The sequence below is a fragment of the Sciurus vulgaris genome (assembly GCF_902686455.1).
Source record: "Sciurus vulgaris genome assembly, chromosome: 14".
Taxonomy (NCBI): domain Eukaryota; kingdom Metazoa; phylum Chordata; class Mammalia; order Rodentia; family Sciuridae; genus Sciurus; species Sciurus vulgaris.
In genome coordinates, this window is record NC_136475.1 from 83,014,814 (window position 1) to 83,086,902 (window position 72,089).

Genomic DNA, 72,089 nt, shown 5'->3' on the forward strand with positions numbered 1-72,089 from the left:
TGAATCAAACAACATTACCCTATGCAAATTTATGATTACACAAATGGTATGCCTTGACTCCATGTACAAACAGAGAAACAACATGTATCCCATTTGTTTATAATAAAAAAAAGAGTATATTTTATGGTATTTGAATTTTAATAAAACTTGGGTTTTTTTTTTTTTTTTTTAAGTCCCTTTCCAGTGTGGACCTTGGAACAGCTAAGATGGTCATTATTTTTTAAAATGACCTTATTAAAAGCTAAGTGCCACCATTAAGAAAAAAGAAATACAATGAAACCCTGATACTAAACAGCATATTTCCACCCATTTTCTGCTTCAGAGTCTATAATAGTCATCTTCACATAACTACAACAAAATACCTGAGGTTGAGCTTTAAAGAAGAAAAAAGGTTTGTTTATCTCAAAGTTTTAGAGGTTCAAAGTTCAAAGTCATGTTTAAGAGGATCATTGGTTTGGCCTCTGACAAGGGTGGCAGAGGGTGGCACATCATGATGCAGGCACATATGTGTGGAGAAGCTTATAGCATCAAACAGGAAGTCAGAGAAAGAGGTCGGATCAGATAATCCCTTCCAAGGGCACTCCTCAAATGACTCAAAAATCTCCCTCTGGACTCTAACGCCCAAAGATTCCACAGCACTTCCCAGTATCTCCCCAGGGACCAAGCCTTTCACAGATGGGCCTTTCGGGGGACATTCAACAATTAAACCACAGCAGAGATCAAGTAACCCACTTCGGCTGGGTTCAGGTGATGGCCTCAGCCCCTGTGCTAATAGAGAGGGAGGAATATACAGAGGGAGGCGTCAGAGGATCTGGTAATGATTTTACACATATAGAGATACACAGAAAGATATTTTTTATTTATTAAAGAGTTAAAATATTCATGCTTCAAAATCCAAACAGAATAAAAAAAGAAACACAGAGGAGTCTCCCTCCCACACCTGCCCCCAGGCATCTAGCTTCTCCTCACCTCAGACAACTAATATTCCAGTGTCTCCTGTATGTTTTGATGAATGTTTTATGTACACAAAGCAAATACATGAAAAAGTGTGCACAATAATGACTATAATATGTCACCATTTGAAATGATTTGGTTTTGACTTCAAAATACAGGTAAAGACAGTGTCAGAGAAACTTGCCTCTCATAGTAGACATGGTTCCCAGTTTTGCCTATGAGGGATGGCCTGTGACCCAGAAGGCGGACAGAAATAGCAGAAACTGAGATGTGACCACAAAGCATTGCTATGCATGTGCTGGATCCGTCAGGCCATCTGTAGACAGACTGGGGAAGTTTCCCTTTTAGGGACCCTTAATTGCTCTGCTGACTAGAGCATTACTTAATTTCATCAATTCCATCATTTAGGCAGCCCTCTAATGGATGCTCAGGTATTCTCAGATTGATGGAACATCTACATTGGAAGAAGAGTTGGATTCAATGGGCAATGGCCTTTTAAGACTTTTAAGACCCTAAAGCTCTATAATTCTATATAATTGGAAACATAGTAATATTTATTCTAAACATAAACCCACCAAAAATATCAAATATTTCATTTTTAATGAGCAATAGATTGTAAGGAACTACCGTGATATCAATGACTCAACTCTGTAAAGCAATCGATAGGCAATTTTATGCATTCACTATAGATGGTTCAATTACAGTAGAAGGAATATTCTTGATTGTAGACTAGGAGACCCAGTCCTGTTCTCATCATGAAAACAAATTTAAACTGAATTTTAATGCAAAACAATAAAAAAAAAAAACTTTAGGCCACGTAGACCTCAAGTTTCTCTGTTTATAAGATGAGAATATTCATCTAGAGTTGGTGTCTGAGGTCCTCTCTCTGTCTGACTCCATAATTCCTGCTCCTGCACCTCCTTTCACAGCTCTTAACAAGGAGAATTCAGTCCATTGCTCATGGCCTTCTGTACAATCTAGCTTTAATGCCATATGTACTCTATTTAGTGCCAAGTATATTATGTGCAGTGTTATAGTAACCCCTAGTTATATCAAAGATTTTAATTAGCCTGGCATCTCTCTCTCTGGCCCAGGCATGACAAACTGTGTTCCCACCCAAATTCCCCATCTTACATTGAACTTCTCCATGGACTCCAGTTGGCTGGCTGGGGCCCAAGTTGTCAGATACATAAATACATTCTCAGCTTTCTGCCACTGTTCTCTCAGAAGTGCCACTCACTCCAGTGACCTAGATCCTGCCCACCATCCAAGATCTGGCTCAAGTCTCAACCCTCCAGGAGTCAGGAGACCACCCTAGACAAGTACAGTCTGTGTCAACCCCAGACCAGGCACTTCACTTACACTTGTGGTTGACCATGATTAAACCCTTCTCCTCATCTGGGAGCTCTCAGAGGACAATGCCCAGGGTCTCCATGACACTTGAAGAGCATCAGTGGTCATGTGGGAGTGGGAAGTTGTTATCCACCCTGCAGTCTACCCTGAGCACTGGTCTCAGCTTTCTGAAGGTAGTGCAATCTGAGTCTTAGTCTTGTGAAAATGCAAAGAAAACTTCTACAAACTTAGTAAAGAGCAGCTGACAACACCAAGTTATATCCAGAGAGTTTTTCCAAGGTCAAGGTCAGGAGGAACCCTAAAGCTAGATGGGTAAGAACTTCCTAAGAGTGATGAGTCGATGTTTCTCAGTGCTTTCAGGAGAGCATGCCTTCTCCTCATTTGGAAATCTGTTTAAAATGTGTAAAAGGCTCTACTTCCTGGACACATGAGAGAAGGTCTGTCTAGAGGTGGGCAGCCTTCCCAAAATTCCATTCTGCTTAGTGATCCTGAATCTTCAGCCACTGCTCCTAACCACCCTGAGGTTCAGGCCCAGTATAACTTGTGCCTTTCTTTCTTAAGTCACAAAGTTTTCACAGAAGCACGCAAGCCTTGGAGATCATAGACTCTTGGAGGCTGTCCCATGACCTTCACTCACAGACCCTGACTCAATCATGCATTCTAAATTTAGATATAAATATAGGCAGCAGCACCCAAGAGTCAAAAGAAAGGCATATTGGAAGGAGACCTGTGTCACAAGGACCATGAGACGTTTCAGCCTTCACTCCTTAGCTGTGTTCCGCCTCACCTGGCACAAGAGGTGAGGGAGGAAGAGAGAAGCAAGACACAAAGGTATCAGCTACACATGGTGCTGATCCTCAAGATGACCTCTCTGGTTGACAAGGCATATGTAAAAAGGTGACAAATTAAAACTGTCACAAGAGAAAAATAAAAGTTCAGAGTAACAAGGTGTATATGAAGAGCCTTCATGATTTTATATATAAATTGACTAACAAGAGGGTCAGGGTCAGAAGCCATGAAGTCAAACTGGGCTGGTTCCAAGGCAAGACTCTTCACAGAAGCTGGGTTCAACTGGAGCTGGTCATGGGAGGGTGGAAGGATGAGATCCACATAGTGAAGGAGTGACAATTCATATGTATAGGACCTTGTTCCACACTTAACCTTCCTGACCTCTCACTTCTCTCCCCAGTAAGAACTGCTTAACATTCTGACCTTATCTCTTAGATAGCAGAATGATGGAATAGGACTGTTTCTTTTTGCTTTCATGGGAGGATAATTCACATGCAATGTCTACATTTGACTGAAATTGACCCACTTACCATCTTTCACCTAAATGCACCGTTTTTTTCCTTGACATTTCTCGTGTGTGTCTAGGTATGTGTGTGCACACAGGCACACGTGCCCTCTCGATGGCATGTTCAGACCACATTGGGCATGGTTCTGTCTACAAAATCTTGAAATTTTCCTTCCAGCCTCTGGGCATCATTTGCAATGATAATGCAGAAAAGAGATAGGCTAATTAATCATTGTCAATACTGGTCCCTATTTGCCAGCTGAATATTTTGAAGAGCATGGCTGGGAATAATTTGTATCAGATTGTATTTCCTTGCTTTATGTCACTGAAGCGTTTATTTAGCACCATGGTCACTGTACATAAATATCTTAGAAGCAATGGGGTATAACTAAATGGCAGATTCATTCATTATATTCAGCAAATTATGTACTGAGTACCTACTTCAATATGTGAACTACACTGAACTCAGAATATTGGGCTGCTGGGGATCTTTAATAGCTTCCATGGTTCCCTGAACTTGGCCAGGACCCTTCATGTCACCTGCAGATAGGCAGAATGGATAGTTTTTCTTCTAGAGTGTGTAACTGGGACATTTAGCATGATCTAATTCCTTGAAATTCCACCAGTCAGGCGGTTTTCTAATGGGCACGCAGAGCCCTGCGATTACTCAGATTGACGGTTCACCCAACAGGACTTTGCATTCATAAGCTGATAAGTCACAGTGTCATAGCGACTAGCTGAGATTCATCTGCATGACAACAGAATGGCAGTCCTCATCTGATAGCTTTGGTACAGACTCCATTTACTCAAAAAGGGCAGTGATTTCAAATTTGAGGAATCTTCAGAACCAAAGGGATGCTCAGTCACAGCTACGCACCACCTCACTCTTGCCCTGTTCTCTCCTGCTCCTTTTATGGGTTTTGGCTTCCTACCTGTGTTCTCTTAGCCTCTGTTTATGTGTGGGTTGTGGTTAGCAAGCTCAAAGAGTACCAACAAACACAGTCCCAGGGAACATACTCGGAAGGCATGGTGAGTGTGCACTGAATACCTCTTATTTCCCGGGCATCTTGCTAGCTGTTTTATGCTTACATAATTGTGTTACTTGATTTGCACTGAAATTTCTAGGAGGTAGGTATCATTAGTCCGGTAAACACACAGAGGCCTTCAGGGGACATCACTTGCCCAGAGTAGGAAACCTCACAAGAAACACAGCTAGGATTCCAAATCAGCTCTTCCTGAGTCTAACAGCCACACTGACTTCCTTTACAACCCTTGACCTCTTGGGACTGGATTTTCTCTGTTAAACAAGTATCTTATACACAAAGATTTCCTGATTCCTAATGCTTTCCTAAGTCTCTCTGAAGACTGACCACTGTCCTTTGAAACTCAGAATTGTTCAGGAAAGAAAACTGAGAAAAGTTCTGCTTCAGGGAAAAGGATGAAGGATGACATCTGGGGTTATAAACAATAGTAGATTTTCAAAAAGCCTTTCACAAAAGATATATTTTGTAACTCAAGAAAAATCTGCGTATTCATCCTCACAGCATTTCTGTGGATGTACACAAGTCATCTCAGCAATTGGCCATTTGCTCTGTGGTCCTGTATGCTGGACCCTGGTGAAGGACGAGTCCAGAGGCTGAGGTCCAGCCCATGGGACATTTTCCAAAGGCCACCAGGAAAAGAAAGGGAAGCTGAATGCAGCACTTTGGAGTCTTATGTTTTCTCCTTCAGAGATGGTGACAGTTCATGCCCAGGTCTTCAAACATCTCACAGTTTTCCCGTACTTTGAAATTATCAGATTCATTTGTAATTACTAAATTGTAAAAATTATGATTTCTACTGATGCTGACCATTTATCATCCAACAGAGAAAGCCTGAACTTGTGCTTATAAATTAATGTTAGCCATCTCTCATTGGTTTCTCTATTCCTAAATATTCTTGACCATTCTCCTTGAAGTGAATATGCATATGCAAGGGACCAGGACCATTTCCTCAAACACTGACAGGGCTAGTCCTGTGGAAAGTGAACCCACATAAAATAAGGTGCATAAAATGCTCAGGAAAAAAAAAATGGTGTTTCCAGGCAATTACCTCTCCAGGCCTTTGAAGTTGCATGAAACCAGCCATGCAGGTTTGGCCAGCCTTGGGTTGAGACCACTGTAATATCCACCTTTAACAATATTAACATACACAGATGCAAAGCAGCTGATCACTACAGAGAGTTCAGGGGTACACAGGGAATTTGTGACTACAGACAACAATACTGAATGAGAGGAGGTGTGGAGGCCCAGGTGCAGGAAACAAGACAAACATCTCAGTGTGTCTCCTCTGAGGGAATAGGTGTCTTTGTACATGATCACAATTTCAGAATTGACCTTTCTGGAACCATCTGTCATGTCCATGCCATCAGAAGATTTAGACAATTTTACAAGTAGTTTCTTGCACACATCTGGATATATCTTACAAGTAAACAAAGCTGACACATCGTAGTAATAAATATTGACTTCCCTAGTGGTGCTTCCAGGATGCTATCCCTATTAGTCCTACTCCTTTGCTCCTGGGTCACCACCTATACTCACTCCTTCCTTAGTGCCCCTCCAGCAATTATAGTCCCCAAAGTTCAGTGTTCTTTATATCCTACCTTGATTGAGCACCCACAGTTTCCTGTCTATGCATCTTGGATTCCCAACCAGATTGGAATGCCTTTAGTGCAGACATAACCAGGCTCAGACATTCATCCATCCTGTCAATAAACCTTTATGATTGATCTCAGGTCTGTGAAATCAAGGCTGCTGAAATGTCTATACAACACACAAGTTCCTGCAGCCAGATAGAGGAAGACAGGGCTGGCAAAATTTCTCTGAGTCCCATGACCCAGCATCTAGGAAAGAAAAATGATTTCTGAGAAGGTTCTGGGCTGTTGGTAGGGAATGTGCTCTGTCTACTTCTTCCTTCTGGGGTTCTTCATTGGCCTCTCACTATAGGAGGAAAGTGGGAGATGCAGAACTGTCTCCTCTCCTCAGTTTACCAAGAAGTTTCCCAAGAAGACCCTTCCCAGGGGTGGGCCTTGGGAACTATCTTTCCTGGAGCCATTTCCACTGGGTTTCTGGAGGACCAGGGCACCTGGACTCATGCGGAACCTGAGTCCGTGTCCATCCCTTGGGGCCAGTTCCCGTCACTCACCAGACCTCCCTGATTCCTTTCTTTCTCCTCCCTCCCCTCGCCGCAGGTCCTGATCCTGCATGCAGACCCAAAGTCCACCCAAATGAAAAAGGACTAAGAAAACATCTCAATCAAGAGTTCAGAACTGGTTTGCCAAAGGGCTCCAGAGTCAGAGCAGGAGGAAAGTGAGTTTTGTCCCTGTGATCCGCCATCTCCCAAAGGCACCCAGCTCAGGCTGGCTCCTTAGGCAATAAGCCCACTGCCCCACCGCCCACCCTCCCAGACCCCAGCAGGCCAGGCCAGCAGGGAGGCTTTTGCTGGGTCTGAGGTGAGCCCCCTCCCGGGCCCCCTCCTCAAGGCTCAGAGACAAGCCTGGGTGGAAAAGCAAACAGGCCAGGGATGCGCCCTTTGGACCTTTTGCAATCCTTAATCTAGGGCCTCCCATAAATAGGGCGCTTGCGCGCGGGCGTGCATTCCCACCCTCCCCGCCTGCCCGCGGAACCAGTGTGGGTCTCAGCGCAGCCTCTGAGGAGCCCCCGCAGCCAGCAGCGGCGCCCGGCCTGGCCAGGCCGCAGCCTGGAGCCAAGGAGCCTCTCCACCCGCTCGTCCGCCATGGGCCCAGCGAGGTCCGCGCTGCTGCCGCTGCTGCTGCTGCTCCTGGGCGCCGGCGCTTGGGCCGGTGAGTGGATGGGGTGCAGGTGGGGTGCGGGGCGGGTCTGCAACCTCCCACCAACACGAACCCGAGGCAGTGGAAGCCGGTGGGGTGGCAGGGGTCGTGGTGGGGCAGTTTGGGCTTGGGTCGGAGGGAGGGAGACACAGGGCTCACAGGCTCGCTGGGACCGGGGACAGGAGGAAGGAGGGCTCCTTCGGACTCCCGATGGAGGGCCTGGGGCCTGAGCTCTCTGGAACCTGCTTCCTACCTGAAAATAAACTGTGCGGTGGTCGGCCCCGGCAGACCCTCACAACCACAGGAGGACACGGGAAAGCCCAGTTTCTTTCTTCTTTTCTTACAGAAGACGAGGTGTTGGAAAATGCCACCCCGAGCTGTCCAAGTAAGGCTTTTCTCCACTGGGCATGGACGGGGCGCCCCACAGCCGGCCAACCGCCCTCTGGACTTCTGGTTACTAAGGCCACCTCCCTCTACATAGTACTATGATGCTCAGCTTTGCGTTGCTGCTCTGATCCTAGGAAACAAGTGCTTTGCACCTCTGCCCACCCCCAAGGGTCTCAGCCCTCACTTACTAGTCCTTTTGTCCCAAAAGTTTGACCTGGGGGTCCAGCAGGGAAGGGACAGCCACTCTGTCAGCCTTATGAACGCTTTAAAGAGACTGCACTGTCCTGTTTATCAGTGACTAATCATTGATTCAGAGTGTGTGGGGATGAAGAAATACTAACCTTTGTGCAAAAATCCACCTCCCCACCCCTTGGTATTTACCTGACCCCTAGAGGTCAGAGGAGCTGGCCTTGTGCAGTACCAGGTGTTCTCTGGAGAGCGCCTGGGCTGACCTCCAGTGGTGCCGCACTGCCATCTGGTGGACATCTGGCAGCACTACATTGGGCTCTGTAGTTTTGTCTCAAAGTTGTTCATAAAATTCCCTCATAGTGCAATCCTCCAGAAATGTCTTCTTAAAGTCAACCAGATACTCCTAATGCTTAATGAACTTTGCCTCGGGTATTTTATATAATTAAAAAGAGTCACAGGCTGGGCGTGGTGGCGCATGCCTGTAATCCCAGTGTCTAGGGAGACTGAGGCAAGAGGATCACAAGTTCAAAGTCAGCCACAGCAACTTAGTGAGGTTCTAAATAAAATATAGAAGAGGGTTGGAGATGTGGCTCAGTGTTTAAGTACCCTGGGTTCAATGCCCAGTAACACCAACAACAACACACACACACACATACACAAAAAGTCACAGAATCATGGTATTTTCAAGCCAAGAAAAGCACTATCCGTTTGCTTAGTGCTGTCAAATCTTACTTCTCCAAAGTTCTTTTCTATAATTTTTGGAGCTCCATTATTTAATACTTGGCACTCTCCTCCCTGTACCTCAGATGATATGTTCAAGGAATCCCAACTAATTTAAATATGAGAGTCAGCAAAAACATAATGGAGGAGTTAAATCTCTTTTTAAAATTAAGTATTGTACAAAGAAAATTAAAAATAATTTGAGCTCAATTACTTTTTTTTATTATCTAAACCACCGCCCCTCTCTGCCCAGAACTGACTGACCCTGGGAGAGTTATTTCTGATAAACCGACTTGTTTCTAATTTTAGAAGAGGCAACTCAATTCAAGCACCTCCGGAAGTACATGTATAACTATGAGGCAGAGAGTTCCAGTGGTGTCTCTGGGACTGCTGATTCAAGAAGCATCACAAAGATCAACTGTAAGGTATGGAGGATGGGGGCGGGAGGAACCTGGAGCCCAGGCTTGCTCCTCAGGTGTTCTGAACTGCACCTTCCAGGAGGTCCCCACACATGCCAGAACTGTGGTGACCTCGAATTGCTAGAACTGTCCCTCACATTGCTGAGAAGTTGTCCACCACAGAAAAATTTTGCCTGGAAAAAAAATTCTTCCATTAATTTCCAAGTTTTCACTTGAGTACATGGTCTAGATTACCAACAGCGTAGGACTATAGCTTTCAAGACAAGAGAAGCCCAGCGAGTGAGCTAAGAGAGACCGGCATCTCAGGAAAGGTGGGGGAAGGTGGTGTTTACAATCAAAGTCAAACAAAACCTGTTGCTAAAGAGAAATGGGGAAAAAAATTTAAAATGTGTACATGCAGTTCATTCTAAAATGAAACTTTGCTTATTCTTGAGACTGGCTATACTCCTGTTCCTCGCCATATAAAACAGCTCTGAGGGCTATTGTTAAGGTTTGTATGGGGAAGAGAGGGCAGGTTGAGAAGCTTCCCTGTTCTGCACCGGCCTCCATAGTTCTTGTCTGTGCTGTCAGATAAGGTAAGCATTACTCACATGTGGCTTTGTAAATTTAATAAAATTAACAATTCACATCTTAGTCTCTTTAGCCACTAGAGAGCTATTTCCACTGCAGCTACGTGTAAGACCCTCAGTAGGCCCTAGAGGATACAGTTTGGGGGTGACATGAAGGAAACATTTTCTGTGGAAACCAGTGATCTCCATCTTCCTGCTTCCTATTTTTCTTATTAAATTCATGCTTAGTCTTTCTTCCAAACAAGTACACCAAGTGCTTTATAACTAAAGTGAGTAATTTAAAAACCAGTGAAAAATATCCTCCTTCCCATACATAGATGCAAACTTAAGAAACTTGTTACCCTGGAAAAGACCAAAAGTAGGACAAAGCCTAAACTGATGCATGGAGACCATGAGGCTCGTTGGGAACCCAGTTGGTGTTGGGGCGCAGACCAACATGGTCCCCAGCAGCACTTCCCTTGGTGTCCTAATTAGACATGAAGCCCTAGGCTGGGGGAACTCTCTCTCACTTGATAGAGAACCTCAGTATACTGCTACCCTCCATTCTCAGGTCGAGCTAGAAGTTCCCCAACTCTGCAGCTTCATCCTGAAGACCAACCAGTGTAGCCTGAAGGAGGTATATGGCTTCAACCCTGAGGGCAAGGCTTTGCTGAAAAAGACCAAGAACTCTGAGGAGTTTGCAGCCGCCATGTCCAAGTAAGGGTAGATGCGTGCATTTTGATTTCTGAGCTCTGTGCATCCCTGGCTGTGTTGCATGGATGCCTGCTCCCGTATGTGTGCCCAGTGAGGCATGAACAGGTGTGTTCATGTTAGGCCTGCCTGTGAGTATAAGCGTTTTATAATCAGTGTTCACAATGGATCAGGAAACTAGAATTTTCACAACTGTCAAAAAGAGGAAAGCATTACTTACCCTCCCCTGGTCAGGTTCCCTGGATTATCATTTAGAGATGTTTCTAAAAGATCTCATGCTTTTAAACTCTTTGAGGCAATTTATTTAAATAAGATGGTGCCAAAGGGCCTTCAGTGCCAACACACAGTGGCACAGTGAGGGACAAGGTTTCAGTGCAGGGCAAATGGGGGACAAGGCTTCAGTGGCCCCCTACCCAGGGCTGGCATGCAGCCACTGCACACTAGAAGGCCAGTACTTTGTTTACAACTGGCATCTCTTCTGACAGACCAGCACCTGTACCAGTCATTAAATATTTTCAGCATCACCTCTGCCTTGTCCCTAATTACAGCATAAAGAGCCCTAAGTGAATGTCAATACAGGCAGTCAGCGGGTGGCATGGAGAAATAAGAGGCTTGTGTGGAGGCTTCTTTCTTCCATCCAAACACCTTACTTTACCTGAGACTCAGATGTACATGGAGGGAGGGGTTTGGTGGCAGGAGGGTACGGCAGTTATTTTGTGGTCCTTACTCTTCTCTAAACAAAAGAGACTCTTACTCTTGACCAGGAGTGCTTTACAGGCCTTGGTCACCATGTCTGGAATTTTCTGAAAGGTGCAGAGTGATGGACTTAGTTAGAACAGGTGCAACCAGGCCCTCAGACACCCAAATCATCTCCATGAGTAGGTCCTAAAACCATAATCCACATGAATTGAGATCATATAAAAGACAAGTGTATAAAAAGAAGCTCAAATTCACTAGAAGTCAGGAAATGCAAATGAATGTTACAAGAAGCTGTGGGTTACCTCACGCCCGTAAGACGGCACAACTTTAAAACAGCAATGGCACCTGTTGCTGGCGGGCCAGGGAGGAAAAGTTACTCCCATGCAAGGCTCGCGGGAATGACAGCCACAGGGCGATAGCTATTCCAGTTGAAAATACTTACACCCTTGGACACAGTAATTCCAATCTCTGGGACTCTAGCCCATGAAAATAAAAGCAGTAATGCATGAAGATGAAGATAAACACATAAGGATATTTATTTCAGTATTGTTTGTGTGGCAGAAAAAGGGGGGGAGTCCAGTAAATGCCACCAAATGGGGCAATGTGTTGAATAAACTATATATAACAACAGAATGGAATGTTTATACAGTTTTTGAAAAAAGAATCTCTTAGAGCTATAGCAAACGACTCAGGGTTTTCATAGAGTATAATTATATGAGAAAAACAAGATGAAGGAAAGTATGCATAATACCAATCCATTTGCATAAAACAAATAATGACCAAATCTTTATGTGTCTGTGTTTGTACCCACCATCTATGTAGTATTGTGTGAACAGGAGCTTTATGATTGAAATACCCACTAGCGTGTCCATACTGGGAGCGAGACTGGTGGGTGGGAAACGGAATAGATGAGCCCAGCCAAAAAAGGAAAGAAGAAGAATGGCAGAACTTCATCTGTTTGTATACTTTTTTGAAAATATGTATTTGTGTGTGCTTATATTTATAAAGAACTGATGTTAAGAACCGAGAAGGAGCCTGCCAAGCAGCAGCTTCCTTCCAGCAGGCTCGCAGTGGAGGAAGGGCCTTGCTGCGATCACACACTCTCTCTCTGGGACAGGTACGAGCTCAGGCTGGCCATTCCTGAAGGGAGGCAAGTCTTCCTTTACCCAGAGAAGGACGAACCCAAACACATCCTGAACATCAAGAGGGGCATCATTTCCGCACTCCTGGTTCCCCCAGAGACAGAAGAAGCCAAACAAGAGGTGTTCATGGTGAGAATTTAGACAGCTGCTGCTGAAGCCTCTAAACTCCGCTTCCAGGTCAAAGACCTGTCACCTGCATATGAAGTGGACCGTTGTCTTGGCTACACAGGAGACCCTATATTGATGTGAAGTACTGGAGCCTGTGGTTCCTCCTGTCCCACGGGGTCACTGCTGGACATCCCGAGCAGGTCAAACGTGTTGGGTCTAATTTTAAAGCACTTACTGGGACTCCTGACCTCTCTACCTGCTTTCCTTTGGTATTTCCCCCTCTAGTTCCCACACGTTACATACAACATGGCAAAGCCTGTGTGCACTGTATATTCCAAAAGATTGGAATATGTTGCCAGCCTCTTTTTAAGAATTTCAGATTTCAGCGTAGAAAGAGCCCAATTTTCTTCAGTCCTGTGAACGTTTTTGAGCCCTGAGGCTGCTGAGTTCTCAGCTCACTGTACTTGGAGAACACAGAGGTGCATCCTGCACTGGCCTTTTCTCCAGGTGCCCTTAACCTGCTCTTCTCTCCCAGCCCTGGCTGGTCAGGCATCAGCAGTGCTGGGAGGAAAGAAAGTCCTTCCCAAATCTCTGTTCCTTCTGCCTTTGCTCCCAGGCTTCTTTCCCAGCCCTTCCCGAATACCTAAAGACTTTTCCCACATTGAGTGCTCCTGTGTCTTCTGCTCCCACAGGACAGTGTGTATGGAAACTGCTCCACTCAGGTTACCGTCACGACAAGGAAGGGCAATGTGGCCACAGAGATATCCACTGAGAGGGACCTGCAGCAGTGTGACGGCTTCCAGCCCATCAGCACTGGGGTCAGCCCTCTCGCCCTCACCCTAGGCCTGGTGAGTCCCATGCCAGCCTGCATCTGCCCTGAGCAGCATCCTCCTGACAGACCCTGGGGAATGTTCCAGCTCATAGAGACCTCTGAGAAGATCCCGCCAGGCTGGTTCTTTGTGTAGACTCTGCAGGATGCCCAGGACCAGGCAAGGGAAGGACTGCAAAGGCTGGGCAGCTTTTTATTAATCATGCCAGGACTAGAATCGGGCTCCTGACTCTCAGCCCAGAGCTCTGTCCTTCCATGGTCCTCCTGTCGTAACACCTAATCCTCCACCATCACTTGATAGGGATGATGGTTCATCCCTGAGAAGGCAGAACCCCTTGCCGTTGCTTTCTGTGTGAGAGCTGCTTGCCCCAACACCTGGCCTCCAAGGAGGTCCTAAAACCTGTGTTCTCTCCTCTCCCTCATTCCAGCCTCCTGTCCTTCACCCCAGTTGTAACTCTGGCCAAGTTAAGGCCCTCTGGCCTCCTGTCTGGGCCACCCACTCAGTACTGACCTCTTCTGCTGCGGTTGGGTCACATAGCACATAATACCTGAGTTTGCCTAAGCCCCTGTCATATCCTCCAGGACGTGACTCACAGGTCATCTCAGTAAACATAAAAGATGAGCAATCACTGCCCTGCCTGGCCATGTTCCTGGTCATTGTCCTTGGGACTGAACACAGCGACTCTGATGACTGTGGGGCCCAGAGTCAGAGGAGGCTGATGCACTGGATTAGGGTCTTTTCTGAGCAGCTGCTCTATGTTTAGTCCCAAGGAGGGAGAGTAGCAGATGAACCATGGACCTTTTCCTTGAGATGCTTCCAGGCTAATGCAGCAGCAAGTTTCACACGCATACCCGTAAAGCACAGTGCACAGGATACCTGATAAAGTGATGAACTGAGCAGTGCAGACAAGCAGTTCTCAGCCTGAGTGGTTAGGATGCACCATTATGCACGTAGCTCATCAGGCAAAGTCATGGAGGGTGTGGAGCGCAAACCCGAAAAAGACAAAGGATGTGCAAATGAGAGAGAGCCAAGGACAGACTTCTAGGCAAGGAACATCTGGCGGGTAGTAGAATGTGGCATTATGTCAGGCAGATGGGTATGTGGGACACAGGCATGTGTGTGTGCAGCATGAGAGCTCCGCTAGGCTGGGATAGGAGGTCTGCAGCCTGGAGTATGCAGACCTGAGGTGTCCCTCAGCCAGATGTCAGGAATCCAGTTGTCTTCTTGTCTGAGCTTATCTAGTGGTGCAGGGCTCCCATTCTCCCACCTAGAAGGAAATGACTGTGACAGAAGACAGAGGTCCAAACCCCAGGGACTGTCCAAAATGCTCATCTCCAAACTCATGCACAGGTCCGCCGCCAGTCAACTCTGCTCAGCAGTAAGCAGTCCTGCCAGTACACCCTGGACTCCAAGAGGAAGCATGTGTCAGAAGCCATCTGCAAGGAGCAGCACCTGCTCCTGCCTTTCTCCTACAAGTAGGTCACCTGCTGCTCCCGTGACTCATCACCAGGGGGTTTATGTGAGCTGAACTCTCCCGTGCCCTGTTCCAGGCTAGGCTGTGCCCAGGTGGGAGCTGTGGAGAGGTACAGAGCAGCGCCCATGACTGTCCTCCTTTTTAAGCCAACAGGCAATCTTACAGAAAGTTCTTAGACATGTGAGGCAATTTGAGACCAACCAAAGATATCTCAGACTTTAAGGACCATAGATCCAGAAAATCAGGGAATCATTGCAGGATGCCCTGGTTAGGAATAGTTTCATGGAAGATTTGGGATATTTGATGGGAGACTTGTGCATCCAATCCATTTTGAAAGCTGACAATTAACTAATGTTTATTGGGTAATTACTGTGTTCTTGGCACTGTGCAGTGAGAGATACAAGGAATTTTGAGGCTCAGTGTTAGTCCCAGCCCTCTGGGAATTCTGGACTGATGTAAGATATAAGGTATATTTATCCTTTTTTAAAAATGTTTTTTAGTTGTCAATAGACATTTATTTTATTTATTTATTTATATGTGGTGCTGAGACTCGAACCCAGTGCCGCATTCATGCTAGGCAAGTGTTCACCACTGAGCCACAACCCCAGCCCACATTTGTCCTTCTGAGAGAAGGATAATGAGTGTGGCCAGGAGGACATGAGTGCTGCTCATTAGAGGGTCAAAGATACCTAGATTTAACCATGCTCTGAAAGGTGGGCAGGAGAGGGGCAGTAGCAGAGATAGGAACTTTGGACATGAAAAGACTAGTTTGTTCTGGGTTGGTGGCCCTCCATGAGGCAGGTGCTTCCTCTGTTACCAGGAATAAGTACGGGATGACGACACACATTACACAGACTCTGAAACTCGAAGACACACCTAAGATCAACAGCCGCTTCTTTAATGCAGGTAAGATTTTTGTCCTCATTGGTGCAAGGAAAGCTGCCCAGCAGTTGCCCATCACAGCTTCATTCCTGACTGGGTCCTATTAAATATCTCCTGCCTAAAAAGTGAAGCAGACTCTGGTGTCTGGCTCCTGAGTAGGCAGACTCAGTTCAGAGCATCAAGGGGCAGTGGGATGAAGAGAAGTTGCCAAAGCTGCTTAGGTTTTTATTGGAAACTAGTGACACCTTCGGTGGAGTTGACAGCCTCATAGATTCCATGACTAGACTTGTGTCTGGCCTGGACCAGATGGAGAAAGCAGGAAAAGATTTTTAGGGCCAAGACAGAGGAAGTCCAAGGAATTGAACTTCAGAGACTTCTAGTGTAACTCTAGCCCAGCATTCTACCCTGCGTAAATCTGTCAAAACTTACTTGTGCCTCACCTCATTTACTCTTTTTGTTCATAGCACCTATGATGTTAGGTGGTAACAGCAGGTGCATTTACACTCATTCTGCAGAGGGGAAATGGGACAGGAGGGAGGCTTAGTGATGTAGTCAAGGTCCCAGAACCCCAGAGATGGTATAAAATGAGCAAAGCCAGGACTCTGCCCATCATTTCACAACTAGGTGCCCATCTTCACTCCTCTCCCTACACAAGTCAGAGCAGAAGGAAGAGAAGGCTGCAGAAGGGTCTCCCCTCACCACGAACTGCTGGAAGGTTCAAGTAGAAGGGCCGATGGTGAAACCAATAGTCTAGCCTCAGCTGTCACCTGCTCAGTTGCAGTATCTTCTCATCTTTCCAACAGAAAGTAATTTGATACCAGAGTCAGATAAACCTGGATTAAATTCCAGCTCTGCCTGTTAGTTCCAGAGAGTTCTTGGGTAAGAACTCACAAAGTAAATTTCTCACCTCTGGATCTTAGTTCCTTTTTCTTAAGTTGGGAGTAATACCCACCCTCAGGGATGCTGCAGTGAATCAGCTAACAACACCCAACACAGAGCCACATGCCTACTAGGCATGAGAAGACAGTTGTTTTCTTCTCTTTTCTACCTGCTGGTACCTCCCTAGTTTCCAATTTCTATTATTTGAAGACATGGTTAAGATGTAGAAATAACCAAGAATTCCTTTGGCACTTTCCAGGTGCTGAGAAGGTGGGTCTGGCCTTCGAGAGCACCAAATCCACATTGCCACCAAAGCAGGCCGAGGCTGTCCTAAAGACCCTCCAAGAACTGAAAAAGCTATCCATCTCTGAGCAGAATGCCCAGAGAGCAAATCTCTTCAACAAACTGGTTACTGAGTTGAGAGGCCTCAATGAAGAGGCAGTCAAATCCCTCTTGCCACAGCTGATCGAGGTGTCCAGGTAGGTCTTTAATGGTTGCAACTCAATCTCTCAGACAACCTGTGCAAGCCAGCAGAACTTTTGAACTTTGATCAGAGGACCTCAGAAACCACTTAAATATCAATCTAGTTAATCAGTTAGTCAATCAGTTAATGTCTGGTAGGTAGAGAAATGTCAGCTAAGGTGCTTAGAGTTTCAAGGCAAGACACACATGCACAGGGCATCCAAGGCAGGCATGTATTTGTGTGTTAAAACCAGAGGGAGGTAGTTCCTCATTTGATGGGTACCTTCTCATTCCTACATCTATTGTGGGTTCACTGAAGAATGTTGAGGTAGTAAGTCTGTGCCCTCTGGAACTTACAGGTTAGAGGAGAGAGAGCTCAAGCAAACAAAATAATGTGATTTCTCTACACTTCAAGGGGCAAGCTCCAAGTGCTCTGAAGGTCACAGAAGGTGCTGAGGCCAGAATGGATCAGGCCAGTGTTGGTCAAGCATGTTCTGTGTCCTGAGCATAGGGCAGTGATAACAGTCCTCTTTCAGCTCAAGGCCCAGGGGGTCCTTCTTCAAATGTCTTTCAAGATGTTTCTCCAGTGGAAATACTCTTAGAGAAGGATCATGGTTCTTAGGCTCAGAGTTGGATTTTGAATTTAGAACTTAATAAGAGACATAGGGCGCTCCTGGAAGAGGTCACACCACGGGCCGAGGAGAGTTCCCCATCTTGATGGTGCTCTGTGTAAGTCCCTCTACACGTCTCTCCTCAGCCCCATCACTTTGCAAGCCTTGGTTCAGTGTGGACAGCCCCAGTGTTATACTCACATCCTCCAGTGGCTGAAGAGTGAGAAAGCTCACCCACTTCTGATAGATGTTGTAACCTACCTGGTGGCCTTGATCCCAGAGCCCTCAACACAGAGGCTGCGAGAGATCTTCAACATGGCCAGGGAGCAGCAAAGCCGGGCCACCCTGTATGCACTGAGCCATGTAGTCAACAGGTGAGTATCTGCACTGAATTTCTCCACCTGGGGGCAGAGGAAAGCCCTGCCTCTCTGTACTGACTTGGCAACACTCCCTCCACCTTCAAACCCTCGTGCCCACTCTTTTCTCCTGGTCATTTTGAGAGTAACAGCTTGAAATAAGAAATCAGCAAACACAAGTTTAGATTTTATGAAAGCCTACCTTTGCTTTCTGAGTTAGGAAGGTGTTAATACTCTTCTCTTATTCCATAGCTACCATAAGATGACCCAGGCAGTGACCCAGGACCTTCAGGACGTTGCCAATTACCTGTTGGAACAGATTCGCAATGAGTGTACTGGGGATGAAGATCACACCTACTTGATCCTGAGGGTACTTTCGGTCTTTTGTATAAGATGCATCATTTCAGAAATGCTCTTCTTGGACACCCCTTCTTTCTCCTTCTGCTCTGTGATGAGCTCTTATTTCTTTTCTTCAATGCAGGTCATCGGAAATATGGGAAGAACCATGGAGCAGGTAATGCCAAGACTCAAATCTTCAGTCCTGAAGTGTATCAAAAGTGCAAAGCCATCACTGCTGATTCAGAAAGCTGCTATCCAGGCCCTGAGGAAGATGGAACTCAGAGAGGAGGTAAAGTACACAGAGGATGTCTGAAAGTGAAAGTGTATGCTCATCCACAAAGTCTGGGAAAGTCTGAGGGGGAATGAGATTCTAAATTTCATTCTTGTGCTGACTTTCTTCTGTTTTCCATTGCAAACTTCAGTGAGCCTGTTGACTGCCTAGCAAGTACATGGCATGAGAGACACAAGCAACCTTGCTGCTTCTACTCCTCTATCACAAAGAACATGAAATTTTTGCTGCATGATGTCCTGCTACCAGATTGACCACCACTCTCATTTGGGGGAAACATACCTAATTTCTCCAGTGTTACCAAACTAAGAGTGAACTTGGTCCTCCTACCTTAGGTAGCAGAAATGCCAGAGCTTTAGAAACTACCTTATTTATCAGCTCCAAACTCTCACTGTTCCTTCCTACCTTTATTCTCACATTGAAATAATTTATGTTTAAACAACTTTATCTTCACTTAGTGGCAGATCTCAAGACAAATAATAATTTGGTCACCATCTATGCATTCTAATGCAATTGAATTGAGCACATATTTGATAGTGGTCTTCTGAGAATCTCACCTTGAGCTGGTTGCTTTGGGGAACACTGGTGAGAAGATTCGGCATTATTTGAAGAATTATTAGAGAGAAATTAAACTTGTGTGTAAGAACGAGCTAGCAGACCATGCCAGTGTTGGCCAGCCATGTTCTGTGTCCTGATAACAGTCTCCTCTTTTGGCTGCAGGTCAGGGGGATCCTTCTCCAGTCTTTTGTGGATGGTACTGCTCCAGTGGATAAGCGACTGGCTGCCTACCTCATGCTGATGAGGGGGCCTTCCCAGTCAGATATTAGCAAAATTACCCGACTTCTCCTACGGGAGCAGAATGATCAAGTGAAGAACTTTGTGGCTTCCCACATTGCCAACATCTTGAACTCAGAAGAACTGGATATCCAAGAGTAAGTGCCCTCTGCCCCGCAATCTGCTACTGAGGGCCCTGGGCTGTTCCAAATCTCCATTCTGGTCCAGGCCCCGCCTGCCCTTTATGGAGTGTGCTGTCTTCTGGAACAAAGACTCGTGTGAGTGTGCAACAGACCCTGAGCCAAAGTCTTGGGGCAAATGAAACCCATATATTTTAGTATGATTGGAAATCCATATTTACTCAGGATGCAAGAGACAATGAATAAGTCACATGGTATGTTGGCTTAAAGTATATCCCTTCTTTTTATCTAGACTAAAAAATTTAGTGAAAGAAGCCCTGAAAGAATCTCAACTTCCAACTGTCATGGACTTCAGAAAATTTTCCCAGAACTATCAGCTTTCCAAATCTGTTTCTCTTCCATCACTTGACCCAGTCTCAGCCAAAATCGAAGGGAATCTTATCTTTGATCCAAGTCATTACCTTCCTAAAGAAAGCATGTTGAAAACAACCCTCGCCGTCTTTGGATTTGCTCCAACCGACCTCATCGAGGTATGTGTGAGGCTGAAGAAGAGTCTCAAGTTCTCTTGCCTGGTCTGTACACCAGAAATACAAAGTCAGGGGAGCTGTGAGCCAGCCTGGGCAGGAGCAGGAATCACCAGGTGTTGGTACCTTTGTTTCGAGGCCTTTCCCTTTCCTTCCTTCCTTGCCTTCCTCTCTGTCCACTAGGGGTCATCTGAAACATAATTCCTCATATTAATGGAAATGTAGATGTTTCTAAAAAGCCCTTCAACTCAAAATCCATCCAAATACTTGAGCTAGTCAATCACTTCTGGTTCAAGCCCCAAATCCACTCCCAACTCTGAATCCTCAGCTTCCTTATCCTCTCTCATCCCTGTCTTTTCTAGAAAAAGGCAAATGAGTTGCACCCTTCAAGTGTCCACTGAAATTTAAATAGACATCCTCTGTGAAATGCTAAGCCTAGCTCCTTTCCTGCAGTGCTCATCAAATACATTTTTAATTAAATAGACAAAAGGGGGAATGGGAGACTGATGTATATATAGTCAATACATCCAGTGGCGTATTCTTGCTTGATTTTCTTTCTCAGATTGGCTTGGAAGGAAAAGGCTTTGAGCCAACGCTGGAAGCTCTTTTTGGGAAGAAAGGATTTTTCCCAGACAGTGTCAACAAGGCTTTATATTGGGTCAATGGTCAAGTCCCTGATCATGTCTCCAAGGTCTTGGTGGACCACTTTGACTATACCAAAGACGATAAACATGAGCAGGTATGTATCTGATAAGTATTCTCTCAAGGAAAGCTTCGGGTCTCAGTAAAAAACCATTCTTTTCTAAGCATAGGAGTCTTCAAGGTCCTATCTAACTGAAATAACAACTGTGGCTCGGTATTACCCAGTCCTACAGGGCTAAGGGCCAGTATCCTCAGCTGTTAAGGGCCTCCTGGAAATGCATTATGTCCAGGACCAGACTCACTAGGAGCACTCTAGCAAAATGATTAAGAGTATGAAGTGTGGGACCTGGGTTTGATTCTAACCTCAGTCTTTAAGCTACATATCCCAGGCAGCTTAAATGTTATATAACATTATATATAACATTACCCTGAGGATGCAGGAACAGATATATATATATATATATTTATATATATAAATAATATATATATATATTATTTATATATATAAATATATATATCTATATATATATTTATATATATAAATATATATAAATAAATAATATATATATATTTATATATATAAATATATATATTTATATATATAAATATGTTATAAATATATATAATATAAGTATATAAATATAAATATATTATAAATATTATAAATATTTATATATATACATATATTATATATAAAACTATACTTATATACTTATATAAATATAAATATATTATAAATATTATAAATATTTATATATATACATATATTATATATAAAACTATACTTATATACTTATAATATATTATATATATTTATAACATATATATAATATATTATATATATTTATATATATAAATATATATATATATATATATCTGTTCCTGCATCCTCAGGGTACTAATAATAATCCACACCTCACAAGGTTATTTAAAGACTACATTAAATAAGGTACATAAAATGCTAAGCACAGTGCCTAACACAAGTCTCAGATGCTCAATAAGAAGTTTCTATTATAAGTTTTAAATTGATATTTTCCTTTCATTATTATTAGCTGCTTTCTTTGACTGTCACTCATGTCAGTGCACCAGTTAATGGCACCAAAAATCCATATTGAGGTTGGAAATGAGTCCCTAGTGAAGGAGTAGAAACAAGGTTGTATAATCTGCAGCTTCTTATTCTTTAACATTTTGCTATCTAAAGTATGATCTGATGATTGGCACTACATGATAGCTTGTTATAAATGCAGGACCTTAAGCCCACCAAGGACCTACTGAATCAGAATCTGCATTTTAATAAGACCCCAGGGAACTTGTGTGTACATTCACGGTTGCGAACAGGGCAATAATTTGCTCCCAGGTGCTCCCTGGAAGTCTCATCTCCATCTTCTGATTTGCCAACTTCCGCTTGAAGCCGATGGCCTTTGATCTGTTTTGGGTCTAGCTATTTCCTTTCTTTCACAATATCTGTGCATCACTCTAGGAAATTCTTCCTGTCTCTAAGAAGAACAGGCCTACAATCAGGTGTTTTTCAAGCTCTTGTCTCACTTATAGGGAAACTACACTTTCTCAGAAAACCCTGCTACTCCTCCTTAGTGAAGCAGAGAGGGCTAAGTAGCGGGGGAGGACAGAAGTGTTTTAATCCTGAGGAGCTCTGTGGATCTCAGAATCCTGGAGAACAGGGATTCTCTTTTCTATTCCTGCATTTTGTTTTTTCAAGTTAATAACAGCTTTGAAAGCACTACCATCCCTGAAAAGACCTCAGGCATTTTTGATCTTTGTTTAGAGGAATTATCTTTCAGTAAAAGGCAGGAGCCTGATTCCAGTATCTGCCCTAAAGCCCCACCTCCAGCTTTTGTATTTAGGCCAGTCATGGCAGCAGGAGGAAGACCCCACCTTAGGAAACCAAAGGTATCAGATAAAGCTGACATGTCACTAAACATTGTGTTACTAAAATCCCAGGACATGGTAAATGGAATTATGCCCATTGTTGAAAAGCTGATCAATGATTTGAGATCCAAAGAAATCCCAGAAGCCAGAGCCTACCTCCGCATCTTGGGAGAAGAACTTGGCTTTGTCAGGCTCCAAGACCTCCAGCTCCTGGGAAGGCTGCTGCTGAGCGGTGCTCACACGCTGCAGGGAATCCATCATATGGTAAGTGACCAGGCCCCTGAGAGGGCCCATAGATTAGCAGGTGCTCTTCCTAGATCTCCCAGACTCCCTTAAGATCCTGGCCACACAAAGCAAAGAAAGTGCATGTATTTCCCTCAAAGATACAAGTTCACTCTGAATCTCAATGAAGAAGATCTTTAGATCACCAGGAATCGGTGCCTTCAGAAATGAAACTATTCATAGTGTTAGCTGTACTTTTAAGAGCATGAGTATGATCTTCCAGAAAACAATGGTAAGTTGTTCCTCTCTACCTGCAATGAAGACTACTTTTAACGTTAAAAGGACACAATGATTAGAAAAAAAGTGTTGGGAAAACTATAACCCACTATCCAAATATTGGTCACAATTTTTATTATAATTAATATACTAATAAAATAGAAAATATACCCCCATGATTAAATAAATACTCGTGTTGATTTTAAGAAAACAGACTCAAGTTATTTTATGGAAATTCTACAAAAGACAAAAACCCATGTATATTAATAGGTACATCATTTCAGAAGCTTTTTCATTTCGAAAATTAATTTTACCAAAATATAATACACTTCAAGTAAATTCTCACTTACATTCAGATTTTAAAAATTAGGATTAAGCTATGCCATAGATTTTACTTAGAGCTCTGAGGCCCTGCACTATTCCTAAGTACTTTCAGAACCACCAGTTGAAAAGTGACATGATATTCAATTCAGAGCAACTGCATATATTCCAAATCATTGACATAAGAATTCATTAACCTTTATTAAATTAGTAAGCTAAATATGCTAGTTCCTTCTTTTCTAGATAAAGAAAAATTATTTCCGGTGTTTGGGAGGTTGCACTTAACAAAACTCAAGGCAGAAGGATGGCTTGCTTTAATTTGCTCTCCCCTGTTCAATTTGCAGATTGGACAGGCCATAAGGGCAGGCTCAAAGAGTGACTTGTTTCTTCACTACATCTTCGTGGACAATGCCTTTGTGCTTCCCACTGGAGTGGGGTCACAGTTGCAAGTGTCCTTGTCTGGAGTCATCACCCCTGGGGTCAAGACTGGAGTGAAACTGGAACTAGCCAATGTAAGACCCTGTTTGCATTGATGGCAAACAAGTGGGTATTGTTCTTTTCCTCTTGTGGGGGGAGGAATTTTTAAATATTTCACATTTTTAAAATGTGTTTCCAGTTCACCACAATGTATATCATCATAGTTATCACCTCATTAATTTCTATGAAAGCCTTAGGATTCCCCCAGCATGAACCACCTCTCCATCTCCAGTTGGGGTGTGGCAATAAGATGAAGACTTAGTTGTTCTCTTGATAAATGAGTGTTTTGGTCATCTTTCTATCTAGTTATGCCTAAATTTAACTAAGTTGCTTCCTCATCCTGTATAGTGAAGTCTGGTTTTGGAGAACTGGGCACTTGGCTTTTCGTCCTCTAAATAAATCACAATACTGTTTGCTGAGATGTGACTTATCCATAGATATTTGCCCAGAGATAGGAAAGGGTGGTTGATCTGACAGTCATGGGCTGAGATATTTAACAATACTGAATAGGCTGTTCTCCGACTTGCAGATGCAGGCTGATCTGGTGGTAAAGCCCTCTGTGACTGTGGAGTGTATAACAAATATGGGCATCCTCCTTCCTGACTTCGCTAGGAGTGGTGTCCAAATGAACACCAACTTATTCCATGAGTCAGGCCTGGAGGCTCGTGTGGCCCTAAAGGCTGGACAACTGAAGTTCATCATTCCTTCTCCAAAGAGGCCGGTCAAGCTATTTAGTGGCAGGTAATTCTTTCAGCCAGGTGTGCCTGGCCAGTTTCAAAGAGTTGAGAACATGTCTGTAGGGTTTGGTCAGGCTAGATAACCAACAGAGAAAATTAACATCCCAGAGAAGCAGGAAAGGAGAGGGAAGGAAGAGTCTTGATTACCTATTTTTAGCCTAACCTAGACTCAAACACACAAAATAACTGCCTTTTTTTTCTTCTTCTTCTTCTTTCTACATTTTACTAAATTGTCCTATATCGTCCTTTATTGAGACTTAAGATCTACTGTTTAGTTGGTCATAACTCTGCTGTGGAGGATTTTGTTGTCATTGTTGATTGTTTGCTTAGAGAATGAAGTAGCACTAGCTGTACAGAAATCTCCCTTGAAAAATTAAGATTTTTCTCGAGGAAAAATGCCAAAGGACATACTGATTTGTGGTAGCTAGCTCAGTGGATAAAGCATGAAAATCCATGATGGATTATAGGATTCAGCCTCTGTTGAGAGTTCCATTTTCAATGACATCCTCTACCATTGATTGACCTTAGTTTTGATATTTTGAACACATTAATTTTCTCATTCAGAAGTAGAATTTAGGTCTCCTCTGGCCTTCTAGAGCTTAACTTTACAGGGAAGACATACAATTGAGGAAACAGCAACCATGGAGTGAGGGCTCGTTAGAGGCAGTATTAGAAGACCGTGAAGCCTGAGGGAGTCAGGGTAGGCTTTCGGAGACAGGTACACTTGATCTGCTATCAAGGACTGAGACTTACCCAAGCAAAGGAGAAAGGAATGCATGTTCTAAGCAAAGAGAAGAGCATGTCAAGCAGCCTAAGGAAAAAGAAAACGGTTCACGCGACTGAATGAAATTGAGTATACCAAAGTGCACTGAGAGCATAAATGGAGGTGGTAGGGAGAAAGGGGTTCAGGGCAACCATGGCCACCTTGTCAGCCACAGTGAAGAACCTGGACTCTTCTGAAGGCAAAAGAGTTGAAAAGGAGAGTATAACTAAGGCAAAGCTGGTGTTCTAGGAGAACTAACCACTCTGACTCCAGAGTGGAAAATGTGGGAAGGTAGCAAGACTGGCGACCATTTAGGAGTCTGTTACAAACATATGGGCAGGAGGGGACAATGGCCTCCACTGGGGGAGAGCCAGGGGCAGAGATGAGTGAGAGGTGCCAGAAATTATATGGAGATGGAATCAGGAGCACTTAATTCTTGACTGGGTATGGGGATAAGGGAAAAGAAAGAGAGAAGGGAGGCAGAGCGCCCTTCATTTTAAATAAAGACTACAGAGGAGAAGCTGCTTTTTTTAGAGAAAGATGACAAATTCCATTTTGGATGTGCTGTATTTATGTCCTATGAAATAACCAGCTAGAACTATCTAGGTGGCAAATGAACCTGTGAATCTGAGCCTAGCAAAGAGGTTTGAGCTCAGACGTGGAGTTGGGCATCAGCAGTATACAGAGGTGTGATGGAATAGCGATTGGCATAGAGAGCAACCAGAGAGGCAACAGGAGAACCAAGGCCATAAGGGTCTAGAGGGTAGACCCTTTTACTGGAGGGTAGAACATGAGATAGGCAGGCCGGAGTTGGCATGCAAGACTCCAGCCCATCAGCAAAGGGTGTTCTTTCTGAGAAAACAACACTAGGGAAAGAACAGGGTATTTTAAAAAAAATGTCCCCTTCAAAGATACAGGGACATTTTTTACTTCCTTTTATTTTCACTAATTTAAAGTACATATGTAGGAGGAGGATACCATGATCTTTTCAGAGGATAAAGACTCTGGCATCTTAATCTAGCCAGAAGTGAGCAAGTCTACTGAATGCTCCTGAGAGGTCAGAGATGATAAAGCCTATCTTGATTCGTTGGATTTAGGAGCAGGAAGGGGACTGGAGATATTGCCAAAGGGTGACATTCAGAGCACAGTTCAGCGAGAAATGTGTTGGAAGAACCCCACAAAGGCCAACACCCACTTGATAGGGACACAACAGAGGTGACAAGGGAAAGAAAGAGGCGTGTGTGGGGGTGTGTGTGAGTATGAGTGGGAAAAGAGACTTGTGTGTTTAATGCTGATGGACAGAAGCCGGCAGAGAGTGAGGGATTCCACACAAAAGAGACAGGGTTCCTCTCATCCTTCCTGTGCGAAGGATGGAGCACGCCTAAGTTCAGACCCAGTGACCAATTAGTTAGCCCCTCTGAGCCTTCGTTTCCTCTGTAAAATGAGAATCCTGTACCTGCTGTTGTGGGGCCCAGAGGTAACACACATAAAGAACTCAGTGCAATGTCTGAAGCACAAGAGTCACCAAGATTATTAGTAACCATGATGATCTTTCTATTACTACTTGTTTCTCAGTATACCAAATAAGATGGGCATGGACGGAGGTAGATAGGAAGAAAGGGGGCTTGTGTGTAGTAAGAATCAGTGATGTTTGTTTTTAAAAATCTTTTTAAAAATGTAGTGCATCATAGTTATATATATTGGTGGGGTTCCTTTTGATATATGCATAAATATATATAACATAGTTTTCTCCATTTCAATTCCCAGAACTACCCCTTTCTCCCACCCTGCCTTGCCCCGATCCCTTTCCTCTACTCTATTAATTTTCCTTCTACTTTTTAATTAATTTTGTAATTAATGCATTATAGTTATATATGAAATTGGAATGCATTATGGTATATTCATACAGTCAATTTAATTCTCCAGTTCTTTCCCTTTTCCCTCCCACTTCTATTCTACTGATCTCCAGATTCATTCTGATTCCTGACTTGAAGATAACTTTGATTTTTCATCCTTCACCAGCAACACATTGCATTTGGTCTCCACCACCAAAACAGAAGTGATCCTGCCTCTCATTGAGAACAGGCAGTCCTGGTCCACCTGCAGGCCTTTCATCGCCGGACTCAACTACTGCACCGCGGGAGCATACTCCAACGCCAGCTCCACAGAAGCTGCCTCCTACTACCCACTGATGGGTGACACCAGGTGAGATGCTCAGTGCCCAGCTTGCGTCTGCTTGCCATCCACATTATGGCCACCTGGCAGGGCAAAAAGAGAAATGCCATGTGCTATAGCCCTGTGTCACCAGCCTCAGGGGCTTGCACCATCCTTTGGGTGTTTAAAGCTGTGGTCATCTGGCCAACACTTCTTTCCCCTTCCTGGGCTGAGTGAGAAGATCGAAGCACATTCCAATCTGCTCCTAATTCACTGTCAAAGTTTCTGAGCTTCCAGACCCATAGGCGTGAGCTTCCTAGAGCTCACCAGTGTGCCCAAAGCCTCCAGAGTACTCTAGTCCACTGCTTTTGCTGACAGAGCCAGCCAGCTGCTCCTCTTCTTATCCAAAAGCCATGGGAATCCTGGGATTTGTCCTTATCTTAGGCTCTAGGAGGGACTGAAGGGGATCATAAAGATCATTATTAGTTACAGGCAAGAGAGGTTAAAATAAGGACCGTATTTTTATTGCACTTGAGACTGAATTGTTTGGGGATATCATTACCATTGCTGAAAGCTGTAACATCATGCACCGTGACATCTTTAGGTGTGAGCTAGAACTGAGGCCTACGGGAGAGGTGGAGCAGTATTCTGCCAGTGCAACCTATGAACTCCAGAGAGAAGAGAGAGCCCTGGTAGACACACTGAAGTTTATGATTCAAGCAGAAGGTGAGTATCCACAAAGAGGATGCTGCCTCTCTACCCTCAGTCTCAGGTTCAGGACTCACAAGGAGAAACATTTAATGTAATGTACTTAACACACACTGACCGAGTACCCAATAAGTGTCAGGCTGGTTCTGAGAACTGAGGCTCGAACAGTAAACAACGAAGTCTCCATCTTCGTGGATGTTACCACCAAACGAGTAAATATTCAGGCTGTCAGATCCATGGAGGGACAAAATCAGAACATCAATGAGCCTAGGGCATGCTGGGAGTATTGGGCAGGAGGAATGTGGGGGAAGGGAGTCATACTGGGGACAATAAGGGAAAGTCTCATTGGTAAAGTGAACAGAAAAAGAGAGACGTGAGGGAGGTCGTCCCTGTGCCATGAGTGTTGTAGTCTAAGGAGTCAGCAGGTACAAGGACGTGACTGCCATGTTTGAAGAGAAGGAAGAAAGCCAGTGTGGCTGAAGCAGAAATCAGGGAGGAAAGTGATAGAAGACGAGATCATAGAAATAAGAGGAGGCAGAGGAGAGATGGTCTTGGAAGCCACGGTAAGAACTTTGACTTTTCCTATGAATAAAATAAGAAGCCATTGGAGGTTTTTCCTGGTTTATGTTTATGTTGAGAAAAGGTTGCAGAAGAGGAAAGGAAACTGGTATGTAGGTTACTACAGGAATCCAAGCAAGAGAAGTAGGTGCTTTGAATGAGAGTGGTAGCAGAAGAGATATGAAAAATGGTCAGATTCTGGCCATATTACATCCCTGAACATGCTAAGCGTCCCCCACACCAGGACCTTTGCATATCCGACCCTCTGCCTATCAGGCTTCCTGCAGAATTGGCATGCTTCATCCCTTCTCCTCATGTGGTCTCTGCCCACGTATCCCTTTAGCAGAAAAAACCTCTCTGACCACCATGTATTAAACAGCTTTTCTTCTCTCCCTTTCCTTTATCTTCATATCCAGTTTCTTCACATTTATTACCATCTGATGCAGGTAATTGGCTGGTACTCAATTGCACTCCCCATTAGAAGTAAACTCTGTAAGGGCAGGACTCCCCAATTCCAAGAGAAGTGCGTAGCACATAATCCACCAGCAGTAAATACTTGCAAGTTACATGAATTATGAATATCACAGAGTTAAAAATGTAAGGTAAAATCCTGAACTGTGTCCTTGTTTAAGCACACTGAGTACCAAGGGTTTCTCTACCTTTTCCTTTCCCTCCTTTTCCTAAGCATATCCTCTTCACACACACATTTTAATTATTTTATACACTTTCAGGTGTGAAGCAGACCGAGGCTACAATGATGTTCAAATATAATCGGCAGAGTAGAACTTTATTCAGTGAAATCCAAATTCCAGATCTTAATGTTGACCTTGGGACAATCCTCAGAGTTATTGATGAATCTACTCAGGACAAAAAGTCTTACAAACTCACCCTGGACATTCAGAACAAGAAAATCACCGAAGTGGCTCTCATGGGCCACATAAGGTAAGGAAGGCATGGGGATCCAATCTGAGCTTCAGGCTCTGGTGGCTCTTTTCCTTCTTCCCCAGCTTTAAATCTAACCAAGACAGATGCATCCCTGGTCTATAATCTGGCAAATAGGGTCCTCAACGTCTTGACCCTCTGCACATTTTCAGTTGGATCTTTCTATCATTTATCCTATACTTACTATTCACTTATAAAATACTGTGCTGGGTACACTAAAAATTTTTCTGAGTCCTCACCATAAACTGCAAGGTAGGTATGAATTTCCCTGTTTTATAAGCAAGGAAATGGTAGCTCTGAGCAGTTTAATCATTTGGCCAAGGCCAAGAGTTCATAAACAGCAAAGCAGACTGAAACAATTTTCAAAAAGTTCATCTGTTCCCTGCAAAGCCCTGCACTTGCGCTGAGTATTGGCCTTGAAGTTAATGCATTTGGTCTTTCTATGGTCTTGTTTCTCACCCATTCGTGTATCTTACATTTATCACTAAAAAATGCAACATCTGACTGTTGAATTCTGTGTCTCTCCTTTGAATGGAAAAATCGTTGATGCCAAATGATTTTCTTTTCCATAGTTGTGACACTAAGGAAGAAAGCAAAATCAAAGGTGTCATTTCCATACCCCACTTACAAGCAGAAGCCAGAAGTGAGATCCTGACCCGCTGGTCCCCAACTAAACTGTTCCTCCAGATGGACTCATCTGCTACAGCGTATGGCTCAACAGTTTCCAAGAGACTGGTCTGTCGCTATGGTATGTGCCTCTTCTCCCACACAAGCACTTCCAAGGGCACTGTGTACTTCAGTGTAACTGCCAAGAGCCACGGACACAGGCTGACCTGTGTTGCACTGCTGTCCCACTGACAACTATTTCACACATGCCTTTTCAGATGATGAGAAGATTGAATTTGAATGGAATGCAGGTACCAATGTGGACACCAAAAAAGTAGCCTCCAATTTCCCAGTGGAGCTCTCTGATTATCCTAGAACCTTGCATATGTATGCCAGTAGTCTCCTGGATCACAGAGTTCCCCAAACAGACATGACTCTCCGGCACATGGGATCCAAATTAATAGTTGTAAGTATGAATCAATCAGCAAAATAGATCCACAGTTTTAAGTGTTAATCACATCCTTAACTCTAAGTTAAGTGCAGGAGGGTATCAAAAGATGCTTAAGGCATGCTTCCTACACCCAAGAAATTTCTGGAGAGAACAGAAACATCAAGCTTGCCTAGTTTCCCAGTTACATGAAGCTGAATATGATAAATACCAAGTGAATGTACTACACAGAAGAGTTTTCTCTGCCTAAATTTATGAACAGGAACTTCAAGACACTGGTTAGGAGTCTATATTACATATTATTTTCCTAAAATATGGGAAAAGATCAATTACAGACAATCTGAATTCATAATTTTCTGTAACATTATTATTATTATTACTATTATTATTATTTTGGGATAAGGGATTGACCCCAGGGGTGCTTAACTATTGAGCCACATCCTCAGGGCTTTTTACTTTTTATTTTGAGACAGGGTTTCACTAAGTTTCTTAGAGGCTTGCTAAGTTGCTAAGGCTGATTTTGAACTTGTGATCCTCCTGCCTCAGCCTCCAGAGCCACTGGGATTATATGCACCACCATGCCCAGTTCTGTATCTTATTTTTAACTTTCACTTCATTGTTCTGCTTGATAATTAACCTGTCAAATCTGGATTATCACCTAATGTTATTTCACTTTGAGGCTCACCCAGTCCCATTCCTTGCTCTAAAAATCTTCTATCGTTGTGTAGGCAACAAACAGCTGGCTTCAGAAGGCATCTGAGAGTCTTCCATATGCCCAGACATTGCAGGATCACCTCAGTGGCCTAACAGAATTGAACCTCCAGAAAATGAGATTGCCAGACTTCCAAATCCCAGAAAACCTCTTCTTAAAAAGGTAAAAGAAGAAACCAGTGAAGTTTCTCAAACTATGCAAAGTATGTGAAAATTTGACATAGCATGATTGTGACTTTTTATTTATTTTTTAAGAGAAATAATATAAGCATTTTTAAGGAGATGAATAACTATAGCATAAATACTGTGGGACTTTTGCATTGTTAAGCATGAGGTCCGAACATGAAGGTCAACCCAGTCAGGAAGGACCTAAAAAACAATTGAGAAATTCTGGTACTTTCCTCCTAAGATGTTTTATTCACTACAATCTGAATTTGAAAGGCATTCAGCTTTCTTCCATCACAAGTAAACACCCTCTTGCTCCAGATCAGGATATACTCACACTTGTTTGACTGTGAAGACTTCAAGGGTAGCTGGAGGAATTATTGAATATGGGCTTGGTGTTGAATTATGAAGGTCAGAATAACCATTGAGCATCCAATAAAGGCAACATTCTGAGACTCAGTTTAGAAATACAACTTAACCCTTACCAAAAAAAGTCAGACTACAAACTGCTTAGTCCTTTACTGTATTTACAAAAATGTATGTAAATGCTTTGCTTGCCTTATTTCATGAAAATAGAAATTCAGAGCATGAGCTGAAAAAACAAGTGTATTTTCTAAGTTGATCAATCCCTGTATTTTCCTCAAGGATGAAAAACATAAGAGGCCTATGTCATGTGGATCTTCCCAAGGTCAATGGCAGAGGATCAGTTTAATAGGCCAGATTACTGTAAATGGACAGAAGTCTGCCAAAGCACCTATATGGAAAAAGACTGTAGGAGATTAAGAAAAGTGGCAGCACAGAGGACTCAGGAACCCCCTTTCACTGCTGGTGTTTTAGGACCTATGAATTGGACAGGGCCTGACTGGTCATCAGTCCTCCTCCTACTGAAAGTGGGGATCCTTGTGCAGCAAAACAGGGAGCAATTTATTTGCACATAGTAGCTAAACCCCTCTTCCTACTTTATTTTTCTTAAGCCATCCTGTTAGTACATGACATGGGTATGGTATTGAAAAGACTGCAAAGTGCTTGTAGGTATTTTTTTCTCACTTGATATCCAAGGCCATCTCTGTGGGTTCAGCAGAAAGGGTATTATTGTCCCCACTATGCAGAAAGCATCAGAGACTCAGAGACACTAATTCACTGAGATAACATTACCATTTAGTGGAAGTTGAAGCTCTCATTCAAATTTATTGCCTTTTATTTCTGTGTACATTCCACATATCAAGTTACCTCAAAAGTGTAGCAAATAGGTACCAAAGGTCCATCTTATGTGAAATACTAGACTAGGTACAGTAAGAAGATAGAAACTAGATAAGGCATAGTTTTTCCTCCCAGGAAGATGCTGTGCAGACATCATAAAATGAACAAATAACTCATTATATAAGCAGAGTTAGGACATGCTCTTTGTGATAGGTGTAGGAGACTCTATCACTTTAAGAATGAGAGAAATTAGCTATGACTTGGGGAAAATGGAAATGCTAAGGGATGGCTCTTGAAAGGGCTTCAAAAGAGTTTGTTGGGCAGGTAGAGGAAAAGCAAAGGACTCTAGGCACGGGAAGTAGTGTAATAAAAAATAAAGAGTTTGGGAATGGAGTAGATGCAGTATTACTTAGAAGATCAGATGGCACAGAGTTTTGAGGTCTTGATGTCTGACTGTGGCGACGTTGTTCTTCATTTCAGTGATGGCCGGGTCAAATATACCTTGAACAAGAACAGTATGAAAATTGAGATTCCTTTGCCTTTTGGTGGCAAATCTTCCAAAGATCTAAAGATGCTAGAGACCATTAGGACACCAGCCCTCAACTTCAAGTCTGTGGGATTCCAGCTGCCATCTCAAGAGTTCAAAGTCCCCACTTTTACCATTCCCAAGTTGTATCAACTGCAAGTACCTCTTTTGGGTGTTCTGGACCTCTCCACAAATGTCTACAGCAACTTGTACAACTGGTCTGCCTCCTACACTGGCGGCAACACCAGCAGAGACCACTTCGCACTTCAGGCTCAGTACCATGTGAAGGCCAACTCTGTGATTGACATGTTTTCCTACAGCATTCAAGGTGAGCCATGCTCAGGAGAAGGATGCACAGGGCTAATTTGTTGCAGTTTCTGGTGGGAGAGCCTCCTCTAAGGAGGAAAGGACATGAACTTTCTTATTTTCTTTGCTACTTGGAAGTCTTTTTGTTCACTCAACTCATAAGAATATTTATTGAGCATGTAATATGCATTCAAAAGACTCATAGGTAATAATAAGGAAAGGAGTATATAAAACAGCAACTAAAATTCAGTGTGAGAAGAGTTATGATAGGGTGTATAAGGTGCACCTAGTTTACTTTATTAATCGTAATTTAGCCAGCATGAGCACCACAGGGGTGTACTAGTGTAAGATGCAGTGAAACCCTCAATAAGGGAGCCCAGAAAGATCTGCAGTAGTCAGGAAAAGCTTCCTGGAGGAATACCTTGTTATCAAATTTTATGTTTGCATTATACATGAGGAGACTATTACACAACTGACCCAGATAAATGGGACTTTTTATTGAAAGATTTCCAACAAAAATTGTTCTGCACATTTTTTTACTTAATTTAACCAATGTCTTTCATTTTTACTTAGGTTCTGGAGAAACAGCTTATGACCACAGAAATATGTTCACATTATCTTGCGATGGGTCTCTACGCCACAAATTTCTGGATTCAAATATCAAGTTCAGTCATGTAGAAAAAGTTGGAAACAACCCAGCCTCAAAAGGTTTACTAACATTTGAGGCATCCAGTGCCTGGGGACCACAGATGTCTGCTTCTGTCCATTTGGACTCAAAAAAGAAACAACATTTGTATGTCAAAGATGTCAAGATTGATGGGCAATTCAGAGCCTCTTTGTTCTATGCTAAAGGCATGGTTGACCTGTCTTGTCAGAGGGATTCTACCACTGGCCAGTTAAGTGGAGAGTCCAACCTGAGGTTTAACTCCTCCTACCTCCAGGGTACCAACCAGATAACCGGAAGATACAAAGATGGAACCCTCTCCCTCACCTCCACCTCTGACTTGCAAGGTGGTATCATTAAAAATACTGCTTCCCTGAAATATGAGAACTATGAACTGACAGTGAAATCTGACAGCAATGGGAAGTACGAGGACTTTTCTACTTTTAACAAGGTGGATCTGACCTTCTCGAAGCAAAATGCATTGCTACGTTCTGAGTATCAGGCTGACTACAAGTCGATGAGGTTCTTCACCCTGCTTTCTGGGTCACTGAATTCCCATGGTGTTGAATTAAATGCTGACATCTTGGGCACTGACAAAATTAATACTGGTGCTCATAAGGCAACTCTAAGGATTGCCCGAGATGGATTATCTACAAGTGCAACCACCAGCCTGAAGTACAGTCCCTTGTTGCTGGAGAACGAGCTGAATGCAGATCTTGGCCTGTCTGGGGCATCCATGAAATTAACAGCAAATGGTCGCTTCAGGGAACACAATGCAAAATTCAGCCTGGATGGCAAAGCAGCCCTCACAGAGATATCACTGGGAAGTACTTATCAGGCCATGCTTCTGGGTGTCGACAGCAAAAACGTTTTCAACTTCAAAATCAGCCAGGAGGGCCTGAAGCTTTCAAATGACCTAATGGGCTCATATGCTGAAATGAAACTGGACCACTCGAACAGTTTGAGCATCGCAGGTTTATCACTGGACTTCTCTTCAAAACTTGACAACATTTACAGCACTGACAAGTTTTACAAGCAGAATTTTAACTTACAGTTACAGCCTTTTTCTCTTGTAACTACTTTAAACAATGACCTGAGATACAGTGCTCTGGATCTGACTAGCAATGGGAAATTACGGCTGGAACCCCTGAAGCTGAATGTGGCTGGTAACCTCAAAGGAGCCTACCAAAATGATGAAATAAAACATATCTACACCATCTCTTATGCTGACTTATCAGCAAGTTATAAAGCAGACACCATAGCTAGGATTCGGGGTGTGGAGTTTAGCCATCGGCTCAACACTGACATTGCTGGGCTGGCGTCATCCATTGACATCAGTACAAACTATAATTCAGACTCTCTGCATTTCAGCAATATTTTCCATTCTGTAATGGCCCCATTCACCATGGCCATCGATGCACATACGAATGGCAATGGAAAACTGTCTCTCTGGGGAGAGCATACTGGTCAACTATACAGCAAATTCCTGTTGAAAGCAGAACCGCTGGCCCTCACTTTCTCTCATGATTACAAAGGGTCCACAAGTCATCTCATGTCCAGCAAAAGCATCAGTACAGCTCTTGATCACAAAGTCAGTGCCCTGCTCACTCCGGGTGAGCAGACAAGCACCTGGAAACTCAAGACCCAATTGAACAACAATGAGTACAGTCAGGACTTTGAAGCTTACAACACTAAAGACAAAATTGGTGTGGAGCTTAGTGGGAGAGCCCTGGCTGACCTTACTATGCTAGACTCCCCGATTAAAGTGCCATTTGTACTCAGCAAGCCCGTCAATGTCATTGATGCTTTAGAGATGAGAGATGCTGTTGACAAGCCCCAAGAATTCACAATTGTTGCATTTGTAAAGTATGATAAGAACCAAGATGTTCACACCATCAGCCTCCCATTCTTTGAAACTCTGCCAGAATATCTGGAGAGGAATCGAATAGTAATTATAACTGCTCTGGAAACCATTCAGAAAGAATTGAAACGCATCAATATTGATCAGTTTGTGAGGAAATACAGAGCAACCCTCAACAGACTCCCACAGCAAGTTAATGACTATCTGAACGCACTTAATTGGGAGAGACAAGTTTCCAGGGCCAAGGAGAAACTAAACGCTTTCACAGAAAATTATAGAATTACAGAAAATGATCTACAAATTGCATTGGATAATGCCAAAATCAACTTTAATGAAAAACTCTCTCAACTTCAGACATATGTGATACAATTTGATCAGTATATTAAAGATAATTATGATCTACATGATTTTAAAATGGCTATTGCCAAGATTATTGATCGAATCATTGAAAAATGGAAGATATTTAATGAACATTATCGTATCTGTGTAAATTTAGTAAAGACAATTCATGATCTATGTGAATTCATTGAAAATATTGATTTTGACAAAACTGGAAGTAGAACTGCTTCCTGGATTCAAAATGTGGATACCAAGTATCAAATCAGAATTCAGATAAAAGAAAAATTGCAGCAGTTCAACACACAGATTCAGAATATAGATATCGAAGACCTTGCCACAGAGTTAAAACAACAGGTTGAGGCTATTGATGTCAGAGTCCTTTCAGATCAATTGAGAACTACAATTCTATTTCAAAGAATAAAGGACATTATTGAACATGTCAAATACTTTGTTACAAATCTTATTGAAGATTTTGAAGTAACTGAGAAAATCAATGTTCTTAGAGTCATAGTCCATGAGTTAATTAAGAAATATGAAGTAGACCAACAAATCCAGGTTTTAATGGATGAATCAGTACAGTTGGCCCACAAATATAAACTGAAGGAGACTGTTCAAAAACTAAGCAATGTCCTACAGCAGGTTGAGATAAAAGATTACTATGAGAGATTGGTTGGGTTTATTGATGATGCAGTCAAACAGCTTGAAGCGCTGTCTTTTAAAAAATTCATTGAGGAAGTAAATAGATTGCTTGACATGTTGGTAAAGAAATTAAAATCATTTGATTACCACCAGTTTGTAAATGAAACCAATAAAAAAATTCATGAGGTGACTCAGAGAATCAATGGTGAAATTCAGGCTCTGGAACTGCCACAGAAAGCTGAAGCACTAAAACTGTTTGTAGAGGACATCAAGGCCATGGTCTCTATCTATTGGGAAAAGCTAAAAGACACCAAACTAACCTTATTCATTGATTGGTTACAGGATGCATTCAATTCCACACCTTTGGTTCACGTGAAAGCCAGATTCCAAGAAACTCTAGAAGATGTACGAGACCGAATCTATCAAATGGACATTCAGCGGGAACTTGAGCGATACCTGTCTCTAGTGGGCCAGGTTTATAATACACTTGTCACCTACATTACTGATTGGTGGATTCTTGCTGCTAAGAACCTTACTGACTTTGCAAAGCAATATTCTATCCAAGACTGGGCTGAAAACGTGAAGGCATTGGTGGAACAAGGGTTCACTGTTCCTAAAATCCAGACCATCCTCGGGACTCTGCCTGCCTTCGAGGTTAGTCTCCGTGCTCTTCGGGAAGCTACCTTCCAGACTCCTGACTTCATAGTCCCTCTGACGGATCTGAGGATTCCATCAGTTCAGATAAACTTCAAAGAGTTGAAAAATATAAAAATCCCATCCAGGTTTTCTACCCCAGAATTTACTATCCTCAACACCTTCCACATTCCTTCCTTTACAATCGACTTGGTAGAAATCAAAGCAAAGATCATCAGAACCATTGACCAAATGCTGAACAGTGACCTGCAGTGGCCAGTTCCAGAAGTGTATCTGAGGGATCTGAAGATGGAAGACACCCCTCTTGCTTTCCTCGCACTGCCAGACTTCCATTTACCAGATATCACAATTCCAGAATTCGTGATCCCAAATCTCAACCTGAAAGATTTTCAAGTTCCTGAGCTTCACATACCAGACTTCCAGCTTCCCCACGTCTCACATACAATAGGAATACCTGCTTTTGGCAAGTTGAATAGTATTTTGAGAGTCCAATCTCCCCTTTTCACATTAGATGCAAATGCTAACATACAGAACATAACTAGTTCAGAGCACAAAGCAGAGATTGCAGCTTCTATCATTGCCAAAGGACAGTCCAAATTAGAAGTTCTCAATTTTGATTTCCAAGCAAATGCACAACTCTCAGACCCTAAGATTAATCCACTGGTTCTAAAGGAATCCGTGATGTTCTCCAGCAAGTACCTGAGAACAGAGCATGAAAGCGAAATACTATTTTCTGGAAATGCCATTGAAGGAAAATCAGATACAATGGCAAATTTACACACAGAAAAAAATACAGTAGAGTTTAATAATGGTATAATTGTCAAAATAAACAATCAGCTTAAACTGGACAGTCACACAAAGTACTTCCACAAATTGAATATCCCCAAACTGGACTTGTCCAGTAAGTTTGGTCTGAACAACGATATCAAGACACTACTGGAAGCTGGACGCTTAACATGGACTTCTTCTGAAATAGGGTCATGGAAACTGGCCTGTCTCAACTTCTCAGATGAGGGAATACATGAATCACAGATCAGCTTCACTGTGGAAGGACCTATCACTTCCTTTGGATTATCTAATAATATCAGCAGCAAACATCTAAGAGTAAACCAAAAGATTGCTTATGAATCTGGCTTCCTTGACTCTTCCAAGTTTGAAATTAAGTCTGAAGTTGAATCCCAGCATGTGGGCCACAGTGTTCTAACTGCTAATGGCATAGCACTGCTCAAAGAAGGGAAGGCAGAGATAACTGGCAACCACAATGCTCATTTAAATGGAAAAGTTATTGGAACTTTGAAAAATTCTCTTTTCTTTTCAGCACAGCCATTTGAAATTACCACATCCACAAATAATGAAGGGAATTTGAAAGTTAGTTTTCCACTAAAATTGATAGGGAAGATAGACTTCCTCAACAACTATGCAATGTCCCTAAGTCCTCAAGCCCAACAAGCAAGTTGGCAAGCAAGTGCTAGGTTCAATCAGTATAAATACAATCAAAATTTCTCTGCCACAAACAATGAGCACAGCATGGAAGCCCACGTAGGAATCAATGGAGATGCCAACCTGGATTTCTTGAACATTCCTTTGACAATTCCTGAAATAAATCTACCTTATACAACACTTGCAACACCCTCACTGAAAGATTTCTCCATATGGGAAGAAACAGGCTTAAAGGATTTCTTGAAAACAACAAAGCAATCGTTTGATTTAAGTGTAAAGGCTCGGTATAAAAAAAACAAAGACAAGCATTCCTTTGCAATTCCTTTGGGTGTGGTTTTTGAATTTATCAATCAGAATATCAATTCCTTGGACAGACATTTTGAGAAAGTCAGAGACAATGCCTTAGATTTTCTCACTACATCCCATAATGAAGCAAAAAGTAAATTTGATGAGTATGAAGTTGAAAGATCTCTCAACAAGCTCCCCCGGACCTTTCAAACTCCCAGATACACTCTTCCACTCATCAACATGGAAGTGTCTCCATTCACAGTAGAGATGTCAGCCTCCAGTCACGTGATCCCCAAAGCGATCACCAGCCCCAATTTCACCCTCCCGGGGTCTGGCCTTTATGTGTCTTCACACACATTTGTCCTGCCATCCCTTGAGCTGTCAGTCCTTCGTGCCCCTAGGAATCTACTCAAGGAACTGAGTACTGTGAACAATATTTTTATTCCAGCCCTGGGCAATATTACTTATGATTTTTCTTTTAAATCCAGTGTCATCACACTGAATACCAATGTTGGGCTTTATAATCAATCAGATATTGTTGCTCATTTCCTTTCTTCTTCCTTGTTTGTCATCGATGCACTGCAGTACAAACTAGAGGGCACCTCAAGTTTGACAAGGAAAAGAGGTCTCAAGCTGGCCACAGCTCTGTCTCTTAGTAACAAATTTGTGGAAGGCAGTCATGATAGCACTGTTAGCTTAACAAAGAAAAACATGGAAGCATCGGTGACAACAACGGCCACAGTCCACATTCCAATTCTGAGAATGAATTTCAAGCAAGAACTTAATGGCAATACCAAGTCAAAACCTACCGTCTCTTCATCTATTGAATTAAAATATGATTTTAATTCTCCAGAGCTATACTCTACTGCTAAAGGAGCAGTTGACCACAAGCTCAGCTTAGAAAGCCTCACCTCCTACTTTTCCATTGAGTCAACTGCTAAAGGAGATGTCAAGGGTTCGGTCCTTTCACAGGAATATTCGGGAACTATTGCCAGTGAGGCAAGTACTTACCTGAATTCCAAGGGCACTCGGTCATCAGTGAAGCTACAAGGGGCTTCCAAACTTGATGGCATCTGGAACCTTGAAGTAAAAGAAAATTTTGCTGGAGAAGCCACTTTCCGACGTATATATGCCATCTGGGAACACGATACAAAAAATCACTTACAGCTGCAGGATTTCTTTTTCACACAAGGAGAACATGTAAGCAAAGCCACCCTGGAACTCTCCCCATGGGCCATGTCTGCCCTCGTTCAGGTTCGTGCAAGTCAACCCAATTCCCTCCTTGATATCCCTTACATGGGCCAGGAAGTGACTCTAAATGCTGACACTAAGAACCAGAAGGTCAGCTGGAAAAGTGAGATACAGGTTCATTCTGGGTCTCTCCAGAACAATGTACAGCTTTCCAACAACCAAGAAGAGGCATGCCTGGACATTGCAGGATCCTTAAAAGGACACCTGTCATACCTCAAACACATCATCCTACCAGTGTATGACAAGAGCTTATGGGATCTCCTAAAGCTGGATGTAACCACCAGCCCTGGCAGTAAACAGTATCTTCATGCTTCAACTGCTATTGTGTATACCAAAAACCCCAGTGGCTACACTTTCTCTGTCCCGGTACAAGAATTGGCTGATAAATTCGTTATCCCTGGGTTGAGGCTAAGTGATCTAAATTCAGTTTTTGTCACACCTACATTCCAAATCCCATTTACAGATCTTCAGGTTCCATCCTACAAACTTGACTTCAGTGAAATGAAAATCCATAAAAAGTTAAGAACTTCACCATTTGCACTCAACTTACCAACATTACCCAAAATAAAATTCCCTGAAGTCGATGTTTTAACAAAATATTCTGAACCAAAAAACTCCTCAGTTCCCTTTTTTGAGATAACTGTACCTGAAGTTCAGTTAACTGTGTTCCAGTTCACTCTTCCAAAAAGTATTTCAGTTGGCAGTGCTGCTGTTCTGGATCTAAATGAGGTGGCGCACAAGATTGCAGACTTTGAGTTGCCTACCATCATCCTGCCTGAGCAGACTATTGAGATTCCTTCCATTAAGTTCTCTATACCCGCTGGAATTTGGATTCCTATTTTTGGAGAACTGACGGCACAGTTTGGGGTGGCCTCTCCCCTGTATAATGTCACTTGGAGTGCTGGTTTGAAAAACAAAGCAGATCATATTGAAACATTCCTGGATTCCACATGCAGTTCAACTTTACAGTTCCTGGAATATGACCTAAATGGTAAGAAAATGACTTGACTCCTTTCCTAGATACTATGGTCTTAATGAAAGTTGTAAGTAATTATGTATTTAGTTATGACCAAAGGCACAATTACTCTCTTAGCAAAAAGAAGAGATACATACATACCTCATACATAAAAAGTAAACAGTAGAAAATAAACTGACATTCAAGAAGGATAGGTTCCAGGAAAATAGATTTTCCTGTAATTATTTTAGGACTTACATTGTCTTCTCCCTATTTACTTAAACAGATTACAGAGCAAAGAGTATAGTTTAATGATAGAGCACATACCTAGCATGTGTGATTCTCTGAGTTTGATCCCCAGCACTAAAAAAAAAATTTTTCTTTTCAAACACTATGGATTACACATTGCATGTTGAACACATGTAAGTTAGGTGTTTGGTTAAAATAGAATTCTCCAAGTTTTCCAATGAAAAGATCTCTGTGTCCCATAATTATTCATCTAACAAAATGTCAACTCTCTCCCCTACAGTTGTGGGAACACACAAAGTGAAAGACGGCATGTTCATCTATAAGACCAAAGGAACATTTGCACATCATGACTTCAGTGCAGAATATAAAGAAGAAAGCAAATATAAAGGACTGAAGTATGAAGCTTTCATTGAAACTCCATTCCTTTTCCAAGCTCATTGTGAAGTTTGCCCTCTCTGTGCCCCTTACTTTGTGACCCAGATGCCTTTCTGCTTTCAGGGACTGGGAAGGAGACGCTCGCCTGGACATCACCAGCCCAGCATTCACTGAACTCCACCTGTGCTACCAAGAAGATGGGAAGGGCCTGGCCTCCTGGGCAGCCTCCCCAGCCATAGGCACTGTGGGCCTGGACCTGAGAGAAGAAGGTAACCATAGCGTAAAGTGGAATCTCTACTTCTACCCTCAGGTAAGTCCCAACTAATGGGTTGCTCATGCCCAAGAGTGGGGAGAGAGAACTGGGACAGATGATTTAATTTAAGACAATTTTTCAGAGCATTCTCAAACTAGATGAAAGGCACTGAGGAATTATTCTCCAGAAAGACTTACAATTGGTCCTTCATTGAATTTAATTATTAGTCATTCACATGACATATTAACACTTTTATTTTATTACTTCTGAGAAAATCCAGAAAGATGAGGGTTATGCCTTATCACCTAAATATCCTTTTTTTTTTTTTTTTTTTTTTTTTGTGGTCTTGAGGATCTAACCCAGGGTCTTGAATGTACTGGGCAATCTCTTTACCACAGAGTCACATCCCCAGCACAACACCCCACCGCCTGCCCCACTTTCAAATACTTCATCATTGGGCTTATTTTTTTATTTTTATATATTTATGTGCAGGGCTGGGGGTTGAGCCCCAGGCCTTGCACATGCTAAGCAAGCACACTACCCCTGACCACAGCCACATCCCACCCTCCCATCGCCTGAATCATGCTTTCTGGAGGTTTCTTAAAGGCTTCAGAATTCTTCCCCATAACAGAATTGTTTGATGAGATACAAGGACTCAGCTCTCATGTCTTTTATAAGCTCTGCTAGGGCCAAATCAAAGATGTCATCACCAGAGGGGGAGATAACCTGATTCTATCACCAAGGTTTGCCGTCCGCTTGGGGAATGAATACTAAGATGGTACTCTGGCTCTCTGCTGCTTGGGCTCTGGACATTTTCCTTTCTTTCTACTTCTTTCCCTGAATGCGCCTTTCCCTGCCTCTTTCTTCCTTCCTCTGCCTCCGCTTCCTTCTGTCTTCTTCCCTCTCCTTCCCCTTCTATCCCCACTTTCAGTCCTAGGAAGGCCTTAATGATAAGTGTTCCTGTGTAAATGCCAAGCATGTTTTTTATCCTTTCTAAGGCATATGATAAAGAGAAAATAACAGTGCGTTTGTTAAACCATAAAACAAACACACACACCGACATGTGAAAGATAAATCCCCTTTAGAATATGAAAGATCCTCTGATCTTTACTTGTAACTACTAATGAAGTTTTAGTGTAGTATATTTTCAGAGTAATTATCAGAGTAATTGAAAACATGTTCATCTTTTTCTTTCTCTCTCCCCCGCTTCCTTTCTTTCTTCCTTTCTTTCTTTCTGGTTTTAGTCCTCTGCAGAGAAAAAACTTGACATATTCAAAACTGAGTGGGGGTACCGGAAATCTGATAAGGAAATTCAGATCAAGTTTAATTGGGAAGAAGAGGCAGCGTCCAGATTGTTAAGCTCTCTAAAAGACAATGTGCCCAAGGCCACAAAGGCCTTTTATGACTACATCAACAAGTACCACCAGGTGTACACAGGACTCAACCTGAGAGATGCTTCTGCAAAGCTGAGGAGAAGTCTGCAGAACAGTGCTGAGCAGGTCTATCAAGGGGCCAGGAGGCAAATTGATGAGATGGACATGGGGCTCCAGAGAGCAGCCAGTGGCACCACAAGAATTTACCAAGAGTGGAAGGACAAGACTCAGAATCTGTACCAGGAACTGTTGGCTCAGGAGGGCCAGGCCAGTTTCCAGACAACCAAGAATAAGACATTTGACAGCTTACTACAGATTACCCAGGAGTACAATATGGCAATTAAGCATCTAATTGACTCATTCATTGATTTCCTGAAATTCTTCAGATTCCATCTCCCAGGGAAAGCTGGAACATACACTAGTGATGAACTCAACAGTATGGTCATGAGGGAGGTAGGGAAGACACTGTCCCAAGTATATAATTCCAGTATCCGAAGTGAGTTAGACATACTGCTTTCCTATGTCCAAGACCTAGTGGAGAAAACTGAATTAATCAAAGACGTACAGCTTAAACTTCCTTATTATTCAACAAGCAGTAATCTGAAAGATACAATTCTGGACTATAGGAAACAGTTGGAATCTTTACCAGAAGAAATTCAAGAAACATTTAATTACCTTTCATCTTTCAATATCACAGAGCTACTAGTTATCCTTCAGGACTGTTTACAAAGTACTTTCCAAGAGATTGAAGAAAACATTAAAAGCTTAAAAGAGAAGAATTTTACTTCTCTCATTAATGAGTTCCTACATGAGAAAAGAATAATCTTCAAAGATTTTGCTGTATTTCCTTTTCACATTCTAGAAGGATTTCTAGACTTTATTCTCAGTGAGTTGAATGAAATTATTCAAGAACAACTTCAGGGAGTTTCTGAAAACTTAAAGCAGATTCATCAGTACATAAAGGCTCTTCGTGAAGAATATTTTGATCCAAGTACAGTTGGCTGGATGGTAAAATATTATGAACTTGAAGAAAAGGTAATGGATCTGATCAAGAACTTTGTAATTGCCCTTAAGGACTTCCATTCCAAGTATATTTCCAGTACTGCTGGCTTTGCTTTTCAACTCTCAGATCAAGTTGAGCAATTTGTGGACAAAGCTTTCCAGAGATTTCTTAGCATCCTTACTGATGCAGATGGAAAAGGAGAAGACAAGATTGCAGAGCTTCTTACCACTGCTCAGGAAACAATTAAAAGTTGGGTCACAGCAATGAAGGAAATCATTTCTGATTACCACCACCAGTTCAGATCTAAACTACAGGATTTTTCAGACCAACTTTCTGATTACCATGAAAAATTCATTGCTGAGGCCACCAGATGGATTGACCTGTTCATTCAAAGCTACCACATGTTTCTAAGACATATCGCTGAGTTCCTGACAGAGCTGCAGTCTGCCACCATCAAGGATGGGAGCCCCTACATAAAGTTTGCTCCAGGAGAACTAACTATCACCTTTTGATTTTTTTTAAAGCATTCATTTTTTTCATTTTTTCCAATTAAACTTTCATATAGTAGGAGGAAATCCAAACTTTTGATAAAACCATACATTGATCCAACCCTGAAGCAAACAGCTGACTACAAGCAGAACTAGCTAGGAACTGCACCTGCACTGGAGTTGGCATGAGAGCTCTGGAGGCCTCTGACCTCTGGGAAATGACATTTTTAGCAACTTAAAGAAAATGAGGATCTGAGTTCTTTTACTAAACTTGAGGGGAAAGGAAAAGCAAATAAATGAATTCTTTATTGTGTATCAATATGACTCACTTGTATTGAAAGATAGTGGAATGAGGGTATCAATTCAAATGCTCTGACATTGCAAAGCCTCTCGAAGAACATATTCTGTGATTTAAGTAATAGAGTAAAAGGAAAGGGAAAGGGAGAAGCAATGGAGGGAAATATTTTGTCACCTAACAAAAAGAAGAAGTTGATCTCAGTAACTATAATTTACCAAGTGAAAAGGAAAAAGTATTCACAGAGATTTTTATGTAATTCAACCATGAGCAGCATATCATTTGTGTTCATGTGCCACAGTCTCCCTTACCAACCCATCTGCCTTTGCCAGGCAAGGCTGTTAGGCTTTGAGATACTCCAAAAGGTTCATTATTTCACTCAGCCTGATAGGGATGATGAGGGAGTCCCAACCCCAAGGGCTTTATAGCAGTAGGAATCCCAGAAGTCTCCTTGCACTTCCGCCAGGATCCATTCAAAGCAAAAAAGTATGAGTAAGAGAGGAGGGATGGGTACTTGGATACCTAACAATTCTGCAACCAAGCATGCATTTATGTTCTTGAACTTTCTTATCTTTTCAAATGCAATATCTAATGATAAGCAAAGTATAATCAAAACCCAAGGGTTTCTCCTGACAAATGCACTCACTTCAAACTCCAATTTTAAGCATTGGCAGCCTCAGCTTCCAGCCTGAGATCTCATAAGGGAAAGCTGCAAAGAGTCTATGCAACATAATTTTACTAATATTGTTGGCAAGAGTAGCTATCAAATGGCACATTCCTTTCAATGGCATTGAAGAACAAAGTAGAGTATGTCCTTCAGGGAATAACAAATTAGAGGTTACTGACCCCCAAGTCTACATAATGCCTCTTTGTAAATGACCCATTTTTATCCAAAAACACCTCAACCTTTATGAATTTTCCATAAAGCCTTTATATTGTCTTAATGAAGCCCAATGTTAAAATTCACAAGCATCATCTGGAAAAGGAAATACATAGCCTATTGGTACCTTAGCAGAATTCTTCTACCTGGAACTGAAGAGCCAGAAAGAGCCTACAGAGAATGGATACATGGAAGCCTATGGGTCTGGTCCTCAAGGAAAGTGTTAGATGGACAGGAGGATGGCTGAGTGAATAAAAGAATGAGTTGGTAAATGAGGGGTCATTTCAGGGTGAGAGAAGGGGAAAATTAGGTCCAGATCCCAGGACGAAAAAACGAGTGGTTCCAGGTTAGTTCTGCAAGCTTTCCTGATGAGCTGGGAACAAAGGAACCTCCTGAGTATTCAAACTGAAAGGAGGCCTAGAGTTATGGCTTAATTTAAAGGGAAGGAATTAGGCCTTAATTTTAAGGTCCCCTTGGCCCATGAGATGATATCTATATCTGGAACTGAAATAAGGGAAACATACTAACTTTAAAGTGATCATAAATCTCACAGCACCTCTTGCCCAGCTCCCTGACTGCTGTCCATCCCATGAAATGCTATGGCTAGCCTCCACTGTATCTGGTTCAAGTAAAATACGGGCCCACCTACAACTTGGTGAGCACCTCCCTGCAGTCATACATGTTGGAAATGGCAAGAAGGGGTAGGATAAAAGTAGCATCATGAAGGCAAAATGGACAGGATCAGGTAGTGAGTGTTAAAGGCATAAAGGATGAGTAAAAAGCCATTAGAAATGGAGGTGCCTGGGTAAGTCACTGGAGCCAGAAATTGGAGGGATATAGTAAGAGAGAGGAAGAACAGGAAGAAGAATGAGTATCTTAGTTGTGTGCAGATTTAACAGAATATTTATATTATAAGGAAAATAAATTCATTTTTCACAGTTCTGAAGGCTTGGAAGTCCAAGAGCATGGCTGGTATCTGGCAAAGGCTTTTAGGCTGTGAAATAACATGATGGGAAAGCAAACAAGCTGAAGAGAAAAAAAAATAGAAAACAGGTGGAATCCCCCCTTTTTTCACTAGCTTACTTCTTGATAACAGCCTTAATTCATCCATAAGGTCGATGCTGTCATGATCAAATCACCTTTCAAAGGCCTCACTTCTTAATACCATTGCTTTGGGGATTAAGATTTCCAGACCTGGACTTTGGGTTACCTTCAATTCATAGCAATAAGCAAAGCAGAGCTCAGAGGTATGACATTTTGAGCCCGTACAACCTGAAGAGTTATAGAACCACAATAGAAGCAGGAAGAATGTGTCAAGGGGAGATGATTAGCATAAGGACTCACAGACTATTGCAACTGGAACATGCTCTGAGATCATATGGTGAATTTCAATTTGTAAGTGAAACTATCTAGCAGGAAAATTGGAGATGTGTGCTAGAGAAAGGAATAGGGACAAAGGACAGTTTTAACCAACTGTTGTATTGATTTCATGTATCTGTAGAAACTTAAGAAAATAAAGTTTTCCTCTTGTATGCCTATTGTCATAAGAGTCAATATGCACATGTCCTGAGAATATACTGTGAGGTGACATGGAAAGTCCTGTAATAAAGGTAGGTATTTCTCTTACAAAACAACTATCAAAGTTTAAAACCAAAGGAGAAATAAAATAATGGAATCCAGCCCATGTTCCTGAAACTTTGGAAGCATGATCAAAGTGTATGCTTTGATATGACTCCCAGATTCCACCTAGATTAGTGACACTACCCCCAGGATAGACTTTATAATGGAAGAGTCCATTTGGACCAGGCACTACCAGATATTTTTTTCCTTTTTCTTTTCTTTGTATTTTTGGGGACCAAACCCAGGGCCTTTTGCATGCCAGGCAATGACCTACCACTGAGCTACACCCTCACAAGATGCCTTCAGATTTTTCTCCATTTTCTTCGAGTTTTCACTTGAAGACCGGTTAGTTAAAGATCCCAGTCCCCCTTTTTTGTTGAGATGACCAAAGTTCCCTCTGACTTCCCATTCTAGGTTCCCCTTTTGGCTCTAATTTAAGGCTTTGTCCCCATTCAATCAGAGAAGAGGTCAGAATAGCCCTTGAATGGGGCCTGCAATATAGGAGTTAAAATAGACAAACAGATGTTTCCTCTAAAAGTGTCTAGTAACCAGAGATAGATGTGCAGAAGCAGACCTCACCTCTGAACTCATCTCCTGTATGTTTCCCATTAAGAAGTCAGATACATCTCCCTTTAGAATGTTCCATTTGTTGGTGGGATGGTTGGGTGGTCACCAACAGATAACATTCCAGGGCCTCATAAAAGCTGGTGGAGTAGGTACATGTGTTTCTTCAAGGAGAAGATGTCCTTTGTTTTTCTTCTCTTTTCCTCCAAGCTGGTTCCTGCCTCCTCAGTTCTGAGAAGTGTTTCAGGTCAGTGATGCAGGGCACTAGTCCCTAAGCTCCAGCCCTATGTCCATTTTTCCCCCTGAATTGACACTCTTGAGGCCCAGCCTTGGGGTGAGAGGGATGATGCAAGCCGTGGTGGTGGCCTGGTTCCTGAGCTGCAGACCTGCACCCCTACTCATGTCTGTAAGCTTTGGCTCAGGTTGTCAGCTGTGCAGCAGGACCACCAACCCACCAGACAGAGGCTTCCAGAGTCTAGGTGCTAAACTAGACAGTGGCCTGGGCAAAGGCAGCGTTAGAAACAGCCCAGCTCCACCAACTTCCCCTGGTGACCCCGGGGGGCTCTTTGCTTCCTGCCTTCTCTTCTATCAGATGGGGCTCATCTAGGTGGTACCAAGGTCCTTAAAGGTCTCAGGACAGCTCCAGAACAGCTCCAGAGACAGCTTGAACTGGGGCTGGACTAACTGGATGGAAACGGAGGTTACTAGAACATTTTTTGTAACTACATGATGCTTTAGGACCATGGAAAGGTCAGCATAGGAAGGACAGGGTGCTGCCCTATAGCTGTACTAAACAGACGTAGGGAAGACCCAGGCAGCCAGTACAGACCCCTCTTCTCAAAGAATGCTCCAGGGCCAGATTCAAGCTTCACAGTTCATGAATTATGTAAACACAAACAAGTGACTTGAATTTTCTAACCTTCAGTTTCATCCTTAAAATGGAAATCATGAAAGGATAGATTGAGCCACTCTGAGCAGGAGTAGAGAGTGCTTCCTTTGTATTTTATAGAGTTGTTATGAAGGTCAAGTGAGGTAATGTATATTGAGCCTGGCACCCAGAGCATGGATAAATTGATTGTGTCGTATTGACAGAAGTCAAAATGAATGGCATACAATGACACTTGTACATAACTTCAAAGAGTAATGTAAACAGTCAAGTGCAGAAAACGAAGGGCAGTGTGATTGGAATAAAGTTAAAATCAACTAAAATCACACACCGTGTTTTCTAGGATTACAATTTTAGAGCAAGAGAATGATGAGCTCAAGATGCTGGATGAGTTATGCCTGGGACTGGGGTGAGGCAGGAGAAAGGATGGGAAGGACTCTCAGGTCACAGGTTGATAGGAGCTGTTACTATCATGCTCACATTCTCACACTGGGGGATGAGTGGGGGGGGGGTTTATTATGCTATTAATTAAATCATATTAATTAAAACAAAAAAGGAAAATAAAAAAAATCTTTCAGTGTCTGAGACACTAAGCACTTAAATTATTTTGTGCTTCTCTTTTCCTCTTAAGGGCACCTGGAATTTTTAAAGGGTGCAACTGTCTCTTCCAAAGGAAAATTATTTCAGATCTTGAGTAGAATTTATTAAGTCCCTTCTCTAAGCCAGGCATCGTCCTGAGCATTCAAGACAAGGAAGTGAACAAGGTCCTGTTATGGGAGGCTGGAGGTGACCCTCAGTCTGGGAGGGGGCCAAATAAGGAAGACTCAACAGGGATTCTGGAATTACTAGGACAGAGGGAGCAGGCCACACTTGGGAGGGAGAACTGGATGTGAGTTCCAGTTTGCCCCTTACTAGCTATGGGGTCCTGGGAGAATCATTTCACCTCTCTGATCCTTAGAATGGAAACTCAAAATACAATAATTCATTTCAGATCAAATGAATGAGTCAGAGTCCTACTGTACTGTCTCCTAGCTCAATAACTGGTTCTTTTTAGTCTGTCCAGGAAAATTCTTCAAGGCCCAACAAAAAATGTCTCTTGGTCCTTGCAGCCTGCTCTGAGCACTGCTGAAGTCACCCAGCCATGTGCTGTGCTGGTCTCTTCATCTTCCTGATCTGTGTTGCTGCCCAGATCAAACTCTGAAATCAACCAGCCCTTACCAAGGGCTTCCTCTAGGGCCTTGTTGGTTTTCTTTGATGTTTCACCTGCGGCTGGGTAGGCAAAGGGCTCCCTGTCAGGGCCTCCTGAGTTTGCCGAAACAATCCTCCCCCCGTGATGGCTTGCATTCAGCCCCATCTGCTGCTGATGCAGTGGACTTTGTGATCTTGTGTAGGTCACTCTAAGTCTCAGGACACCTCACTCAGCACAAGGCACGCTGTCCATCCACTGAAGGACTAACCCTTCATACAAAGGGGTGGCTGTGAGACTTGAGAGGGTTGGGGACACTGAAGTGCCAGGAGGCTGACTTGGTCTTTGGAGAGACATGATACCTGTTCTCCAAAGAGGTGGTGCTGGCAGGGGCTGCTCAGGCAGTGGGAGGCGAAGCGTCTCTGTTTTTTCCTCAGTTCTGGGCCCTAGAACTGCCCCACCCCATGAGTTCTGGCCTCGTGCCCTGACCCCCTAGGCTCACCATGCCTGTATGCTGCCTTCCAAGCCCCTAACTCAGTCTCTTCCACTTCCTTTTCCCAGACAATTCTTAGGTGTGGATTTTAGTTTTATAAAATGAGACTCCAGTCTGCTTGGTCCATTTTTAACGGCCATTCCCACTGTTTGTTTCTCCTTTTTCTGAAATCTTACTTTACTTAGGGATCTTAATGTCACGGTGGTTGATAAGGGCAGGCCCTGCTTCACTCACTGAGGCTGGTACCTTTGGGTTACCTTCTTTGCTGCCTCTGGGTCCTTGCTGCCATGCCAGACTGGGTGTTGACCCCCACCTCAACTCCTCTTCCCTGGCCCTCTGCCATGGTCCCATGACCCAGCTGGTTCTGTTTCCCTGACAGGTACAGATATAAATTGGGGATGCAAGATCTCCCCCCAGGCCTGTGTATGGGGTAAAGCCATGGTGCTCTGATGGAATGCACATACACCCCAAGCCCCTACTAACACTGGAGGCAGGAATAATCCAAATACTGGATTGCCAAACCCTTAACTCCCTTCTCCTCCAAGTACTGCCCTACTCCTAGGCTCCTTGTGGGGCCCCTGAGTCCTGGAAAACCCTAGGAGAAGTCTGGCTTCCCAGAAACTCCTCATCCGTTGATGGGCCCTCTACCCAGAACAGCTCCTCCACAGGAGTCAGGAGGCCTGCCTTTGGCCCCATCTGCTGCTGATGCAGTGGACTTTGTGATCTTGTGTAGGTCACTCTAGGCCTCCATCCTTCTGATCTTTCTGGTACTGACAGCCCATGAATCAAATCTGACTACAGTGTGCCCTACTTTCAACAAATCCAGTATACAAATAAAAGACCCCAAATCACTGCCATAAGTGTTGGCTGCCTAGGTCTGCGGGTTCTCCAGCCTCCAGGTTCTTTCCCCTCTTTAACATCTGAAAGAAGCTGTTGGCCCTGTCCCACATCCTCTCCTGAGGTTCCCAGGACATCCCAACACATGGCTGTCCCTCTGTGCCAACTGCTCCTGCCTCTCTACAGTGACCTCTCCATCCCTCCTTCAGCCTGCCCCAGATTCACATGTCCCGGCTGTCCTGCTTCCCACCAGAGGAAAACTCCATTGTTTCCACTGCTGTTGAATGATTTGAACTCTGTGGCTAGCACTTCCTCACATGGGTTGTCTGGGTGACAGAAGCCATGAGCCCATTGCACTACTCATTTAAGAAAAGCAGTCAGTCCTCAAACGAGGAAACATTTTGCCTTCCCTTTAGGCCTAAAGGCCCCAACTGCAGCCAACCTTAAAACAAGTTTTTCCTCCTTTTACACACATAACACAAGAGCAATGATTACCCTACCATGTTTTTAAATGAATCTATTTAACAAAAAGTTTTCAAGCAATTTCACTGGGACAAGGCGGGTGGGTCAGGATAGGCCCATGAACATTTGTCTTCTCCCAAGAGCTGGTATGAAAACCTCACACAGGGAAAGTTAGTAAAATCTGCAGCTTTCCAGAAGGAGATGGGCCCTTTGATTCCAGTCCCTGATAGAATGTTCTCTGATTGTTCCCTCTCTGTGCCAAGAGAGAAGAAAGTGAGGGACCATGAAGGAAGGAGGTAGACTCTGCACACAACTATGCCGCTACAAAAATAGTCACATATATTGAAATGTGATTTCTGTGCCAATCACAGCCCTGATTCACTTTATACAATTGCTAGGACCTGGAAAAATGGGGTATGCTCTTGGAGAATCAAGAGAAATCTAGCAAGTTCCTTTGCTGTGTGTTCAGTACATCTTCCTCCCAGACTCCAGACTGGCATGGGAGCCAGGGACATGTCCATGACCCCTTGTGGCTGACACCCACAGAGGACAACATGGCCCTGGACAACCATGTTCCTGACCCAGGTTTCACTCTCACCTCTAGTGCAGGCTCCTCTTATCCCAGCTGACATACCATGCTTGCTACCCACTCTCGGGCTTTCCTCGTTTTCCCCTGCCGGGCACACCCTCCCAAGTTCCCTCAAGTCCCTCCTCCTCCAGGAAGCCTTCTAAGACCTTCCAGCCCTTTCCTGGGCTCCCTCCGTCTTGCTGTGTGCTCTGCTGTTGCTCCCCACCATTCTCCCTCGGGTCCATGTCCCCTCTGTCTCTTGCCCAGGCAGGGTCTACCTGACCTGGCACCTCAGCAGGACCAGTGTGGGTCTCTAGCAAGCTACACTGTCTGGTGTGGAGGCCTCAGTGTGGGAACAAGGGTCTCAGCCCACCCTCACTCTGCTGTGAGGACAGGATCTGGCTGTTCTCCCCCAGGAGGTTTGGACGGCACCCTGCAGCCCTGGAAGTGACCCCACTCAACTCCAGCTGCAATTTCACGGAACTGCACACAGAGCTGGGTGCCCTTTCCAGAGCCTCTCCCACCTGAGCTGAGGTCGAAAGAGTATGTCGGGGGAAAAGAGCCTGGATTTAGGTGTCTGCAGTCCTGGGTGCTCGTCCCAGCTCTGCCTCAGTGGTACCCTGTCACACCACTCCCTGACCCTCCTGTCTTTCTCTTGTAAACTCTCTCTGGAGCACCTGGTGAACCTGACAGCCCCCCGCAGTGCCTGCCACACAATGGGTGTTAAGAAAAGCTGTGAATCCATGAATTGCAGCCAGGAGTCCAGGTTTTCCCCTGTCAGGTAGTCATGGCTGTGCCTCTGGGAACCACCAGCCCATTTCAACGGCTTGTCTGATACAGGCCAGTTCCGCACTATCTTGTTTCTTGCAGAAACTTTCTCTTGCTGGACAGAACACACGCTTCCTGTCAGCTTTTATTTTTGTGATGGCTTGCTTATGAGCAGGGCATTCTGTTCTTGGAATTTCTTGTTAAAATATTTCATTTAATTAAGTTTTTACAACCAGCTCTGCTTTGTGTCTGTCAGAAGGTAGGGGCCCTACCCTCAGCTCCCCGGGAGGCCAGGTCACTGAGACTCTGTGACAGCTGAGCCCAGACCTTGAAGCTGCAGTCTGACGTCTCTAGCCTTCTCATCTACCCCTCAAGGGCTGGGTTTGCTCAAGGCTGGATCTCCATTACAGGCCCCACTGGAGACCAAGAGGCCACCAGAAACACTGCCTGAGCATTCTCTTCCTTAGCCTGGGAACCACCCTGTGTCTGAGCCCCTTACACAATCCAGAGCAAGCTTGCTGTAGACAATCACAAGCACCTCTTAGCATCCCCAGAGACCTCGCATGACCCACAGCTTTCCCCATCCCTCCCGAGAGGGCTGCCCCATTCCACTTCTCTGACCTGGCTCCTGCCTTCCTTCACCAGTCCCACTTCTAGAACCCTGCCCTCCTCCATCCACCCCACACCATGCACAGTACATGCCCCCCACCGGCCCCATGTTCCTCCTCGTTCCCATCCCCACACATATACCTGGGCCCAGTGGGGGCTCCTCTGTCTCCTCCACGGGCTCAGGAGTCTTCTGGGGAGGCCTCCAGAGCCAACCAACCTAAATGACCAAGGTTGCCTTTTTCCACAGATCCCGGCTTCCACCTCTCAGGAATTGATGATCAGAGATGTGGTAGAAAGAGCCATTCTCCCATACTCGATTTTAAAGGTGAAGGCCTTGTGTGCCTAATGAGGCCACTGAGAACACTGGGGAAGGGAGCAGACCCAGGTGAGCAGGTGGGTTTTTGCAGAGTGCTCTCCACTGGGTCGTAGCTGCTCTCAGACTCAGCAGAGAGCCCTGTTACTGCCTTTACACATAAAACCACCCAGATGCCCTGTCCATCTTCCATTCCTGCTGGGAAGCCCAGACCTACACTGGGTGACAAGGCAGGAAAGCTAGAATGCTTCTGTGCTCTTCCCAGTTCCCCACCAGGCTGAGGCTGTCCCCTGACCTGTCACAGGGTGGCACTGGAGACTGAGTTCTGCCTTCTGGGCTCCTCTCTCCCCAACAGGCAATCTCCTGACCCTGCCCCATACCTGGCCCTAAGGAAAGCATCCATCGTGGCCCCTGGATATTTCCAGGCTCCTTGTGGCGTTGCTAAGAGGCCGCTGCCACCTGTCAGGAATTTGCAGTCGGGGATGTGGCAGAATGCACTCTTTTCCCACACTCGTATTTTAAAAGGTTACAGACCATGTGTGCATAATAGGCAGAACATTAGGTCACTTGTCTCACTTAGAACAATAATCCGTTTTGCCAGGGGTCAGGTTGACACAAAGAATCTGTCCAGACCAGGTCTCTTGATGGGTCTTAGCCCTCCCCTCAAACTAATGAAATTTTCAACTCGTGGGTACTTGAGTTAATAAAGTGTGCCACACATCTGCTCAGGCCGCTGGCAGAAGAAAGCCCTGGGGTTCAATTTTGAGATCACTGACATAATGTTTGAGTGGTCCCCCGCTGGCACCCGGCGGGACACCAAATTAAGGAAAGCCACAGAATGAATGTGTGAGAAAAAACATTAGTGTATAAACACAGAGGCCGAGGAAAGGGCGAGCAGGGGAGGCCATGGAATTACGGAGGGAGGGTCGGCGGGGGCCACCGCTGGGATTTCACGCCAGTGGCCTACAGGTAATGAATTATTTTAAAAGGAAATTGGCACCAACATGATCTCAGGTCAAAAAGATGAAAAAAGCAAAAAGAGCATATTTTCTATGGCTGTTAAATTAAGTGGGAAAGTATAATGTGAGCTGTCCTAAGCCAAATATAAAGCTGGAGGTGAGAATATAAACCAGCCCCAGGGAAGTTAAGTTCCAAGCCCTGTAGACTCCTGAGAATCCAGCCACCTCCCGGCCACTGGCAGTGGCCTGGCCTGGGCAGGGCTATTGTTTGCCTCCGGCCTGCTGAGGGGCAGGAGGGAGGAGCCCATGGCCCACTGGGATGGGAACCGGCCACCAGCTTTCCCAACTGCCCACAGATAGAAAAACACACCTCAGGGTGTACAAACCTGATGAGCTCCCTACCCTAGGTACTCACAAACTCTGGAGAGGAGGGAAAGAGGGTAGGCCTGAATATTCTATGGTCTTCCCAGGGGAGAGATGGCGGCCTCCTTTTGCCAATGGTCTGTCTCCCAGGAAATTCCATGGTAATAGTTAGTTCACACCAAAGTCCCCTCCCCAGAAGCTGAAGAGTAAAAGCTCTGGTGAGGGTTGAGCCCTCATCCTGGCACATCCCTGCATCTCCCCCAGTCCTACCTGGTGGAAGGGTGTAGAAGGAAGGGTGCTGGGGCTCCCCAGGGTCCTGGACCACAGGGAGATCCCACTGCACCACACAGCCCCACCCTCAGACAAGAATGCAGAGATCTGAGGAGGGGGAGGGCCACTCTGAACTCCTAGGAGCCTGGCCAGGCCTTCTGACCCAGCCAGGCTCCACTAGGACACAGGTAAGGGCAGGAAACTTTGGGCTTCTTGTCCTTTAGTTCTTTCTCCCTCAGTACATCTACCTCAAGTGCCTGTCAAGTGCTTTGGGGGCTGATTCCTCAGGGCACAGAGAGGGGCTCATGAGATGAACACACAGGCAGAGTAATTGAGCCCAACTCTGCTCCATCCCACACAAGGGACTCTGCAGCCAGCACCAAAAGACACCTCCCCTCCCTGAGCAGCACTGGCCATCCTGACATAGAGGAAGGAGGCCCACCAAGGGAGCTCCCAGGATTTGTCAGCAGCCCTCAACTCCTTCACTTCCCTTTCCCAGTGACGTGTCTCCACAAAGCCCCCAATGTCACCCTCCTTTGATAAGCCGACCTCACACCCAGTCTCCCACACTTTCACTCTCCCTCTCCTCTGGGCTGCCAGCCCTCCATCCTCCTGCCCACGTGGCCTGTGCTCTCCTGCAGCTGGGCTTGGGTTTCACAGGCCTTGTCCCCTCCATAGCCCTCAACTGGGACCTAAGCCCAGGGCAGGGCTCAGCAAAACCTTGTAGATCAACTCTGGGCCAGAGCTAGTCTGGGTCACTCATCCTCAAGGATGCCAGGAGTCCACCCTCACAAGGTGGCACCCCTACACTCCCCTCCTGCAGTCCCTTTCTTGGTGAGAATTCGTCAAGTGACAGTGAAGAGTCAGGGAGAGGTGGGCCACTCCTGTGAGGGGCCGCACCATGATTAATGATGCTCCCAGAATTCCCCTGGGCTCCCCAAGCAACTGCACATGGCTGCCGTGGAATGCAGTGCCAGTGGCCTTTCAGAGCTCCTGCCCTCCTTGAAGCTCCTGGGCTTCTCTCTTTGCCTAAAGACATGTTCGTGCCCACAGTTTCTCAGCATTCAGGTCAAATTTCACCAAAGGGGAACAAGGGGCTTTGCCCTACATCCCATCCTCCAACTGAGGGTACAGAAAGGCTTCAGAGACCCACCGCCTGATCCTAACTCCTGCTTCCTGGCGCTGAGGGGACTGTGGGCAGGGTACCGAGTTTTTCTGCATATATAAAATGCGGGAAATAATTGTACCTGGCTCAGAGGATTTTTGTGAGAATTATACAAAGTCATTGTTTGGACTAGTATCTGACATAACATACTTGCTCTTTTCTTTCTCTGATAATCTGCCTCCAGAAGCTTGATACTTCCTGAATAGCAATCAAATAACTCCCTCTACTTCCCTTACTGTCCCCCTAAAGGAGCAACAGCTTTCCATAATGTTCAGTACTCTGGTCCAGGGAGACCTTTTCTTGACTGGGTTTCTGCCTCTGCCACTAAGTCAGCGACAACGTCTACACAGGTCTCACAATATGGACGGGAGGTTCCTCAGCGGCTTGGTTCAGCACATCTGGCGGATCTGGACAAGCCGGACATGCACTGCTCCAGTCAATAGGGAAGCAGCTCCATGATACTCCACTTCCTTCCCTTCCCTCCCTAGAGTCACTCGGAGCCCAGGTTCTACAGAGGGTGTCAGCCACAGCACACACGTGAAGAATGGGAACCAGTTATCGGTGCTGACCCTAACTTACAAGTTCATCAAAAGTAATAAAAGGTTTACCTGGTACCATGTCTCACAAGGTCCCACCATTGGTGGTGAAGCCTAGGACTCAGCACAGTGGGGAAATCCATACCCAGCTAAAAGCTTCTCTTTCCTCAGTGGGCCCCTCAGGTCGCAGCCCCAGGAGGCCTGAGGCCAGTTTCCTGTCATACCTATCCAGTCCACAGCAGTCCTACCTGTGCAGTGAAGCACCTGGACCAAGTAGTCTCTAAAGGCTCTCAGTCTTCAGATTCTGGAAGAATCCCCTTAGCACTATTGTCCTCCATCATCAGGAAGAATGAAAGCAGGACTCTCTTATGGCTCACTTACTGCAAGATAGTATTAATGGTGTTATAGCAAACCCACAGTGACAGTGTGATCTCTATTTTCCAGATGGGAAAACTGAGACTGAGAGACATTAAGTATTTCCACATTTATGATTTGTTTATAAACAGCCAACTGGGCTTAAAATCTAGGTCCACATCATCTCCAAACCACACCAGGAAACATACGCTGTGTCATTTTTATCATACAAATGATGATACCAGTAATGTTAGAAACGTCCTCATATCAGGCACAGTAGCTAGGTGTTATCTCATTTCATCTTTATGCCAGCCTTACATAAAGGTGAGTATGATCATGCCAATTTTACAAGAGATTAATTAACAGGGTATTGAACATGCAAATCCAATTGTGTCACTCCTTCAGTTGAAAATCAAACTCACCTTAACCAGAAAGAATTTTCCTAATTACGCACCCAAGTTTGTCTTTGGCATCGACAATACATTGTGATGCTCATCCCACTGATACTAGGACAGTCATCAGCTATTAAAATTTCTAGGTACATTTGGACCACTTGGTTCACAGTTACTGCCTCAGCTCCCCAAATGTTCCCTAACATCTCTTCTTCTGGCCCCTCCCATGGAACCCTCTGGGTATCCCATGACTCCAGCCAATTCTGAGTTACTGACAGTGTCCATTTTATTGGTCAGTGCTTGTGGGAAGCTGGGTGTTAAGAATTCAGAGCATCACCCTTTGGTGACGACAACCTAAGCATATACATAGGCAGGTAAGAGCGCATAGGACACAAACACCTGCCCTGTGCGTGCACACCTGGACACAGGATGCAGAAATGCCTGTGAATAGACACCAGCTTGTATATATGTGCACACATGGATACACATATCCGTATGGATATATGCTTGCATTTACCCACAAATAAACAGAACACCACGCACCCCAAGCTCAGCCTCCCTCCTAACGCCTCCCAGCAGCTGCCAGCCACACCCCACCTCTCTCAGGCTCACAGTCAGCCCCTGCTCCCGAAATTCTCTATCTGCTCCCTGACACCCTTTTAGCTGCTTTGTGGGAACCAAGGCCTGTACCTGGAAGCAGAGGGGGACTTAGCAGCAATCGTCCAATGAGTCCCGGAGAGAGAGCCAAGGGAAAGTCCTCACAACCCTGGCCTTGGCCTGGAGCACCCCACACAGGACTGGAACACACAGTTGCTCTGCTTGGTAGATGCCACCCAATTACAGGCAAGCAAGTGCAACTGCCAGCAGTCACACTGAGCTCTGCATAAGCCCATGCATTCCTCAGCCTCTTGTCAGAAAGGAGATGAGGTGAGCACCAGTTGACCCCAGCTTGGCACCAGCTCTAGTACTGGGGCATTCCTTCGCAGGCCTATTGCTCTCCATGGGGTGCTTGGAGACAACTGGTGAGAGTGGTCTTCCTGGGACATTTATAGAACTCCCAGCACATGGTGTCATAGCACTTTGTTCTCAAAGATACCATGCAGGTCAGCCCTGAGCACAGACGGGCTACTCCTCAGATCCCTACCTCTTACTACAGCCAGCAGGACCCAGTGCTAAGACACTACAGAAGGGTGATGGAGCATATTGTATCACTCAACAAAAATTTAATGAGCACCTACTATGTGCCAGGGGCTCCTCTAGGCACCCATAAAGTTCTTCATGCTGCTGGAGTAGTTCCATCTCCACAGCTGTCCCCTTATCTCACAGTAATATTATAGTCACCAACCTCTGTGACTTCTCTTGGTAGAGCCACCACAAGTCAGATAGGCCCCAGAACCACACATATCCCTCCTGGTTCAATAGTTTATCAGAAGAGCTTCCAGAATCATCTGCTCTCATGGTCATACCAGCAGCTGAGCCACTCAGGAAAGACCTGCAGTGTCTGCATATTGGATGCAGAGACAACCATGGTCTCTGCTGGAGAAAGGGTATGCTCCTCAATGAGGGTCCCAGGCTCAAGTTTCTCCAGGAAGTGTCTGACCTTGACCAGAGGTTCCTGAAACCAAACTCACCTGAAGAGCTCTTTAGATGGTCTGGGCTGGAGTCTGCCTGCTGGGGACATGCACACGCAGTCTCACAGTGCTGTCTTACTCCATGTAGGGGTCCCTTGGAATCCCAGAGGTGACACTGATGGACCGAATGCCCAGAGTCTGACTTCCAAGACAAACAGAGCTGTTCATCTGTGCTCGGGAGCCATTCACCAGGGTGGATGCCCCTGGACCTAGTCACTTACCATTGTGGCCAACTGCTGCCTACAGCCTGAGAAGAGACCCATGCCCTGCCTTTTGCACAGCCCAACATCCCAACATCTAATCTCCATACTGGGCACAGGACCAGGCACAGAGATGGGTGAAACCAGGTCATAAAATGGCAACTTACGTGCTCCTAAAAACTGTTCTGGCTGTTCACAGGCACAAACCATAGGAGCTGATCAAAAATGACCTTCAGAGCCTGGTGGAACCAAAATCCTCGGACAAGTGGAACCTGAAGAACCAGGACAGGGTCCCACAGACCTAGATCAGAAGTGAGGGAACAGTTGCAGGATGAACCAGAATTACAGAGCGACTGGAAACTCCCCAATTACAAGTTCCACCTGGACCAGCCGATTCTTCCAAAACTCCCAGTTACAACCAATCAGCCCTCTATTTCTCTTTGCCCTGGGCTGCTTAAATCCCTTTCTCCTGGCCAACTGGGGAGGCATATTTGAATGCACTTCCTGTCTCCTTGTCAGTCAGCCTACAATACAGCTCTTTTCTTTTGCGCAAACCAGACTTCTAAATGCATGGAGCAGCAAACCCTTACTCTACAACAGAGGCAGTGACCCCATAAACTTGCTGATTGTGTCCAACCTCCAGAAGAATCCACTCAACAGACAGGGTCTCTGCTTCAGACCCTTTCCTGAACGCCTTCATGTCCTGTCTATGTCCCCTCTCACTGCCATAACCAACTCCTCTTGTGCCATCTTGCTGGCAAGAAAGGAATAAAGATGGGAATGAGTTCCGTGGATGGCACCTGCTTCTATGGAGTTGACTGGAATCACCCCTCTGTTTACCTCCATCCTCCCTTTGCACCTACAAGCTGCTCTGGGCAAAGGAGACAACATCAGACACCGCCTGGCTTATCAGGAGGCTGATCCTTCATAAACAACATCCAGTTTCAGGGGAAGATTCACTGTGGGCTCCAAACCAAATTGTAAAACTGAGTTAAAGCACAAAATGTGCCTCAAATGCTCAGCCTGTGGCCAGACTGTACAGAGCTTTGCCCCAGCCATGGACAGGCAGACTATGTGGAACTCACTGGAATGGAGGACCAACGGAGTGGACTCCAGAGTTACTCTGACCCCCAAGTCAGAGTACTAAGTGTTTCTTGAACTCACCTCAGTAATATCTGCCATTTCTTCGATCACCTTCTGTACCTAAAAAAGACACCTAGGCAACTTCAAACCTCCCCATATATCAGGAGTCTACACAATATAGGGCTCATCCATCAACATGATAGTTACATCAAAGTCTGACTGTGGCACTCTGGTTTCAAGGCCCTGATCAAGGTAGTTACTTGGTGTTTTACACCTGGTCCCCCTTTCTTAAGCTCACTCCAGCATTCTCCAATGAGTGGCAGAAACCCATTGCTTTGACTTAGTTTTATGTGTGCTAGGGTTTGCAGTGTGCTCACATCTCTCCTCTTAAGATCTCTCCTCTCTTCTTATCATGTTTATATTCATGCCACATAAAGAAAGCCCTAGTTTTTCAGCCCAGATGAAAAGACAGGCATCCCAGGCGGAAAAGGCAGAAACTAATCACCAACCAGGAAAGAGCCCCGTGTCTCTCAATCTCTGAGAGCAGTGAGTGCTGCTGTATTCTCTGCAGAAGTCTGGGGGCCCTGTGCCAGGTAAGCCAGGTGTAGCCTGTTTCCAGCATTGTGCTCAGTGGTGCCTTCCAATGCCTGGGCACTGATGTCTTGGAAAAGTCATGGCACCACCAAACTTATGTCTGGGAAACTGGAGAAAAGTGCCCATTACCACTGAGCAAATAGACAGGACTCAGGAAATAATGGACCTGGGTATGGGCAGTTCTGTCCCCAATACCCTCTCCCTGCTTCTGATCTTCAGTTTCCTTCATTCTACTAAAGGGAGGCCACAGGGCAGAAAGCCCCCAAGGGTCCTGAGAGCTACCTCCCTGGAAGAAAAGGTTGAATGAAACAAACCAGGAGAGGTTCATTCATGAAGCTACTGGTCTGGCCAACGGCTGAGGATGGGCCCTTCTCCTTGGCACCTTGGACCCACATAAGCCAATTCCTTAAACTCATGAAGAAGACTCAGGAGAGGTGAGTGAGGCACCCTCTCCCATCTCCAGGTGCATGACAGACTTCTAAGTCATGGCACATAGCGGAGCTTCCAGAGCAGCACTCCCAGCTGCAGGTGAGTCCTCTCTCTTTCCACCCACATCTGTGCTCCTCAGAGTGGGGAGTTGGTGACATGGCTGGCTCACTCAGTGCAGGCTCCTGAGTGGGCTGAGCGGCTTCTGCCCTACATATCCTCTTATGCCTGCCGCAGGCCCTGATCTTCTGGCAGGCCTTTTCCCACGACCACGCAGCCACCTCCTTCACAGCAGATGAAGCAGAAACACTGGTTCAGGCAACAATTCCTGAAAGTGAATTGTATGGCAGAAACTGAGGCTTCCCAAAAACCAGCTTCAGCCCTTCAAGTCACTCAGGATACCAAGCCTTACAGCAGCTTCTGTGCTCACACTAGTGCCCTCTGCTCTTCTGCCTAGCAACCTCTCCTCCTGCCTCTCTGATGTGATCAAGTCCCTGCAGGTGTCCCTCACTGCTTTGTCTCACCCCACTGGCTTCACTAATGGCTTCTCAAGAACGAGATTCTGTGCAGTGACCCTCCAAAGTTCCAGCCTCACTACTGGAGGTCACCTCCTCAGCCCCAAGCCAGCAGATCTTAAACTCCAAGTCAATTGCCCCCTTTCCTCAAGAAATGCAAGTCTCATTCTCCTGATACTGTTGACTTCTGCCCACCAGAAATGTGACTGCTGTCCCCTGCCACACCTTCTATAGACCCAGAAGAGCTTAAGTCACTGAGCACAAAGCCAGGTTCTCTGTCTTACATGCAAACCTGAGTCCTGTGGCCCATCTGGGCTCACACCCAACTACCCTTTACCTTCTCAGCCTAAAACTCTCCTCATTCAATTAATCAGAAATTACAAAACTGGTCTAAGAATGAGATTTAGCTATTGTGTTCATATAGGTGCTTGGTCAGCATTTCAGAAGTTCTGGAGTGGCCTGGATTCTCCTGCTGCCTTCCTGGGTGCACCTCATGTTTGGAATTCCCAGGGCTGCCCTAACAAAGCCCTGCAGATGGGTGGCTTCAGCAGCAGAAACTCACTGCCTCAAGGTTGAAGGCCAGAAGCCTGTGGCGAAGGGCTACCTTCTGAGGAAGTGAGGAAGCACCTGTTCCCTGCCCCCGCCCTAGTTTCTGGTAGTTGTTGGCAGTCTTTCTTTGATGTGTGGAAGCATCACCCTGACCTCTGCCTTCATCTTCTTGTGGCATTCTCCCGGGTGCCTGTGTCCAAATTTCCACTTTTTTACAAAGATGTCAGTCATGTCAGATTGGGGCCTATCCTAATGACCTCACCCTAACTATTACCTCTACCAAGACCTGTTTCCAAGGAAGGTCACATTCACAGGCACAAGGGGAAAGAATGTCAACGTGTGAACTTGGAGAAACTTACTTTAGTCAGAAATGCTTTGCCCACATCCGGGCCTCTCTCCAACACTCCTCCGGGCTCTGCAAGGGTGGGTCTGAAGAGGGCCATCGAAGCCCTGTGTTTCTAAAGGATGGAGACCTTCTCAAGTCTCCAGGCCCCTTCTTCCAGAATATGGCTGGTCCTCTTCTCCCAACCCCTTGTTTCCTTCTGGTGTTCTACAAGGACAGAGTCCTCCCAGGCCCAGCCTAGCAAGTCAACAGAACATACTCCCAGCATTTCTCTGGCTAGAAGGAGATTCTGTGGTGGAAAGTGACTTCTAAGCCCAAGCTCTCTCAAGAGGTTTGGACTTGCCTTTCTTACAAAGTCATCAAGAGGAAACAGGGCAGCAAGACAGGCTACTCAAAAAGTCTGGGGCATTGGGATTTATTAATTACCTGTCAAATGTGGGGCCTGTTGGGAAACTGTTGTTTAAACATTTGAACATGGTAGTGTTCTTTTGGTACTTCATCTGTTCCTCTTCCAAAATTCAGCATGAGGAAGACTTTGAGAGGCCTCAAAAGATGGTGGCATTGTTACTGGGTGAGCAGGCTCTGGGGTCAATTACCTGGAGTCATGTCCCAGCCCCACCACTCCATTGGTTTTGGCACTTCAGGAGCTTCTGAACCTCTACACCTCACTTTCTTTACCTGTAAAAGATCAGTCCCAAAAGGAACGATCCCATAGGATTGTTGCAAAGGTACAACAAAGGAGACTGGGCGTAATAGCTGGCATACCACAAATGCTCAACAAGCACTCACTGTTATTAATATTGTTAGGACACAAAGGAACTGAGTTAGGATCCCTGAGCATTGATAAAAAATGGGGAATACTGAATCCCTGAGTAAGGAGAACACTCATCAACTACTGAAGGAAAAGATGTGGCATTCTTTCTTGACTTCCAGAAAGGACCATATTCTGTACATTCTCTAGGGTTTGAAATAAGGGGGAAGGTACTGTGCCCTTCTGTCCTACTACCCATGCTTACCTTTCTGATGTACAATGGCTATGGGATCTGCTACCTCCAAATTTCTGCAGTATCATCCCATGACCAGAAGAGCCACCCCAGGGATCTGTTGGGGAGAACGAGGATTCCCAAGAGCTTGATACACAAAAGCACTACACCAGAGTCCAGTGACAGGGCTCTGGCTTTTATATTGATCTTGCACAAGTCACAACCTTGAATTTGAGGCTCAGAAACACCTTAGATCACCACCCAGCCACTCCATGGGTGAAGAGGGATGGCCGCCCAGGTCTCAGTGTCCTCATGGTGTTTCTGTGAGATGCCAGCACAGTGAAAACAAACGTTCCCAAAGGACAGGAGAAGGGCGAGTGGGGGAGCAGGAGCCCTTGCTTCACCCCAGAATGGACAGGGAAACTGAACCACCATCTCCCTCATCCTCTACTTGGTCCCTGTTGCCCAAAGTGAAGTCCAGACCATGAGGATGAGGATTCAGGAATGTGCCTCACAGGCATCCCAAGACCCGGCTCCTTATTAAACATTTCCATACTTATTTGGGCACAATCAGAATTTTTAATCATCTTCCTAAGCATCAATTTATAGGGCTAGATCATTTCCAGATGTGATTCTACATACCAAAAAAAAAAGTGCAGTCATTGATTAACAAATGATTTCTGAATGGAGAACGCATGTGACTGGCGATCCCAGTTGAAGCTTGCAACATTTTCTGTTTGAGTGGTCGAGTTGCTTCTTTTCAGCAGAGTTTCATACCCAAGTTGGGCTTTGGTGTATCTTTTCTGACCAAATCAAATAAGAGCTGGAGAAAGAATTTGGCCTTTGCCAGATTCTCCCCTTTCCTGCTGTCATTGAATACCCACAGTCCCATGCTTTGAGTAAATAGTACACAGGAGAAGAATTAGGAGCTGCCAAACAAAAGACAGCTTTCTAGACCACACACTACTACAAACTGCCTTTGTGACCCTCGGCAAGACACCTCTCCTGTCCATCCTACTCATTATCCATTTAGCTATGCACTCTACAAGTGTTTCTAAGTCACTTACTATACACTAGTTCCTAACCAACCTATGCTGTAAACACCTCTGTCCATGACAGAACTTGGTAATCAATGCTTGCACGCTGTCCTCAAGATCCTAGACTTAGTGCACTAGGCACCTACTAGTGCACTAGCGCACTAGGCACTCCTGTCTCTGGGATTCAAATCCAGGTGAAACTTAGCATCCTCCACTTGAGTGAGCAGTTCAGCAGAGAAGACAGCTCCAGGCACACAAGGGACATGAATGCACAGCCACCAGTGGTTAGGGACTCAAGATTCCAAAAAGGGAGGCGTGGGGCCTGGGACTTGGCCCTGGTGTGGAAACGTACATATTCAAAGAGGGACATGCTCTCTAGGATACTGGAGAGAAAAGATGGAGAATTCAGGCGAAGGATGCAGAGCCAGTTTGAAGCCACTAGAGCTTTTGTTAGGGCCACCAGTCCACACGGGGATCTGGTTTTGCTGCTTTTCTTGGCCACTCAGAGCCCCTGCCGTTCCCCTAGATGCTCCGCATTCCATTCGTTAATTGGTTTGTTGCTTCTATAAGGAACTGTGTGGAGCAGTGATCACATGACATTCGCATTATTCTCAACCCTCTTTCAAAGAGTATCAATTCCCCCACTGACCCGAAGTGATTCTCAGTTCCTGCATGTTTCACGGGGCCACTGGGAGGACCGATGCACCTACAGAGCAGGAAAATTTCAGAGTCTTGTGCTGAAACAAAGTCACAACCCAACCCCTCCCCTGGCCGCACTTCCTGATAAAAAATGGAGCTGTGGTGACTTTGTGTCCCATGATCGGGCCACGCGCTGTAGTTGGACAAACAAGGTGCTTGGCTAGAAATAAATGCTGCAGGCCAGCATCTTCAGTAGGTGGCAAAGTCTGCCTAGATGCTATTTAGAGCAGGCAGATGGCTTTCCCTGCCTCTGTGCACCACTAGCCCTGGACTTCAGCCAGGGGACAGGGTGCATAGGTGACGCCAGGAAACTGACACTAAGGCAGCGGATACTTTTTGAGAGCACAGCAGGGAGCAGTCACAGGGGAAGTAATTGCCTGCATCATTTTCATTTCACCCTGACTGCAACCCTCTGAAATTGGTGTCATTAGTATCCCCACTTTACTGAGGCTCAGTGAGGTTAGGTGAATTTCCCAAAGACACACAGCTAGTAAGTGGGGAAGCAGGGCTTGAAACCAAGAATAACTCAAAATATGGTCTTACTTGCTACGGGCTATGCCTATGGGTTCTCAGTCCACCCCTCTGCTGCCCTCCCAACCCTGGAGGCTGTGGGCTTAAGCTCATCACTATGACAAATAAGCATTTACTTGGGGGTGGGGGGGTTCACAGAAATTCTAAGATAGGTCTCAGTTCAAGACTCACTTTTCACCAGTGCAACTCTATATATATCATGTACAACCACAAAAATGGGAAGGTATACTCCATGTATGTAGATGTCAAAATACATTCCACTGTCATGTACCACTAAAAAGAACAAATAAAATGTAAAAAAAGGAAGAAAGAAATCAATCTCTTTATTCTGGAAAAGTACATGTGAAATTAAAATTACTCTTTTAACAACAACAATAACAACGACTCACTTTCACCCTTCAGACAGATCCATTAGCATCAATAGGCATTTATAGCTACAGTTTCTTTACAATCTCCAGGACCTTTGGCAGGGAAGAGGGAGGGGCGTGACTCAAGTCAGGAAAGAGATGAGTTTCATACAGGTGCTTCTAAACTGGGTGCCCAAGAATTTCCAGATTCAGGGGACAGCTGCCAGCAATTCTGCCCTCCTCATTCTTGACACCTGAATACAGTCAGTCCTGAAAAACTTTTCTGAGTTAAGCCAGATTCTTTTGGTATCCAGCAAAGTTCCTCTTGAACACTCCTAGGAAAGTCATAGGTTCAGTCTTCCCTCTGAGCTACCCTGGTCTTGAGGAATACCCAGTCCCTAGAGAACAATCCCAGTGACCTTTGACCCTGTGCTTCCTCCCTGGAAAGTCACTGAGTTCCAAGCCCCTGAGCCTCTCCCATCCTCCTCCAGGTCCCAGAAGCTTACCTGGTTCCTTTATTATTACTCCACATGTCTCATTGTCACTTCCTGTAATCTCAATATCTCCCTTCCCACCCCCTGCCTCCATCTTTACCCTCTTCCCTTGGATTTGGCCTTGAAGTTGGGGCTTTCCCAAACATTAGCTCAGCTTCCAGCCACACTTCCGATGACCTCAGTGAGTGGAATTCTTTCGGGGGCTCCCATTTCAACAGCCTCTTCTCTCAAAGAAGTTGGAACACATTTCCTGGGGAGCAGGATTAGAGAAAAACAGGCGGTTTGATTCTCTCCCCTCAGTGAGTAATCTTTGTCTCACCTTTTCTCAGAAGCATCTTCATCTCTGCATCCTGGGAACCTGTCTGCCCTTTATTCTAGCATGCCCAGAGGGGAGCACGCCTGCAGCTTCTCCCCCACCATGAACTTCACTGACCTGCCTATTCTGGAATGTGTCAAATTCAGCAAACCTAAAATTGGATTTCTCATCACTCCCCAAATACTAACCATCCAGCCTAGTGAGACTCCCTCTCTCTTCACACTCTTCATCCCATGAGTCTGAGACCTTGGGTCCTGCCCACGTGTCAGGAGTCAGTCGACACCCCCGAGACTTCCCTCGTTAATCGACATACATTTGCAGTGTCGCTCGCTCACATCCCTCTTGGCTGGACTGTCCTCATGAGCCATGCCCCTTTCATGTGAGTTGCAACACCCTGGGGGCCTGGGGTGAGGAAGAGGGAATGTGACCCAGGCCAAAGCAATCCGATTTCTCTCTCTCTTAGTCTTCTTCCTCTAAGAGATGCAGACAGAGAGTACAGAAGTTTGACACACTGGCACAAAATGCCATGTGGAGCTTGGGCCAGCGAAGAGGTTAGCAAAACCCAAAGTCTCAGGAAAGCTGCAAGTCTGGGGGATGGAAATGAAAGGCCCTGCAGAGGAAGCTCTGGGAGTCTGGAGCTGAGAGGAGCAAAGGACAGTGACAGTGGCCCCAGAGAGCAAGACAGAGACGATTTGCCAGATTCCAGGAGGCCCAGCAGTAACTCTTCACTCAGCAACTCTCTGTTTTGCTTCCATCTATTTGAGTAGTCTTTGTTTTTTTGTAATCAAATAATTGTCAACCAAACCAAATGCTTAGTAGGACTATTTAACTTTTTACATGTTCATGATCTACTCTCCACCTAGACTGGACACCTCAGCAAGGAAGGCACTCTTCCCTGCCCATCTCGGTCTTCTCCAGCCAGGGACAGCCTTGGGCACCCACAGAGGCATCTGCCAACAGAACCATAATTCTCTGAGAAGACTTTTGCTTTCCCAAATCTGTCCACTGCCCCAGTGGTTATGAAATATTAACTTTGGCCCAGCATGGCCCTTTGGTTCTCTCCCTGATACTCCTTTGGTTTTCATTTCGATCCTTCTATTCCCCAGAGATAACCCTAGGATGGGAGATATCTGAATTGTGGCAGGTGGAGGTTATCATATACCCCACGTATGGCCAACAAGCACCCCACAAAATTGATGAATCTGTCATGACATATCCTTTCATCCATCCATCCATTTACCCATCCATTCACCTTTTCACTCATCCATCCACTCAATCAGCCAGCCAGCCAGTCTTCATAGAGTACCACTTCTGCATTCACTGGGGTTAGAGACACTAAGCCAAATGACACTGAGTCCCTCTACTGTACTCAAGAAGCTTAGAGTCTGAGCCCCTCAGACTCAGGGATCAGTGTCCTCAATCTCACTTAAGAGACATAGTCAGAAACAGAGAGGGAGAAGTTACGTGGAGTCTTGCCCAGGGTCTTCATGGTAACACTGACCCTCCCTAGAGTAGAAGAGGAGTTTCAAGAAGGAAGGAGGATGGTAGGTATGGAGGCTTGGCCCTCTGCATCTGTTGGTACCTTATGAAAGAGGAACTCCCAAGTATAAGGCCAAGCCCAGGAAAGGAGCACTTATCCTTTGCAACACAAGCCCTTGGGTCTATGTAGATGGCAAGAAAGTTAGGGATGCAGCGTCCTGCCCAAACCAGGAATATCTGCTTTGGGGAACAGGCTCAGCTAGCCCTGGCTTCTGGGACCCCAGACTGCAAAGCCAGTATTTCACTCATGCGTCTAGACTCAAATCCCCAAATCTCCTACCACATCAAATCCCACAACTCCTACTCCTATATGGCAGGGCTAGAGGCCATCCTCCCAGACACTTGACTTTTTAATGAGCAGAAAAGCTTTCCCTGAAGCTCACTTGCCCCCACAACAGTCAGAGCCCAGGGCCATGTCTAATGGAAACTTCAGTGGAAGCTGATTACACTCCTGCCCTCTGGCGGCCCCACTGGCACAGTGGGTGGAGAGAAAGCACTTATAATAACAAACCAGGGTTCTGCTGTAACTCATTTGTCTGGTTTATTTCTGTGTAAGTTGTCTCCAGCTTTCAAAGCTGGGCATCCTGTTAAGTTGTTCCAGGCCTTCAGCTGGGGTAGCCTGACTCTTCTGGTCTCACTTTGCACTGAGTCTGGGCCTTAGTCACTGCAGTTTGCCTGAACCTTCCCCTCAAAGGAGGGTTTCTTAACTTTGGCACCACGGACACTTAAAACCAAATAATTCTTTGGTGTTCTATGTCCTCCATTGTTCAGCAGCACCTTGGCCTCTACTCTCCTGGTACCTGGCTACACCTCCTTCCTAGAAGTAACAACCAAATATGTCTCCAGATATTGCCAAATGTTCCCTGAGAGCAAAGACCCCATTTGAGAAGTATAGTCTTAGAGGGACAGTAGCTCACCATCTCCCTGAGCAGAACTTGGTCTTCACGAGGGGAACAGTTTTATTTCCAACAGGACATAGAGAGTCACCCCAGTTGTCTCCTCTGAACAACCTCTGGAACATATGCATCTGAGTCCACTCAGCTGTTAAAACCAAATACCTCAGACTGAGTACAAACAACAGAAATTTGTTACTCACAGGTCTGGAGGCTAAGAAGGCCAGGTCAAGGTACCAACTTATTCAGTGTCATGAATATGTCTTCGATGTGTCCTCACATGGCTGAAAAATCCAACAAGCTCCTCAGGCTTCTTTTAAAAGGGTACTGATCCCATTCCTGAGAGCAGAACCCAAAAGCCTAACCACTTCCCAAGACCCAACCCCTTATTCTATCACTGTGGGGATTAAGTTTTAATGTATGAATTTGGCAACAGCTTTCTGTCACCAGGTACCTACCCAGGTCCAAAAGCTAAGAAGTTACACATACCCGTTAGCTGCCCAGTCTTCTAGGAACAGAAATCACTCTTCCTGGCCTTCTCCTCAATATCCTTTCATCGTAGATTTTTCAGAAGAGCTGAAATTCAAAAATTCAACCTTTTTTATTTTTATTTTTTTTTACAGACTGCTTTTTGATTCGTTGTACACAAATGGGGTACATACAACTTTTCATTTCTATGGTTGCACATGATGTAGATTTATACCATTCATGTAATCATACATGTACATAGGGTAATGATGTCTGTCTCATTCCACCATTTTTATACCCTTCCTCCCTCTCATTTTCCTCTACATAATCTAAAGTTCCTTCATTCTTCTCTCAACCCCTCCCCACCCCCACCCCCATTATATATCATCATCCACTTATCAGAAAAACATTCAACCTTTGGTTTTTTGAGATTTGCTTATTTCACTTAACATGATATTCTCCAATTCCATCCATTTATCTGCAAATGTCATACCATTATTCTTCTTTATTGCTGAATAATATTCCAT

General features: G+C 44.7%; 1 protein-coding gene across 1 annotated transcript; it reads left to right on the forward strand.

The window, feature by feature from the left end:
- Positions 1-7,240: 7,240 nt before the first annotated feature.
- On the forward strand, positions 7,241-45,713 carry APOB (apolipoprotein B). The gene is made up of 29 exons (XM_079110553.1): positions 7,241-7,442; positions 7,777-7,815; positions 9,036-9,151; positions 10,265-10,410; positions 12,221-12,374; positions 13,046-13,201; positions 14,534-14,658; positions 15,478-15,563; positions 16,678-16,897; positions 17,638-17,865; positions 18,100-18,217; positions 18,329-18,475; positions 19,196-19,407; positions 19,682-19,919; positions 20,476-20,652; positions 22,515-22,706; positions 23,606-23,773; positions 24,268-24,479; positions 27,261-27,443; positions 27,997-28,118; positions 29,390-29,600; positions 30,173-30,348; positions 30,485-30,672; positions 31,383-31,528; positions 33,211-33,584; positions 34,136-41,689; positions 42,183-42,297; positions 42,401-42,587; positions 43,775-45,713. Exons 1-29 carry the CDS (start codon positions 7,376-7,378, stop codon positions 45,416-45,418), a joined length of 13,701 nt encoding a protein of 4,566 aa, XP_078966679.1. The 5' UTR covers positions 7,241-7,375; the 3' UTR covers positions 45,419-45,713.
- The last annotated feature ends 26,376 nt before the right edge of the window (positions 45,714-72,089 follow it).

Coding starts and splice junctions, on each gene's coding strand:
- APOB (XM_079110553.1), top strand. CDS start 7,376: ATGGGCCCAGCGAGGTCCGCGCTGCTGCCGCTGCTGCTGCTGCTCCTG. Junction 7,443..7,776: donor GGGCGCCGGCGCTTGGGCCG/GTGAGTGGATGG, acceptor CTTTTCTTACAG/AAGACGAGGTGTTGGAAAAT. Junction 24,480..27,260: donor GTCAAGCTATTTAGTGGCAG/GTAATTCTTTCA, acceptor ATCCTTCACCAG/CAACACATTGCATTTGGTCT.